The 63,343-nt window shown below is 53.6% G+C and overlaps 3 protein-coding genes across 6 annotated transcripts in view; all 3 read left to right on the forward strand.

Moving 5' to 3' along the window:
* The first annotated feature begins 22,538 nt into the window (after positions 1-22,538).
* Positions 22,539-48,644, forward strand: USP2 (ubiquitin specific peptidase 2). 2 transcript variants are annotated; one of them, XM_060017138.1, is made up of 13 exons: positions 22,539-22,661; positions 30,786-31,594; positions 43,886-43,936; positions 44,457-44,580; positions 44,777-44,888; positions 44,987-45,097; positions 45,258-45,322; positions 45,508-45,611; positions 45,700-45,780; positions 45,915-45,993; positions 46,219-46,326; positions 46,513-46,633; positions 46,851-48,644. In XM_060017138.1, the coding sequence occupies exons 2-13, from the start codon at positions 30,827-30,829 to the stop codon at positions 46,936-46,938; spliced, it is 1,812 nt and encodes a 603-aa protein (XP_059873121.1). In that variant the 5' UTR covers positions 22,539-22,661; positions 30,786-30,826; the 3' UTR covers positions 46,939-48,644. The 2 variants fall into 2 exon arrangements, with proteins under 2 accessions (XP_059873121.1, XP_059873122.1); XM_060017139.1 differs by lacking the exons at positions 22,539-22,661; positions 30,786-31,594 and adding an exon at positions 40,213-40,570.
* A 7,417-nt stretch (positions 48,645-56,061) lies between these two features.
* On the forward strand, positions 56,062-60,718 carry MFRP (membrane frizzled-related protein). The gene is made up of 13 exons (XM_060017140.1): positions 56,062-56,115; positions 56,240-56,342; positions 56,455-56,568; positions 56,657-56,818; positions 56,952-57,165; positions 57,582-57,712; positions 57,831-57,956; positions 58,185-58,261; positions 58,635-58,783; positions 59,274-59,404; positions 59,550-59,681; positions 60,276-60,403; positions 60,494-60,718. The coding sequence occupies exons 1-13, from the start codon at positions 56,062-56,064 to the stop codon at positions 60,716-60,718; spliced, it is 1,746 nt and encodes a 581-aa protein (XP_059873123.1).
* A 726-nt stretch (positions 60,719-61,444) lies between these two features.
* Positions 61,445-63,343, forward strand: part of C1QTNF5 (C1q and TNF related 5) — a 2,886-nt gene continuing 987 nt past the window's right edge. Inside the window, exons 1-3 of one of the 3 annotated variants that reach the window (XM_060017144.1) lie at positions 61,445-61,651; positions 61,941-62,204; positions 62,532-63,343. The exon at positions 62,532-63,343 is cut by the window's right edge and continues 987 nt beyond it. In XM_060017144.1, coding sequence (XP_059873127.1) covers positions 61,991-62,204; positions 62,532-63,049 — 732 coding nt within the window. In that variant the 5' untranslated portion in view covers positions 61,445-61,651; positions 61,941-61,990 and the 3' untranslated portion in view covers positions 63,050-63,343. Of the gene's footprint in view, positions 61,652-61,788; positions 62,232-62,531 lie in introns of those variants that run through there. The other 2 variants (XM_060017143.1, XM_060017141.1) reach the window with 2 other exon arrangements.

Raw genomic sequence — 63,343 nt, forward strand, 5'->3', positions numbered from 1 at the left:
TTTCTGAGCATTTGCTTAAAGGCCCAGGATCTAAACTCACGCCACTGACTCCCACTCTTGCGACACCTCCCATTGATACCTGAGCTTTGCCAGTGAGCCCCGTAGTGGCCAGGCCGGAAGAGGGCAAGAGAAGCGCTCAAGGAAGAGAGGGAGCTGCCCGTGTCACCGACCACGGGGACCCACCCATCCCCACGTGGGCTGTTGGCCACTCAGGACAGTGTAGCCAGCCTGGACACAGGGCCCTTTTGCTGTGCCCTGCTTGCAGCCAAAAAATGAAGAGCCTTTGTAGGGGAAGGGAGTTCAAATGCCACCCTCGGGGTAGTAAGAGCTAAAGCTGGAAGGTCTTTCTGGAAGGAACTGGGAAGCCAGGCGTTCAGCCTCAGCTGTGAGAAGCCGTGACACTCTGGCACCTGTGTGAGCCTCCTGTGTGGTCTTTGTCACCCTGGCACTGTTTCCTTGAAGAGTTTAGCGGCCCCTCAACAAGGGTCCCTTTGCAGCCACGCCTGTGGGAGGAGAGCCCAAGGCCACGGCGAGTGGGCTTAGCTTCAAAAGACACAGAGGCCTCTGAGGTCCAGGGGCTATAGGAAGGCAGGGACAGAGAAGAAAGGAACAGGCCTGGGCCTGGGAAGGGGCTCGACGATTTAAAGGCAGGGCCGTCGGGCCTCACAGCACAAGCCAACCCAGAAAGACTGCGGGCCGGGGCTGCGGTGGGCTCCTGGGGCCAGTCCACGACGGCAGCCAGTTCCTCCCCGGTCACGTCAGGAGAGCTGAAGAGTGCTGCGGCACGTCTTCAGGGACTCGGCTAGTTACAAAGAGGGCTGGGGCCGGCCCTGGTTCCTGCACACATGCCCAGAGCCCACCCCACCGAGCCCCTTCCCATTCCTCCTCACCCCTCCCCCACATCCCCCTTGGCCATCTTGGTCCTTACCTTAGGGCGTGGAATCCTTGCTCAGTAGAAAGAGAAAGAAGCCCCTCTCCACACATCCGTCCACTGAGACAGGAGCACCTGCACACGGCGCAGCGTGAGGGTCTTCCCAACACCTAGGGGCTCCCTCGGGAAGAACGAGGTGGGTCACCGTGGGGAGACGCAGGGACTTTCTCTGGCCAACCAATAAATGTACCCAGCGTCCAGGGGACCCGTGACACACATCCTCCAGCCCCTGCCCCCCCCAGCATGATGTCCCTGTCCTCACTGTGTCTGCAGCTCCCGTGTTGTGATGGGCAGGTTTGTCTTTACATGTGAAAGAAGCAAGTCCCAGGTTAGGAGTAAAGCACTTCCTCATCTACCGCTGAGGAATCAGTGGGCCTGGAGTCCTTCAGAGTTCTGGCAAAGCGTGAGGGTCGTCAGCTGCCTCCTGCTAACCCTGAAGCAGGGCTTCAGAACACAGGTGGGATTGCCTCCTGCCCAGGGCTCTCAGGCCCCAAATGTCTCCCACCCCTCGGGAGTATCATGTCATGTGAAGACTCCTGGGAGGCGTCTTTGCCTGGCAAAGGGAAGACCTGGGGCAGGGAAGCTATGGAAGTGGGCACGTGCTGTAGAGCGCAGCGTAGGACCAATGGGAGAGTTCTGCGGAGGCCAAGTGTGGCTCTACACCGGAAGGGGCCTTTGATGGCTGGAGCCGCCCAGCTGCAGAGGCAGGAGTGCCTGGCAGTGGGCGTGGTCAGTGGAGGCCACCTGTCCAGCCTGCAGGAAAGCAACTTCCTGAATTCAGTGGGAACCTGGGCTAGATGACCCTAGTCACTTCACCCTTCAGTGCCTCATTTTTCTGATTTCTAAAATAAGATGGGGGGGGGGGGCGGGAGGCGCATCTGGTGGTGCAGTGGTTTAAGAACCCGCCTGCCAATGCAGGGGACACAGGTTCGATCCCTGGTCTGGGAAGATCCCACATTCCGCGGAGCAACTAAGCCCGTGCGCCACAACTACTGAGCCTGCACTCTAGAGCCTGTGCTCCGCAACAATAGACAGCACCGCAACGAGAAGCCCGCGCACCACAATGAAGAATAGCCCCCGCTCGCTGCAACTAGAGAAAGCCCATGTGCAACAACAAAGACCCAACGCAGCCAAAAATAAAATAAATAAATAAAAATAAGACAGGGGAATTCCCTGGCTGTCCAGTGGTTAGGACTCCACACCCCCACTGCAAGGAACTGAGATCCCGCAAGCCGTGCAGTGCAGCCAAAATTAAAATAAAACAAAATAAAAAATAAAATAAGATAGTAGTGCTGGAATGATTTATTTGTACAAAAAACGTTAAGCACCTGGCTGTGCTAAAAGGTAAAAGACATAGCCCCTGGCTGAAGGAATCTACAGCCCAGTAAGAAGTGAGGAATTGATTTCAGTGCAGTGATTGGGGCTAGGAGGCAGAGAAGCTGTGGCAGACACTGCTTGAGGGTTTTCCAACATGTATTCTCTCTTTCTTTCTCAGCAATAGACCCACAAATTAGAACTAGATTATATGGTCCAGAATAAAGACTACATTTCCCAGCTCCCTTGCAGCAAGATGTGCACACGTGTCTAAATTCTGTCCAATGGAACATTAGCACAAAATAATGTGTACAATTTTTATGAAGTGCTCTTAAAGGGAGAATGTGCGCTTTTCAACCCCTTTCACCTTCATGCTGGCTGGAATGTGGAGTCAACGGCTGGAAATGGAGCAGCCATCTTGGACTATGAGATAGAAGTTTTATGTTACATCACAAAGTACAACAGCCTGGATTCCTAGTGATGTTAGAACTGTCAAAGCAGCCATGGAATACCATGTCAGAGTTACTCTTATTTGGAGTTTCTGCACTCACAGTTGAACCTAAATGTACCTTAAAAAGAAGCTGTTATTTAACACAACTAAACTGTACACTTAAAAATGGTTAAGACAGTAAATGTTGTATGTATTTTTTACCACACACAGACACACACAACACACACACACAACACACACACACAAAGCCAAAAGTCAAATTTAGAGAGACAGAAAGTAGAATGGTGGCTGCCAGGGGCTACAGGGAGGGGACATGGGGAGTTGTTATTTAGTGGGTGCAGAGTTTCAGTTTTGCAAGGTGAAAGAGTTCTGGAGATGGATGGCGGTGGTCGTGGCACAACAATGTGAGTGTATTTAAAGCCACCAAATGGTTATACGTATTTTACCACAATTTTTTTTTTAAAAAAAGGAAACAGCCAAGGCACAAGGGAACTTTTTGGTGTGCTTACACGAGCACTTACATTTGTCAAGACTCATCAAACTGTACACTAAAATGGGTGAATTTCCTCAAACGTAAATTTTACCTCAGTAAAGTGCCACGAGAATACATCTGTAGGGCCCCTAGCCAGGCTAGAGGGCTTCCCAGAGGAGGGGTCATGGTAGGAGTTAGCACAAAAAGCAGGCTCTACTATTTCGTAAGCTGATTACAAAGAAAGAAATGTTATTTTATTTCTTCTATATCCTGAAAGACTTGGGGAGGGGAAGTAGAAGCCATTGTGCGTTTAGTCCGAGGACAGGCCTCAGCCCCTCTCTCAGGCAACAAAACTGCTGGCTGATACAACAGCCCTCAGAGCACATGAGCCCTTCATTAGGGTCCCTGCCCCAGTCATATCCATTCAAACATTTACTAAGTGTGCACCCCATGCCAGGGAGTGTAACTATCTGTGCAGGGTAATGAGAAGAGACCTGCGAATGGTACAGACAAGTTCCTTCCCCATAAAACTTATATTGTGGTACAGGAGATGGACATGAAGCAAGTAAACCAGTCAGACGGAGGGAACACAAAGGGTTCAAGGTGTCCAGGCGAGGAGGGGTACAAGATGTCACTGGAGGCGAATTCTCTGGAGATCCAGTGGTTAGGACTTGGCACTCTCACTGCGGGAGCCCTGGGTTCGACAGTCAGGGAACTAAGTTCCCACAAGCCACGCAGAGCAGCCAAAAAAAGAAAAGTCACTGAAGAGGTAGGCGCAAGCCAGGTCCCACAGGGCCTTGGAGGTCATGGTGAAGAGTTCGAATTTTATTCTAAGGGCAATAGGGAAGTGATAAAGGACTTGTTCTAATAATGTTTTTAGAAGATCTCTCTTGCTGCTTTGTTGAAGATGAACTGGAGAAGAATAACAGCAGAAGCAAGAAATCAGAAGGATACTGCCATAATCCTAAAAGAGATGATGGTAGCTTGGACAAAAATTGCGTGGCAAAAACAGAAATGGTGACTTTGAGATACGTACAGAGTTAAAACTGGGAGGACTGGTGAATCTGAGTAAGGTCTGTGGATTTTACCAATATCGATTTTCCCAGTGTTGATACTGTACTACAGTTGTATTAGATGTTACCACTGGGGACTTCCCTGGTGGTCCAGTGGGTGAGACTCCATGCTCCTAATTCGGGGGGCCCGGGTTTGATCCCTGATGGGGGAACTAGATCCCCACATGCATGCCGCAACTAAAACAAAAAAGATCCCACACGCTGCAACAAAGATCCTGCATGCCACAACTAAGATCCTGTGCAAACAAAATAAATATGTGTGTATATATATATATATTTTTTTTTTTTAAATGTTACCATTGGGGGAAATTGGATGAAGGGTACGCAGGACCTCGTCATACTATTTTTGTAACTGTTGTAAATTTTTAATTATTTTTAAATAAGGGTTTTTTTAAATTCTCAACAACCAAAAAAAAAAAAAGATGGCAAGTACTAACTCCAGAAACGCCAGAGGGAGGAAAAAAAGAATTCTAATCATATAGCACATTACACAGCTTAGATGTGAAATATTTATAGAGTCATACTAATATAAACACTAAACAGTGATTTTAACCAAAAATTGTGATAAAGCTATATTGGAGGATGGGAGAAGACTAAGTACATGTGTTTAGTGGGGGAGAAAATGGGCATTAAGAGAGCTAAACCTCATTTTCCAGAGGTGAAAGTCAACGGATAAGACTTAAAACTGAAAAATCAAGAAATAGCTAGCTATATGAGAAATTTTTAAATATAAAAGTAAAGTAAATAGCAGAAAAACTAGCTGAAATAGTTGAGAGCAGTTGCCTTGGGGAATGAGAATGTAGGATGGGGTAACAGACTGCTTTTACATTATAAACCTAGTAATACTTTTAGTCTCTATTAGTTTACTAAACAATATAAATCAAATGTATTTAAAGAAATATATTAATGCCCAACCCAAAAAAACCAGAGAGGACTTGCTTACTAGTGGTTTAGATGGAGGTGGAGTGTTGAAAGGAAAGGAGACGAAATCCTGGATGACCCTTGGGTTTTTGCTTGAACAATTAGTGGATGGTGATGTCATGTGTTGAGACAGAGAAGGATGGGGAATACTGGGGTGGAGAAGTGGATTTGTTAAATCTGCGATGCCCATTAGACATCCAAATGGAGTATCGAGAAGACAGCTGGCTCTCCCAGTCCTGAGCACAGGTGAGAGATGGGAGTTAGAGAAAACTCGACAGACATCAGCATTTGGGGGGTAGGCACTGACCGCGGGACAAGTAAGATCATGCAGGGAGGTGTTATAGAGAAATAATTGAGCCCAGGCCTAGAATCTGAGGTGGTCCAATACTTAGAGTTTAGGGGGACACAACGGAGACTAAAGAGCAGCCAGTGAGGAAAGAGGAAAGCCAGGGGTTAGCGGAGCCAGAGAAGGAAAAGTTTTGAAAAAGAGCAATCAACTAGGTCCACTTCTGTTAAGAAGTCAAGTAAGACGAGGACCAAGTTGTTGGTGACTATGGTAGCTAGTCTCCAAAGATGACCCCCTAAATAAAATATGCCCTTGTGTAATCCCATTCCCTTGGGCCTGGCATGGCCTGTGTCTTGCTTATGACCAATAGTGTATGATAGACATCATGCTACATGACTTCCAAAGTTAGGTCATAAGAAGCCTTGCAGCTTCCACCTGGTTCTCCAGGAATGCTCACTCCTGAGACACACCCTCCTGGAACCCAGCTACCATTCTGAGAGCTCAAGTCACATAGAGGCCACATGCAGTCACTCCAGTCACCAGCCCCAGCTAAGCTCCCAGCCAACAGCCAACATCCACTGCCAGCCGAGTCACTACGCCATCTTGGACATCCAGCTCAGGTGAGCCTTTGGATGACTCCCGGCCCAGCAGTTGCTGACTGCAGCCTTGTGAGAAAGAAACCCCAAGTGAGAAGTTCCCAGGTAACCAGAGCAGCATGAAACACATTAATAAATTTTTAAAAATAAATTTATTTATTTATTTTTGGCTGCGTTGGGTCTTTGTTGCTGTGTGCGGGCTTTCTCTAGCTGCAGCGAGCAGGGGCTACTCTTCGTTGCAGTGCGCGGGCTTCTCACTGCGGTGGCTTCTCCTGTTGCGGAGCACAGGTTCTAGGGCACGAAAATACTGAGCGCGGGCTTCAGTAGTTGTGGCACGCAAGCTCAGTAGTTGTGGCTCACGGGCTCTAGAGCACAGGCTCAGTAGTTGTGGTGCACGGGCTTAGCTGCTCCGCGGCATGTGGGATCTTCCCGGACCAGGGCTCGAACCCATGTCCCCTGCATTGGCAGGTGGATTCTTAACCACTGCACCACCAGGGAAGCCCATCAATAATTTTTTTTTTACACTTAAAAAAAAATCTTATTGAAGTATAGTTGATTCACCATGTTGTGTTAGTTTCAGGTGTACAGCAAAGTGTATCAGTTATACATATACATACATCCACTCTTTTTTAGATTCTTTTCTCATATAGGTCATTAGAGAGTATTGAGTAGAGGTCCCTGTGCTAGACAGTAGGTCCTTATTAGTTATCGATTTTCTACATAGTAGTGTGTATATGTCAATCAAGTTGATAAATTGTTTAAAGCCGCTAAATGTTGGAGCGGTTTGTGATGCAGCAATAGTCACTTTAACAAGAGCAGTTCAGTGGAGCAGGGGTAACAGAGGCCAGTTTGGAGGGGGTGAGCGAGTGAATGGGAGGGTGTAGACTTCTCTTCCAGGACGCTGAGCTGTGAGTGGTGTGGGAAGCAGAGTCAAAGGGAGTTGTTTATGGGAGAGACTAGAGCACAGTGTACATTCATGGCGATTACTTATGAAGACAGGGGAAGACTGCTGAACAAGGGGGAGAAGAAAATGTGGAAGCAGAGTCCTTGGGGAGGTGAGAAAGGAGGGATCTAGACGAGAAATAAATGCAAAGGAGATGGGTGTGGAAGAGGGGAGTTTGTGAACTTGAGGGTAGAAGTTCAGGGGGTTCCACACGAGTAGCAAGGCCATCAGCTAAATAAGAGGGTGAGGAGATGAAGGGAAGATGCAACAGGTTTGAAAAAAGTAGATAATAGAAAATAGGCATGTCAAAAAGTAGGAGTGGTTCGATATTTTGTAATAACCTATAATGGAAAAGAATCTGAAAAAGAATAGATACAGGGGCTTCCCTGGTGGCGCAGTGGTTGAGAGTCCGCCTGCCAATACAGGGGACACGGGTTCGTGCCCCGGTCCGGGAAGATCCCACGTGCCGTGGAACAGCTGGGTCCGTGAGCCACGGCCGCTGAGCCTGCGCGTCCAGAGCCTGTGCTCCGCAACGGGAGAGGCCACAGCAGTGAGAGGCCCACGTACTGCAAAAAGAAAAAAAAAAGAATAGATACAGACATAGATATATGTCTAACTGAATCGCTTTGCTGTACATCTGAAACTAACACAACATTGTGAATCAACTATACGTCAATAAAAATTTTTTTAATTAAAAAAACCCATATGAAAAGATGTAGACATAGAGAATGGACTTGAGGACACGGGGTGGGGGAAGCCGGGGCAAAGTGAGAGTAGCATCGACATATATACACTACCAAATGTAAAACAGTTGGCTAGTGGGAAGCAGCGGCATAGCACAGGGAGATCAGCTTGGTGCTTTGTGTCCACCTAGAGGGGTGGGATAGGGAGGGTGGGAGGGAGGCTCAAGAGGGAGGGGATATGGGGACCATGTAGGCACATGGCTGATTCGCTTTGTTGTACAACAGAAACTAACACGGTATTGTGAAGCAATTATACTCTAATAAAGATCTATTAAAAAAGAAAAGACTAGGGCTTCCCTGGTGGCACAGTGGTTGAGAATCTGCCTGCCAATGCAGGGGACACGGGTTCGAGCCCTGGTCTGGGAAGATCCTACATGCCACGGAGCAACTAGGCCTGTGAGCCACAACTACGCAGCCTGCGCGTCTGGAGCCTGTACCCCACAACAAGAAAGGCAGCAACAGTGAAAGGCCCGCGCACCACGATGAAGATTGGCCCCCGCTTGCCGCAACTAGAGAAAGCCCTCGCACAGAAACCAAGACCCGATACAGCCAAAAATAAATAAATAAATAAATTTTTAAAAAGACTATAAGGGACCTGCAAAGGCCAAAATATTTACTACCCATCTCTTTACAGAAAGAGTTTGCCAACCCCATTTTTAGTGGATTCTTTTTATTTCTTTTAATTTTTATTTATTTATTTTATTTATTATCATTTAGTTTTGGCAGCATTGGGTCTTCATTGCCGTGCACGGGCTTTCTCTAGTTGCAGCGAGTGGGGGCTACTCTTCGTTGTGGTGCACAGGCTTCTCACTGCGGTGGCTTCTCTTGTTGTGGAGCAGGGCTCTAGGCGCATAGTTTCAGTAGTTGTGGCGCACGGGCTCAGCAGTTGTAGCTTGTGGGATCTAGAGCACAGGCTCAGTAGTTGTGGCGCACGGGCTTAGCTGCTCCGTGGCATGTGGGATCTTCCCGGACCAGGGCTCAAACCCGTGTCTCCTGCATTGGCAGGCGGATTCTTAATCACCGCGCCACCAGGGAAGCCCCAGGGGATTCTTTTTAAGATTCAATATGCACATTTAACCTATCAAATTCTTAAATTAATCAAATTTATCCTTTATCCTCTTTATGGATAAATCAAGGCCCTTAGGATATTATAACTCTACTTACCCCCTCCCACATACATGTTACTGTAGTCAGAAATTTTAATTTTATTTTTTTAAAAACTTTATTTTGAAAGCTACCATATGATCCAGCAATCCCACTCCCAGGCATATATCCAGAGAAAAACATGGAAGCAGAGTCCTTGGGGGACTCTGTTCATGGCAATGCTCTTTACAATAGCCAAGACATGGAAGCAACCTAAATGTCCATCAACAAAGGAATAGATAAAGACGTGGGGTACATATATACAACGGAATATTACTCAGCCATTAAAAAGAATGAAATAATGCCATTTACAGCAACATGGATGGACCTGGAGATTATCATACTAAGTGAAGTAACTCAGACAGAGAAAGACAAATATCATACGATATCACTTCTATGTGGAATCTAAAAAAAAAAAAACGGATACAAATGAACTTATTTACAAAACAGAAACAGACTCACAGACTTAGAGAATGAACTTGTGGTTACTGGGCGGGGAAGGGTTGGGGGGAGGGATTGATGGGGAGTTTGGGATTGACGTGTACACACTGCTATATTTAAAATAGATAACCAACAAGGAAAAAAATAATAATGTATTATGAATAACTTTATGACAATAAATTTGACCTTAAAAGAAAAAAAAACCCATATGAGATTCAGACTGAAAAAAAAAAAAAGGTGGGGGTGTAAGCAGAATTCTAAAAATAGCCTCCCAAGATTCTATACCCCTAATCCCTGGAATCTGTGACTGAGATGAGATGTCACCCCCATGACGGTGTTATTTTAAATGGCACAGTTGATCTTAAAAGAGGAATACTGTCCAGGTAGGCCTATGAAATCACGTGAGTCCTTAAAAGCAGAGAACTTTCTCTGGCTAGTGGCAGAAGAGGAAGACAGAGATTTGAAGCACAAGGGTGACTCAACGTGCCACCACTGGCCTCGTGAGAAGGACTGTGGGCAGCCTCTAGGAGCAGAAAGCAGAGCCCAGCCAGCAGCCAGCGAGGAAACAGGGACCTCACACCCATAGCCATAAGGAACTGGACTCTGGCAACAACCTACATGAGCTTGGAAGTGGAATCTTGCCCCGAGCCTCCGGATAACAGCCAGCCTGGCCAGCACCTTGATTTTAGCCTTGTAAGACCCCGACCAGAGAACCAGCTGAGCCCACCAGAACTTCTGGCCTACAGACTGTGAGAAAATACATGGGTGTCTTAAGCTATTAGGTTTCTGGTAATGCGTTACACAGCAGTAGAAAACTAATACGGTGGGAAAATAAACATACCATGGAAACATAATAGAAGTGCTGGGCAGTGCTGAGTGTGACCCATCTGAGGTGTGTGGCCATGAATATAAAGGGGACTTAATTGGGTGAACTTCTCCAGGGCCATTCACCTGCATGGGTGCAGGCATACCAAGGAAGGGAAGACGGCCTCAGGGAGGGTCCAGGTTTTTCCAGGCACGAGCAGCAGAGGGAAGGAGGGGCAAAGGAATAGAGGAAGTTAGCAAAGGAGTGATTAAAATGATCCATTGTAGGGACTTCCCTGGTGGTCCAGTGGTTAAGACTCCGTGCTTCTAATGCAGGGGGCGTGGGTTCAATCCCTGGTCAGGGAACTAAGATCCCACAAGCTGCACGGGGCAGCCAAAAAATAAAAAAGAGTCTTAAGTGGGTCAGGATGTGAAGAGGTCAGAGGGGAGAGGAGGTAAAGGGGGCCAAAAGCTGACAGGCCAGAGGGTTGCAAGGAGCATCCACATGCTGCTGAAACCATGGAGGATGATGAAAGAGAAGGGGGAGAGAGGAAGACAGTGAGCCAGGAGACAAGCGACCTGCAGCCAGCACGGGACAGCAGTGAAGAAGGGTGGCAGGAGGGTAACCAGGTGCCTGGGGATCCAGCAGGGCCGCTTGAAGGAGAGAGCCAATGAGGAAGAACACTTACCCGACCTGTTGTGGGTTGAACTGTGGCCCACCCCCCAAAACAAAGGTACATTCAAGTCCCGATCCCCGGTACCTAAGAATGTGACCTTATCTGGAAATAGGGTCTCTGCAGATGTAATCAAGCTAAAATGGAGTCACAGGACTACAGTGGACCCTAAACCAAAGACTGGCGTCCTCATAAGACAAGGGAAATTTGAACACAGAGAAACAGGAGACACAGAGAGCAGACAGCCATGTGAAGACAGAGGAAAGACTGGAGTGACGCTGCCACCAGCCAAGGGTCACCTGGGGCCACCAGAAGCTGGAAGAGGCCAGGAAGGACCCTCCCCTAGACGCTTCAGAGGGAGCCCGGCCCCAGCAACACCTCGATTTTAGACTTCTGGCCAAAAGTGTAAGAAAACAAATTTCTGTTGCTTGAAGCCACCCAGTCATGGCAGCCCTAGGAAACCCAAACCCCACTTCCCGACCCTGAGGTGTGTGAGGGTCAGAGCAAAAGCAGACTCCACTGAAGGAGGCTTCAGGGGAAATGGTGTCCTCAGGGAACAGTGAGTTTCATTTAAGGCCGGAGCTCAAGAGAACCTCTGAAGACGAGGCTGAGGATGAAGCAGAGCTTGCCCACCCCAGAGCAGTGTCTGGGCACAAGGGGGTTTAGGGGGTGGGGCAGGACCTGGCCCAGGCGAGGAGATGCTACAGGACAGGTGTGCTGATAATGGATGTGCTGGACTCTCTGGACCTCTGGGGACTGAGCCAGACAGGTAGGACTGGCCTGACGCAGTCACTGGGGGACGGTAGGCAAACAGCTTAACTATGGCCTGATGCCCGGTCCCACTGTCCTGGGCTCCCGGTGTGTCAGCAGCAGGAGGGGCCCACTCTCTGGCAGCCTGAGCCCTGGCACATACAGTACACCGCCCCCTGCTGCTGCGGGGCCTTCTGGGGCGGCTCCACCCCTCACACAGGGTGACACAGCCTCTTGGAGCCTCCGTGTCCTCTGATGACAACAGCCAGCGTCACAGCTCTGGGCTCAGGCTTCAGGCTTTACAGCTTCATGGTTTCCTGCCATCTAGACCCGAGCTGTCCAATATGGTAGCCACGAGCCACATGTGAGTATTTAGACTTAAACAAATTGCACTGAAGTAAACTAAAATTTCTATTTTTCAGCCACGCCAGCCACATTTCAAGTGCTCAGTGGCACATGTGGCTGGTGGGGTTCCGTCCTCACAGAAAGTTCTATTGGACAGAGCTGGACCAGACCATGGGTGGGAACCATGGTTGTTTGAACCGCTGAGCTATCCCACCTCAGGCAAACTCATGAAGGGGAGGCAGGGCAGGGAGAGGAGGGCCCTGAAAGGAACACTTCTCAGCCTCACTCCCTGAGGCAAGGGTCAGCTCCAGGAACGCTCGGAGCACACCAACGCCTCAGAGCCCAGAACACAGTGTCAGGAGGCCTGGAGAGGGGAAAGCCTCTCACCGCGAGTCTAAGGTCCACCACCTCCCATTCTTTACTGCCTGTCTCAGCACAACTGACAGTGGAAACTCCACTTCCTTCCAAGGCACAGGCTGGGGTACGCCTCTAACCCGAACAGCCATTCACCCAGACTCACAACACACGTCAACTCATTTCATTCCAAAATGTCCACGTTAGCCAGCCGTGTGCACCATGAGTAGGCCTGTAGGACGTCCGCCATCCACCCCGCTCCCTCTCACCTTCCATCTCCTCCAGCCCTCCGTGCCCCTGTCTCACACCTCGGCCCCTGTACACACCCGCTGGGCCCAGACCCAGCAAGAGTGCTCGAAACTCAGAGCCAAGAAATGCTTTCTCCCCACTGCCTTCTAAAGAGCGAGAAGGGCAGAAGACAGTTCCCGCCCATCAGAGCTAACATTCCTCTCAGCTCAGTGCTGGATACTCGCTCTACATCTAGGAAACTACAAGCCCTTTGTGGTGATTTTCCCAACGTAAAGAGTCAGCCACAAGGTGAAGTCTCTCCCTCCCTAGAAACTGAAAACTTGCAACTTTTAAAGGATGGTTTTGGGCTTCCCCGGTGGCGCAGTGGCTAAGAATCCGCCTGTTGGGCTTCCTGGGTGGTGCAGTGGTTGAGAGTCCGCCTGCCAGTGCAGGGGACACGGGTTCGTGTCCCGGTCCGGGAAGATCCCACATGCCGCGGAGCGGCTGGGCCCGTGAGCCATGGCCGCTGAGCCTGCGCGTCCGGGGCCTGTGCTCCGCAACGGGAGAGGCCACAGCAGTGAGAGGTCCGCGTACCGCAAAAAAAAAAAAAAAAAATCATACGATCCAATCTCAGATAGGCACCCTTTATAGAGGGTTCCCCCAAATGGCTCGAAGACCATGATGGGACCAGTGGGGGCCATAGCACCTGGAAATCCCAAAGCTCAGAAGACATCACTTGCCTGCAGAAGGTACCTGGCGTGAGGAGAACTAACTACACATCACCTGCATCAAAACAAACTAGATTTACCACCCTCTTGTTGAAACTGCAGGAAAAGCCTAAAAAGATGAAATCACCCAGGGATGATAAGTAGAAATTACAATATACATATTACTGCTAACTTCAGATCTGTAAAATGTTACTGATATTTCCTTTACTACACGTGCTAAATGTTAGTGTTGATTTTAGTCAGGATAAAGTATTTACTGGGCATTAAATAGGTCACTCAGTCTTCCTAATCTTATTTTTTATCAGAGGTCTTCAAGTGTAAAAACCTCCTACTGTTCCAGCAACTTGACCCTCGGGGTTGGGGAGAAAATTTTGCCAAACCAGGAGAAAATTTTGCCAAACCAGGAGGTTTATAAGAATGAAACTCCGAACTAAGACAGAAGCAATGGAGAGAGGAGAACCTTAGGGGAACAAAAGAAAGAAAATCAAAAAGCTGTGATCCCCGGGGACTTCCCTGGTGGTCCAGTGGTAAAGAATCTGCCTTCCAATGCAGGGTACGCAGGTTCCCACATACCACGGGGCATCTAAGCCTACGCACCACAACAACTGAGCTCACACGCCTCAACTAGAGAAGCTGCGTGCCGCAACGAGGAGTCCACGCACCCTGGAACCGCGCGCCACAACTAGAGAGAAGCCCGCACACCACAACGAAGATCCCACGTGCAGCAACCAATACCCGACGCAGCCAAAATAAATAAATAAATAACTATTTTTTAAAAATAAAAGATATGATCTCCATGAGATGTAGTGAATACGGTGATATTTTTAAATATTATTTTTGTTGGCGTCCCTTTACCCCCATAGCCCCACTTTAACCAGCCAAGCTTTTGTGTTTATGCTTCAGTGGAAGGATGTGACAGCAAAAACCAGGGGAAAAAATGGGAAGCCACTTCTGGCTTTTACATCTCATTTGCCTAGACCCTTAATAAGACAGAAAGGAGCCACAGCCTGGACAGAAGATGTGGAGAAAATATCTTGGGTAGAGCCAGGCCTCCCATTAGCATGCCTACCAGCAGACAAAAGCCAGAGGAAAAGCACAGAGACAGCAAAAAACCCAGAGAGGGTTTTGAGATCTGACCACTGTGGATCCCCACCGCCCCATCCTGGGTAGGTCCTCAGATAGGGGACAGACCCCCAGAAAGAGGAAATGACTGCAGAGTGCAGCCTATTTTGGACACAGCTGGAACCCTGGACAGCATCATATTTTCTCATGCTACTCTGGGGCCTGGAAGCCGCAGAATAATTCTCAAGTGTCCCAGAATGACCCAGAGGTAGCAGAGACACATCAAACCTAACGAGGCCACACAAGCAGCAACCAGGAAGCAGACATCCCAGTGGACACTTGGATGGCCACTTAATAACAAGGGCCACTTCCTCCAGGGCTTTAGCAAATACGTATGGGAAACCCCCTGGAGTTCAGGCAATCCCTGGAGAAAGGAGGGGCAATTCCATCAAGTGACTGAAACTCAGTGTTCACCACTGCAGTAGAAGAGGGGCTGGCTCCAAAGAGAAATGTTACAGAAAACAATGTTATGTCTCCTGAGTTGGTAGACTAAGAGAATACCTCTGTTTGAGAACTATGGGAGGAGAGAACTTGGAAACTAGCAAATTTCTGGTAGCAAACTGGATGATGCCACCGTTCATAGACGTGGGGATTAAAGGAAGGGGAGCAAACGGTCGGAAAATGATAAGTTTAAGGTTTGGACGTGCTGAAATTGAGATACTGACGTGATGTCCAAGGGTATGTCAGGAGGCATTTGGATAATTACGACTGGTACTCAGGAGTGAGGGCCACCTGAAAATATAGATTTGGGCATCGTCAGCCCATACAAGTAGTAGCTGACGGATGAGTAGCAGATCACAGTGATCTTAGGCACTCACTGCATGCCAGGCACTATTGAGAGCTTTTCATGTATACAAATTCATTTTTTTTCTTTTTTTTTTTTTTTTGGCCGCTCCACACAGCTTACAGGATCTTAATTCCTCGACCAGAGATTGAACCCACGCCCTCACAGTGAAAGCACAGAGTCCTAACCACTGTGGACCGCCAGGGAATTAGCGAGATTTTCATGCTTTTAAGGGGAAGAATTGGGAGACTTATATGTCAAAGGGAAAGTTGGCAGAAAATGAAAGTTTTAAAGACAGGACTCTACCCAGGGACAGTGACTGAATGTGATGGGAAAGAATACTGAATGGAGACACTTCCAATCCACGATTTCTAACCTCGGATGGGCCCTTGATGCTGCCTGACAATCCCACTGTATGTCCACAATTCATTCGTTCACTCTCCCACTCACTGGCACGCGCTAGCTAGCTCTCAAAGGGCTGACCCCAGACCAGCAGCCTCAGCATCACCCAGAAACATGTTAGAAATGCAAATTCTCAGGCTCACCTCAGACCTCCAGAATCAGAAACTCTGGACGGGGCTTTAACAGACTCTCTAGGTGATTCCAATACACACTCAAAGTTAAGTGCCCCGAGATGGCTAGTTTATTAACTACCACTCCCGCCCCCCACGCACACCTCTCTAAATTTCCAGCCCTTCCTCCATCCTCACTCTCAGCTGACCTTGCTTCCTAATTCACTGAGAGAAAAGAGGCCATCCGAGAGAACGTCCACTAGCTCCCACCACATCCGTCCACCTGCCTACATCGGTGCCCAAACACTGTGCCTTCTCTCTTCTTTCTCTGGATGTACCCTTTGTGCCCTGGCCGAAGCCAAGCCCTCACTCCTGTACTAGATCCCATCCACTCTCACCTCATCAAGGACGTTGCTCCACTGATCTCTCTCCCGCATCGTCTATTCTGACTCTACTGGCTTTTTCTCATCAACATCCAAGCATATAATCTCATCAACTTAAAAAATTTTCTTTGTAGCTGAGCAGGACCCTATGGGGCCCTCCCAGGACAGACCTTCCCATGTCCTCTGCCTGCCTCTTGTTTGTAGAAAAACTTTAGCCTCCTAGGGCTTCCCTGAGTTCCAAAGAACAAATTTAATCAGAGAAGTGAGAAAATGCAGAAACAAAGGAAAACAGTCAAACAAGACAAAATAATTAGAGTTTAGCCGTTAAACCAAGTCAAGTACATTTAGTTCCTCCTCAAGGGCTATAGATAGTATTCTGGGCCATGTCCTTTGAGCTGTTTTGCAGATACTGAAACCCTCACCAGGTGGAAGAAGTTAACTGCATGCTGACCACAAACACTTAGACCCCAGACAGTTGGAACCAGAAGACTGATGATAGTAACTCCTGATTATCTCACCACCAACCAATCAGAAGAATGTTTACCAGCTGATCACACACCCCCACAACCCTCTCCCTCACCCCATCTTTAAATCCTTTTCCTGAAAGTCATCAGGGAGTTAGAGTTTCTTTTGAGCATTAGCTACCTGTGCCCCTTGTTTGGTGTCTGCAATAAACATTGCACTTTCCTTCACTACAGCCCAGTGTCAGTAGATTGGCTGTACTGTGCACAGGAGAGCAGACCCCAGGTTGTTCAGGTAACATCTTACCCTCACTTCTCCTTTTAGCTCCCACCCAATCTCTCTCCTTCCTTTACCACAAAATTCCTCCACAGAGTTGTCTAGGGGACTTCCCTGGTGGTCCAGTGGTTAAGACTCCGCCATCCCAATGCAGGGGGCCCAGGTTCGATCCCTGGTCAGGGAACTAGATCCTGCATGCCGCAACAAAGATCCCACACGTGGCAACGAAGATCCCATGTGCAGCAACTAAGACCCAGCGCAGCCAAATAAATAGATAAATATTTTTTAAAAAGAGTTGTCTATACCTTGTCCCTCCCTCTCCTCCCATTCTTTCTTGAACCACCCACAACCCAACTTTCACTCCACCACTACCAAAACCATTCTTGTCAAGGTCACCAACAACCTCATCTTACTTAACCCACATGCAGCATTTGACACAATTGATCTTCCTCCTTGATAGGTTTTCTTCTCTGGGCTTTCAGCATACCATCACCTCCTGTGGTTTTTTCCCCTACTTCACTGGCCATTCCTTTCATGTCCTTTGATGGTTCCTACTCACTTCTAAAACCATTTAATGTTGGAGAGCTCCAGGATTCAGTCCTTGCACATCTTTTCTTTTCTATTTATATTTGCTCCCTTGGTGATCTCTTCTAATCTCATGACTTTAAATAACATCTATATGCTGAAGACTCTCAATTTTATATCTCCAACACAGACTTTGCCAAACGTGTATATCCAGCCTCTTTCGTGGCATCTTGACATGCCTAATAGACATCTCAAACTTAATATGTGTTAAATCAAGTTCCTGACCTCCCCGCCACTCCCAAATCTGCTCCTTCCACAGCCTATACATCCTCAGTTCACGTTCAGACCAAAAAATCCTTTTTTCTCACACCACCTAATCCATCAGGAAACCCTGTTGGCTCTACATTCAAAATACATCCAGAATCCAACCATTTCTCACTTCCTCTCCTGCTACCACATCGACCTGAGCCACCATCACCTCCTACCAGATGACTGCAGTCTCCTCCTTCTACTCTGGCTCTCTTCAGGTCTGTCCTCCACACAGTAGCTAAAGGGACTCTGTTAAAGCAAAAATGACATCCATGTCCCTCTTCTGCTCGAAATCCTCCAATGGCTCCTATCTCAGAGTAAAAGTTAAAGTCATTGAAATGGCCAGGGCCCTGCAAGGTGAGGGCCTCCCTATCTCTTTGACTTCATCGTCCACTCTCTCCACTCCAGCCACACTGACCTTCTCGCTCTTCCTGGAAGGTGGCAAGCGCATGCCTATCTCAGCACACTTGCACTTACGGTTCCCTCCACTTAGAACATTCTTTGCCCAGACTTCTAGATGGCCCACTCCTTCACCTCCTTCAGGTCGTTCAAATGTCCCCTTCTCATTGAGACCTCTGATGGCACGTTATACACTCTGTATCATCCCCTGCTTTATTTGCCTCCATAGCTCTTACTGCCATCCAATACTATATATTTTACTTATTTCCTTATTTGGTTACTGTCTTCTACTTCTACTAGAAGGTAAGCCCCTTAACGTACTTTGCCTGTTTTATTCACTGTTACATCCTCAGTTCCCAGAAGACTACCTGGAGTGTCCAGTAGCTGTCCGTAAAATGCGATGCAATGAGGGTCCGAAGGTAAGCAGATGGGGTAGAAGGTCCCTGGAGAAAGAGAACTGGGCATGGCTTTCTTGATGGAGGAGAAGTCATTTTTGGCTTAAGCTATTTTGTGATCTAAGCCTGGCCACAATGCCAGCCCTTGAACAAGTCTCAGTAATTAATGAGATTAAGGGAAGGGAGGGAATGCAGAAACAAAGGAAAAGCAGTCAAGAAACAATAGTTCAAACAACGAAAACTCAAAAAGAGAAATTAAGGAAACACTCCCATTTACCACTGCAACAAAAAGAATAAAATACCCAGGAATAAACCTACCTAAGGAGGCAAAAGACCTGTATGCAGAAATCTATAAGACACTGATGAAAAAAATCAAAGAAGACACAAACAGATGGAGAGATATACCATGTTCTTGGATTGGAAGAATCAACATTGTGAAAATGACTATACTACCCACAGCAATCTACAGATTCAATTCAATCCCTATCAAATTACCAATGGCATTTTTCACAGAACTAGAACAAGAAATTTTACAATTTGTGGGGAAAAACAAAAGACCCCGAATAGCCAAAGCAACCTTGAGAGAGAAAAATAGAGCTGGAGGAATCAGGCTCCCTGGCTTCAGACTATACTACAAAGCTACAGTAATCAAGATAGTATGGTACTGGCACAAAAACAGAAATATAGATCAATGGAACAGGATAGAAAGCCCAGAGATAAACCCACACACATATGGTCACCTTATCTTTGACAAAGGAGGCAAGAATATACAATGGAGAAAAGACAGCCTCTTCAATAAGTGGTGCTGGGAAAACTGGACAGCTACATGTAAATGAATGAAATTAGAACACTCCCTAACACCATACACAAAAATAAACTTAAAATGCATTAAAGACCTAAATGTAAGGCCAGACACTATAAAACTCTTTGAGGGGGGCTTCCCTGGTGGCGTAGTGGTTGAGAGTCTGCCTGCCAATGCAGGGGACATGGGTTCGTGCCCCGGTCCAGGAAGATCCCACATGCTGCGGAGCAGCTAGGCCCGTGAGCCATGGCCGCTGAGCCTGCGTGTCCGGAGCCTGTGCTCCACAAAGGGAGAGGCCACAACAGTGAGAGGCCTGCATACCACAAAAAAATAAATTAAAAAAAAAAAAAACTCTTAGAGGAAAACATAAGCAGAACACTCTGTGACATAAATCACAGCAACATCCTTTTTGACCCACCTCCAAGAGAAATGGAAATAAAGACAAAAATAAACAAATGGGACCTAATGAAACTTAAAAGCTTTTGCACAGCAAAGGAAACCATAAACAAGACGAAAAGACAACCCTCAGAATGGGAGAAAATATTTGCAAACGAAGCAACTGACAAAGGATTAATCTCCAAAATATATGAGCAGCTCATGCAGCTCAATATCAAAAAAAACAAACAACCCAATCCAAAAATGGGTGGAAGACCTAAAAGACATTTCTCCAAAGAAGACATACAGATTGCCAACAACACATGAAAAGATGCTCAACATCACTAACCATTAGAGAAATGCAAATCAAAACCACAATGAGGTATCACCTCACACCAGTCAGAATGGCCATCACAAAAAAATCTAGAAACAATAAATGCTGGAGAGGCTGTGGAGAAAAGGTAACCCTCCTGCACTGCTGGTGGGAATGTAAATTGATACAGCCACTATGGAGACCAGTATGGAGGTTCCTTAAAAAACTAAAAGTAGGGCTTCCCTGGTGGCGCAGTGGTTGAGAGTCCACCTGCCGATGCAGGGCACATGGGTTCATGCCCCGGTCTGGGAAGATCCCACATGCTGTGGAGCAGCTAGGCCCATGAGCCATGGCCGCTGAGCCTGCACGTCCGGAGCCTGTGCTCCGCAACAGGAGAGGCCACAACAGTGAGAGGCCCGCGTACTGCAAAAAACAAACAAACAAACAAAAAAAACTAAAAGTAGAACTACCATATGACCCAGCAGTCCCACTACTGGGCATATACCCTGAGAAAACCATAATTCAAAAAGATACATGTACCACAATGTTCATTGCAGCACTATTTACAATAGCCAGGACATGGAAGCAACCTAAATGTCCATCAACAGATAAATGGATAAAGAAGATGTGACACATATATACAATGGAATATTGCTCAGCCATAAAAAGGAATGAAACTGAGTTATTTGTAGTGAGGTGGACAGACCTAGAGTCTGTCATACAGAGTGACGTAAGTCAGAAAGAGAAAAACAAATACCATATGTTAACGCATATATATGGAATCTTTAAAAAAAATGGTACTGATGAACCTAGTGGCAGGGCAGGAATAAAGACGCAGACATAGAGAATGACTTGAGGACACGGGGGGAAAAAAAAAACAATAGTCCAGTAAGCAACAGTGAACAATAGTTTAATAAAACAGAGCCCTAGTTCCTCCTCAAGGGATATACATAACAATCTGATGCAAATCTTTGAGTTGGGCTGGAACTAAGGCCCCCAACCAGGTGGAGGATGGTAACTATCTGCTGAGACCCTAGACTGGTATGAACCTAAGGAATGATGTTGACCTTTTCTGACACTCTAATTTCAATCAACTAAAGCTCTCTGTTAAACTTTGACCCAATTCTTTATTTTTTTTTTAATTTTATTTATTTATTTTTGGCTGCGTTGGGTCTTTGTTGCTGCTTGCGGGCTTTCTCTAGTTGCAGCGAGCGGGGGCTCCTCTTCGTTGCGGTGCGCGGCCTTCTCATTGTGGTGGCTTCTCTTGTTGCCGAGCATGGGCTCTAGGCACACGGGCTTCAATAATTGCGGCACACGGGCTCAGAAGTTGCAGCTCGCAGGCTCTAGAGCTCATGCTCAGTGGTTGTGGCGCACGGGCTTAGTTGCTCCGCAGCATGTGGGATCTTCCCAGACCAGGGCTCGAACCCGTGTCCCCTGCATTGGCAGGCAGATTCTTAACCACTGCGCCACCAGGGAAGCCCAACTTTGACCCAGTTCTATGCTGAATTCCGCTCAAGCCCCGTCAGGAATACGCAAGCACTCTTAGCTTAAAACTTCCCCAGTTTTGCTGTTCAGGGAGACACTGCTTTGGGGAAGATCCCTTGTATTCTCCATACTTGCTGCAAGTAAAACATGCTTCCTTCTCCTGATCTTTGGCCTGGTTGTGTCTTTTGGCTCAACACCCACCAAGAGGCGAACCCAGTTTTTGGGTAACATTAAGGAAACAAAAGAGTTGAGATCCAGAAGGGATTTGTCTTGGACAAGAAAGAGGGACACCTCTTTCACTGCTTCTGGGGCAGAGTTAAGAATGGATTCGGCTATGTTTGTACACAGAACTTTAAGTGCTTCCCTCCTGATTGCCTCTAGTTTCTCTAGGAAATAGAAGACTCGAGGGACTTGAGGAGGGTGGTGATGGACAGAAATACCAGCCAAAGAGAAGAGAAAGAGCTAAGGACACTTGGAAGGACTGATGGTCCAGGTGAAATTGAAAACCTGGACTTGCCTTGGCACCAATCTACCTGGCTGTGTGGTTTTCTTCACCACCGTGGAGGATGGGGGAAAGGTTATACACAAAGAATGGGAACCGCAAAAATTCAAGTTTCCTCTCAGCTTTTTCTTGAAAGACAAAAGAGAATCTCTTCCACTGACCCAGTGCCACCGTTTACCCACTCAAGGAGGCACCATCAGTCACTGGTCTCGTGCGAGTAAAATGAGCAGAGTAGAGAAAGAGGAGCGAAAAAGAGAAGAGGCAGAAGAACTGGCCCTCTCCCAGCCCGGTGGGAAGGAGCGGGAACATTTAGCCTTCCCTAAAAACTGAAGGCTGATACATACGCCCTGGGGTTCAACTTCTGAGCCTTCTCCCCGTGACCCTTCCTCTTTCCCAATACCTTCCAGCTGCCCCGTCGTGTCATATTCAGGTGCTCCACCCCCTCCAAACTCGCGTGCCTTTCCTCCACGTGGTTCTCTGCATATATCGGTCGCCTGAGAGATCCTGGCCGGGCGGGGCTCTAATGACGCCACAATAGGAACAGACCAATAGCAGTGACGCGTCTCAGTGACGCGAGACGCGGGCTGTCGCTTTGCCTGCCCCGGCGCAATGAGGCAGCTGTCCGCTGGGTGGCGCCGATTTCCCAGGGAGGTCCTCTCCGGGCCCCCTGCGGAGGTGCGGGAGAGGCGGGCAGGAGCCGAGGCCAGGGAGCCCTCTGCGTCAGCTGCTGCTCATTGCGCTGCTCCAGTACCGGCCGGGACTCACCCGCAGCTCCATGCTTGTGCCCGGCTCGACTCGTCCGTCGTCGGAGAAGAGGCAGGTACGTGCCACCTGTCTGAGACTGAGGAGGGGGGATGCGGAGGGCAGTGCCTTTTGAGGCTCAGAAAGTGAGGTGTCAACGACAGCCTGGGCAGAATGGGCACTAGAAATGTAGGGCGAACGCCAGCTGCGCCGAGGATCTCCAGCTGTGGGTACCAGTTGTATGGGGGGGCGGGGGCCTGCCAGCTGACAGCCTAGGGTGCCGGGAAGAGCCATCTGTGTGCTGATCAGTGTGTTCTAAGGAAACGGTGCTTGGGCAGGACCAGGTCTCTGAGGCCTGTGTGGGATGTGGCTGAGAGTGACGCCTGGACCCTGACAACCCCCTCCCCACGTGTGCGTGGCAGCTCATTTACTCCCTCCTCTCAAAGCTCCTGGGGGCTGTGTCTGGTCAGTTTGCCAAAGAGGGTGGGGTGGGGGGAGGGTAGCAGTCAAGTGGAAGAGATTTTCCACCAATCCCAAACCAGAAAGAGGCATCTTTGAAATTCTCACCAATCCCAAACCGGCAGCAGGCACGCGGTGCTCCAAGGCAAGTAACTTATACTTAAGTCTAAGGAAGCTCTGGCCAACCCATTCTAGCTAAGGTGTGAACATCTACCTGCTCATCTGGCTGCTCTTAGAATGGGCCTGAGCTGCATCCTGCTGAGCTCACCTCCCCAGGCACAGGCATGAGAAGGTCCCCAAGTCGGGGACGCATAAAAGGAGGAAAGGAGAGCTGGTTGGGCTGGGGCTGGAGCAGCCACCACTCCTCTGATGCTGTAAAGGATGCCAAGCTGGAGTCGGAAGGAGGACTGGAATGAGGGCCAGGTACGAGGGCGTCCTCTGAAGTGCATCATCGTGACCTGAGCTGAGTCAGTAGCCTCTGCTGAGACGGGGTGGAGGCACCATCCCGGGTACTCCCAGTGCTCAGGGAGAGCCATCGAGAAACAGGAGAAACAGACTGCGAGCAGACAAGAGCACCGAGGCCCCAGAGGTTAAGAATGCAGCAGCTTCCTCCTGTGACCCTGCCCAGCCAGCCCCGCTCCATAGGCTCGGCATCCTGAGCACTCCTGCAGGTAGAGTGGACACAGCAGAGCAGCCAGCCTTGCTCCCGGTAGCCTGGGGGAATCTGCACTCGCTATATTTTTCTGGGTGGAGGAGGAAGGAGCCCAAGTGGGCCTGGCCCTTCTCTGATAGGTGGACTGGACATCTGGGAATAGGGCAAGGCTCGTTTGCCTTGCCAGTTATGGGACATGGACCAGCTCAGAAAACCATGGCGCTGATCTCTGGCATTAGAACAGAGCACTCCCGCAGCGTGGCCTGGAGGCCCTTTTCTCCCTAGCAAGCTTCACCCGGGAGGTACTACTACAAATACTACCACTGATTATAATAATAAGTGGAAGTATTCAATCTAGTAATAATTATCATTTATTGAACTCTTACTATGGGCCAGGAAATTTACAAATATTATTTAACCCTCACACCTGTGAGGTACAGCATTATTATTGCTCTTGCTTTACAGACTAAATAAGGTCCAGACAGCTTAAGTGACTTGCCCACTGTCTCAGAGCCAATAAAAGGGAAAGCCCCAGAATACAAGCCCAGGCCTAGAAGTCCATTATAAAAGAGTTTGGACCGGGAACCTGAGAGGGGTCCCTCCGGCCTCTCCCTACCTGTGTGCCCTTGAGCGAGCTGCTGTCTGCCTCTAGGTCTCCTCCGTTTCAAAACTAAAGGAGGTGGACTGAGGCTTCCTGCTCTTCTGCAGTTCAGCGACTGACACCTCCTTCTCCATATTTTTGCCTAATCCCACCCGCCTCCCTCTACCCTCTTTCCAGTTGTTTCCCCTTGAATCCTCCTTCTGTTCCATTTCAAAATGCCTCCTTTCAAACAGTCTCATAGGATCTCCTTGCCTGGCACCGGCCCACCTCAAGGGGAGGGCCTGCCACTGCCCCTTTAATTCTCCCCGAGCTTGGAATGCCAGCGAGTGGAGCTAGCCATCTCCGTGAGGTCAGATAAGATACTATATATATCGGAGTCGGTAACCTGAGCTCCGGATTACCCGGCCGAGTCAGAGCCCTGCCTCTGGGCTGGCCACTGCACTCCCTGCCCTGCTGGGGAAGGAGAAGGCCCCAGATCCTGTCCAGTGTCCCCAGACACAGGTCAGTAACTGCCCCTTTGATGTCCGAACTTCACAGGGCCATTGTCCAGAGGGCCCTGGACTGTCTGTTTGGAGGAGCCCTGTCTGTCTGGGGGAGCATATGAGAGGCCGCCCCACCGGGCCTGGTAGGTGCTACGGACAAGACCAAAGGCTCAGAGGCCAGAAGGAGGAACAATGAAGCCCTAGAGGAGAGGGAGGGAGCCTGGGGCTCTCCCCTGGGGTGGGTACCAGGAGAGTGCCTGGAAGGGTGGTTGGAAAAGAGAATTTAAGGGTTCTAATACTGCCCGGGGGCCCATATCTTTGCCTTTTCTTGGAAGTGTAGCGATGCCCACCCCCCTCCCAACCCCAAATCAAGGAGCGCCCTATAGAGACACTGCCCTAAGCCCAACCACCTCTTTTCCTCCAGGCAGGATTCTGGCTCTAATCCCCAGTCTCTTTATCTTACCTCTTCACCCACTCCCAGCACTTGGGTAACTACTGGGATCTAGAGAGACTGAGAGGGACCCACTGCCCCTTGGATGACCCCTGCCAAGGCATATTAGGCACTAAACTGGTGGGTCAGTGGGGTGGGTGCCAGTCCCCGAGAGGCAGAGCCGCTAGTGGCAGGCTGGAGGGGAGTGGGCCTGAGAGGAGTAAACAGAACTCCTAGACTATGAGAGCACAAATACCCCTCACCCTCACCTTCCACTCCACCTGCATCCTCTACTTTGGCCGGGACATTCCTCAACCTGGGAATTGACGCTTGTGTGTAGACAGTGCCCCAGCAGCTGGGCGTGCGGCTTGGAAAGTGTAGATGACAGGGCCCCTCTCTCAGCCCACTTTACCCTTCAAGGTCAGCTGTCTCACTGTCTCATTCCGATGTTGTTAGCAAGCGGCTTTGGGAAGCTCTGAGGTCACCACTGTGGAGGTTCGCAAGCACCTAGTGGAACTGGCTGGGATTCCCCACTCACCTGTCCCGGACACCTGAGTAGGAGGGAAGGGACTAAATCCGGCTGAGGCGCACCTCTGAAGCCCAGCTAGGGGCTCTCTATCCAGGCAGTGGCAAGGCCACAGAAGCTGGCACGCCTTCACCCCAGAAAGGACAGCAGATCTGGGCAGAGAGGGGCCGTGAAGGCTGCTGGGATGTTGGGCATCACCCATCCCCTACCCTGGGGGCCAGGAGTGCCAGGGATTCCTGGGGAGCAAGTCCCTCCCCTGGCTGGGCAGGTTACGGAGCCCTTCACGTGAGCAACAGGAAATGACAGTGGCTGACGTAAAGGGCTGGTGGCCCCAGGAAGATAGGGTTCATTTTAACCCCTGACTCACCTAGTCTGGGTACCTCGGGGGGTGGGCTGAGCTGCAGCAAGGGTAGGAGGCTGGGGGGCATGTCCATAACCGGGCTTTGGGCCAAGGGCCCTGGCTGGGGCCAGATGCTGGTGCCAGGGGACATGCAGGAGCTTGGCATCATGGGTGAAATGGAGGCCTCCTGGACCATGTCTCGGCCGATCAGCATCATACTGGGGCTCAGGTTGCACCTGGCTTCGCTTTCATTCGCCTGCAGTGGAAACTCGAAGGGCAGCTCCTGCGGGAGTCTGAAGCTGCCATGCTGTTGCCTAGACAGTGGATGCCTGGATCCCCCTCAACCCCATGCTGCAGGCCCCCCACCCTGTGCCAGCTCAGGGGGAGGCCAGGGAAGTGAGAAGGGAGGTGGGGGGGTTGGCTCCAGGGTAGCTGTCAGCAGGCAGAGCCCAGGTAGGTCCCAGTCCAGCTCTGTCACTGCTCCCAGTGTGACCTTGGGGAAAGCCACATCACTTCCCCGAACCCTAGTTTCCTCATCTGCAAATGGGCATAATAATAGCACCTGTTGCTTAGGGCAGTCGTGAGGGTTGAGTTAATACGCAGACGTCTTAGTGCAGTTTTAAGCTTTAATAACTTCAGAAATATGAATGCTAAATGCTTCATTTGAATGTTTCATTATTTAAATTTCTTGTCTATTTTTTTAAAATTTTGAATGAAAATATTTTGAATTTCAATTTAATGTAAAAAAATTAAACCTTCAAATGCTGTTTGTAAGCCAGGGGCGCGGGGAAGGCTGTATGAGTGTTGGACTTCGGGCTGCTGAGAAATGAGAGGCAGCCCGAGAAGCACTCAGGGTGATGCCTGGTCCAGGGGTGCTCAGTACCTGCTGGCGGGACAGTGGCCAGCTGGCTCACTCATCCTTTCAGGAAGAGGGATGCCACCACACCTCCCAAGAGACGGAAACTGAGCAAAGCGAGAGGGAAGCCTGGCAGAGCAGGGAAAAGCCGAGGGCCCCGGTGAGATGGCACGGAGGAGGAGGCTGGCCAGGGAGGCTGCCCCTGCTGTCTGAGGTGGCGGGCACCTGGGGAGGCACTGCCTGGAACCACATGCCTGTACTTGCCAGCTCTGGGTAAACAGTGAAAGGAGTCGGGCAGCAGGGGCCCCATGCTGGGCAGGGAGGGGGACGGGGGATCACAGCCAATCGGCTGGCCTCCCACTGCCCCATGAAAGGGCCATTCAGTTCAGGCCGTTCCTTTGGCAACAAGGAGACTCGTGGCCATGTGAGTGCCCGTCCTGTCCCTGTCTTGCGCAGCAAGGCTGTAGCCAGGGCCCCGGCCCACTCTCCCGCCCGGGGTGCATTCTGCAGCCTCCAGGGACAGCCGTGCCAGGTAATGCAAGGGGCGCCAATCCAAGCTGTCTGCTCACCTGAAAGATGCTGGCTGGCACTGTCCTCAAGAGTGAAACTGGGGGTTGGGGGAGGGGATAGGCATGTCAAGGCCTCAGCCCCAATAGGGACCCTCTCCCCAGACAGGGGAGCTGTAAACCAGCTGCCAGCGCTGAGAGGCAGCTTCCAGGGGGCTGTTAGTGATGGCATGACCACCTGAGGCTGCAGGGAGGGACAGGTCTGCCAGTTGCCTGCCAGATTGAAGTAGACAGGAGAGAGGGACTTAGGAGCCCTCCTGCGATTCTGGGGACTGGAAGGTACGGCTCCACCTCCAGACCCCAACCCTTCCCAGTGTTACTTGTGGGCCATCCCAGGGCCGTCTGTCCCCGTCTGCTGCACCTTGTTTGGCCCCAGCACTTCTGCATCAGCAGGGCCAGGAGAGGTCGCAAGCTTGGGGCACTGCCTGCAGAATACCAATTGCCTGGGAGCCTCAGTGTGGGGAGGCGTAGAGAGGCCCGAGGGGAGGAGGTACGAGCTCCTGCCCTGGTGGGGGTGGGGTGGGGTGGGGTCATATCTGATTGGCTGCCAGGTGTCCCAGAGCCCAGCTCCTGAGACCTGGAGTCTCTTTGACTTTGAATTATTGATGGCGCTCTCCAAAGTGAAATCGAGGAGGACTGGTCCCACGCCCCCGCCCCCTGTGCCTCTTTCTGTCTCTCCCCCTGGCCTCTCTCAGCCTTCATTCTCTTCCTTCTCTGGACCCCAGAAAGCTAAGCAGATGGGCGGGAAGCTTGTGGTTTCCCCTAGCCCTCCTCCAGTTCTCTTTTCCTAGAAAGGGGTGAAAGTCATGCTGGAGGTGGGAACACAGTGGGGAGGGAGTGTACATGAAGGGTAGGGGGCCTCCGGGCCGGGCGGGAAAAGGGTGGACGATAACTTATAAGTCATGCCTTTCTGATGCCGGCCTAGACTGAAATGGCTGGAGGTCTCTGGCAGGGCCTACAAGTTCTGTTCTGGGGCCTATATGGAAGGTGCCACCTGCTCACCTCCCACCCCTGCACCTATCTCACGCCTTACGTGGACTGTTTCTCGAGCTCTCTGCCTGGCCCTCAGCACTTGAGGCTTGGCACCAGCTCCTCTCTGCCCTAATGGGCTGGGGCTGCGGCCTGGGGCAGGCTGTGGGTTGCCCGAGCCACTGGCTGCCGAACAGCTAGATTCTGCCCACTGCCCGCTCATCGCCCGCCGGGCAGGAGACAGCCAGCCCTGACGTTATTACAGGCCTACAAAGGGAGGAGCCGGGCTGCCTGGCGGGGGCTGGGGGAGGAGATAATAACCACTGTCATTGTTGAGAGCTTTCACATGTCATTATCTCATTTATTCCTCGCAACAACCCTGGGAGGCAGGAATCATAATGATGATTATTATACTGATTTTGCAGGTGAGGAAATTGGGGCTTGGGAGGTTAAATGACTAGGGCAAAATCACCCAGCTAGTCAGCCACGGGGCACGTCAAAACCGGCCCCTACGCACACTCCTCTGAGGGTCCTGGATGACTCTGCACCCTCACCGCCCCAGGAGCCCCTGCTGACCCTCAAGGAAAGAGGCCCGATCCTACCTGCTCCTCCCTCCAAGCACCTCTGCCCTCCAGCTCCATTATAGATAAAGCCTGCATGTTCACGGTGATGGAGGGACTCTGCGGGCCCCCACGTGAGCCTAAATGTGATGGGGGTGCTGAGTCGAGGTAAAGTGGGAAGAGCACTGGGCTGGAAATCTGAGAGACATGGACGCCAGCCCTGGGCCTGCTAGTGCGTGACCTTGGGCAAGTCAGCGGCGCTTTTCCCATTTGTACAACAGAGAACTTAAGATGGATGACCCCTTCATCGAGTGGACACTCTCAGATGCCCAGGAAGGGGTTGATGGTCCTAACCAGTCTTAATTGGCTGGAGCATGTACTGGACACAGCTGATTCCAAGTTCCTGAAAAACAACTTGGGCAAACATCTTCCGGTTTAGTCTGAGTAAGACCTGGAGGATGTGCAAGTCTTTTGTAGCAACAACTAAAGCAACCTTAACAGTGAGGGTAGGTAACAGGTGCAATGCATCTAACTGATAATCACCCTTGTTTCAGCAGTGGGGAAATCTGGGATGGATTCCCAAATCTGATGTCTCTGCAGTGAGACTTGGTTCAGGCTGTTTCGCCCCTGTCTGCTTCAGTGTCCTCTATGTAAAGTGTGGTCATGGCTGCCCACTCCCTGGGACCTTGGGAAGATTCAATTGGATGATGGATGTGGAAATGTCTTCTTTTACTTGTGATAAAATATATATGACATGAAACTTAAAAAAAAAGATGGATGACCCTTTAGGGCTCTCAAAACTCCTCAATTCAGAGGTTCTGTGTTCCTTCAGCGGACCCACCCCAGCTGCAAGGACTGGGGGTAGGGACAGGAGTGCTGCCTGCAGTGCAGGATTTTAGCCTCTAGGGGGCCCCCTTTGCACAAGTCATTATCACCATGAGCAGTTTGTGATGGGTGCTGGTAGGGGAGAACCCCTGGGAGGCCACAGGGCCCTGACTCCACTTGAAACAGAAGTCTGAGATCAGTGAAGACGGTGGGCTCTACCACACGAGGATCCCCCACCGCAGCAGGTGACCATGTCCAGGGAAGAACTCTGGGATTGGGTCTGGAGACCAAGGTCAGGCTCCTGCGCAGCCACTCATCGCCGCCTCCCCCAAACCACATGGGCCTCCTTTTTCTCATCAAGGATCTGGCCAAGTGATCCTCTCAGGTCATGTCAGCTCAGACAGTGTAAGATTCGCAAAAGACTCCTGCTCGTCCCGTAGGTCAGAAAGCAAGGGAGCAGTCTTAACTCTTGAAATGTCCAGCGTTTCCAATCCAGGGGGTGAGGGCGGTGGCATCCCCCCATCTCGGGAGTATCTGCAGAAGCTGAGGAGAGGAAGCAGATGGGACCTGGGTTGGAATACTATTTGTTGCTTGAAGGGCTGCAGAGGTAGGGCAGTCCCTGCCTCACCCTGGGGTGTTTGAGGGGAGCAATTGGAGTGGCCAGGACGTGCTGAGATGGATTGCCCCGTGTGGTTTATGAAAGCCAGCTCAGCTCTCATGCTTTCCCTGAGGTGTGAAAGCACGGGTGCGTGGAGACCTGCATGCCTGTGTGCGTGCGCGCAAATGCAGAGGTGTGTCTCAGCAGCGGGCCAGCCTCTCGTGGAATTAGACTGTGTGGTCCCTGGTTGAGGTCTGGCCAGCTGGGGATGGAGAGCAGGCACAGTGGGAGCCTGACCCCCAGCAGGGCCCTCTGACAACTGCTTTCCTTGTCTTTCAGCCCATGAGGCTCCCAGTTCCCATTGAGTGCCGCCCTGAAGGATGTCCCAGCTCTCCTCCACCCTGAAGCGCTACACAGAATCGGCCCGCTACACAGATGCCCCTTATGCCAAATCGGGCTATGGCACCTACACTCCCTCCTCCTACGGGGCCAACCTGGCTGCCTCCTTCCTGGAGAAGGAGAAGCTTGGTTTCAAGCCCAGCCCCCCCACCAGCTTCCTCACCCGTCCCCATACGTATGGCTCCCCCTCCATCCTGGACTATGACCGAGGCCGCCCCCTGCTGAGACCCGATGTCATCGGGGGTGCTAAGCGTGCGGAGAGCCAGACTCGGGGCACCGAGCGGCCTTCAGGGAGTGGACTCAGCGGGGGCAGTGGCGTCCCTTATGGAGTGACCACCAGCTCCCTCAGCTACCTGCCCATCAATGCCCGCGACCAGGGGGTAACCCTGACCCAGAAGAAGTCGAACAGTCAATCAGACCTGGCCCGGGATTTCTCCAGCCTCCGGACCTCAGATAGCTACCGGCTAGACCTGGGCCGCGGCCCCATGCTGGCCCGCACGCGCAAGGAGCTATGTGCCCTGCAGGGGCTCTACCAGGCAGCCAGCCGCTCTGAGTACCTGGCCGACTACCTGGAGAGCTATGGTCGCAAGGGCAGCGCACCGCAGGTGCCCACCCAGGCCCCTCACTCACGAGTCCCTGAAGTCCTCAGCCCCACCTACCGACCGAGTGGCCGTTACACGCTGTGGGAGAAGGGCAAGGGCCAGGCCCCTGTGTCCAGCTGCTCCAGCTCCCCAGGGCGAAACACCATGGTGAGTTTGCCCGAGGGACCCGGTGATGGGCTGGGGAGGCAGCCACTGATGAGGAAAGGACTCCCAACTTGACCGATGATCGAAGGCAGAGGTTTTTCTTCCCAGGCCTCACAGCGGCTGCTCCTGCAGCCCAGGTGGGGATGAGCCAGGGAAGTAACCTCGGCACGTCCGGTGCCCTCATGGTTTGATGCCTTTGCCCAGGGGCTTTCCCACTCTCCCCAGGAAACCCACTTCATGACCCGTGCACTGAGTGATGGCCCAGCAGTCATCTTGGAAATGCTCAGCTACCCTCACGTACACTGGGATTCTTATCCTCTACTTTCCCACCCAACACGCCAGGGTCCCCTGCAGGCCCTGCCCCATCCTGGACTGACTGCTGAGGCCCCCAGACCACCAGTGTGCCCCGTGGTAAGAGAGGCCCCCTGGCCCTGATTGCATCTCTCCTCCTGCTCAGGCTTTCACCTCCCAGTCCAGAGACGTGGCTTAACGTTGGGACATAAGACATCAGGAGAAGAGGGTCTCTCCTCTGATGGACCCTGCCTGGCTCAGGACAGGGTGTCTGGACAGGAGTTGTCCTCATGTGTCTTTGGAGAAAATGGTGCAGAACTTTTTGTCTAGGGCTTTAGACGATCCAATCCCTCTCTACTCCAATAGTGCCTGGGCTCGAATAAGGGAAGAGGCTCTGCTGGAGACAGAGTAAAGGCTGGCGTGGCCCCACCCACATCTAATCCCTGAACACACCTCTCTTGGGGCACTGACTACAATTCTGCCTTTTCTGTAGTCATTAGTTTACCCATTAGATGGTGAGCTCTCATAGGATGAGAAAGAAATCAGATCTCTAGATCCCTCACCATGTGCCTAGCTCAGTGTAGAACTCAGCTGACGTGCTTATCATGTGGATGGATGGATGGATGGATGGATGGATGGATGGATGGATGGATGGATTGGTGAGTGGGTGGGTGGATGGACGGGTGGGTGGGTGGGTGGATGGATGGATGGATGGATGGATGGATGGATGGATGGATGGATGGATTGGTGAGTGGGTGGGTGGCTGGACGGGTGGGTGGGTGGATGGATGGATGGATGGATGGATGGATGGTTGGGTGGATGAGTAGGTGGGTAGATGGACAGGCAAGCATATGGGCAGGAGAACTGGGTGTTGTGTTGCCTTCGTTACTCTATGTACTCTTCTCCTACTCTTAGGACACGTGTCTCTTGGAAACAATAGCTATGCCATAGCAAGAAATGCTGCTTAAGGGGCTTGTCCAGAAAAATGGAGCAGGGGTGCAAGATAGGGGTGGAGCTTTGAGGCACGGATCTTGAAACTCGTCATAACTAAAGGTCTTGGGAGGACAACTTTGATACCATTACTTAGAGAGTCTTGGCCTTGCTGGGCCGTCTGTGAGGTGCCATGGGAGATGCAAAGGCTGGTGCCTCCCAGAGCGTTCAGGCCCTGAAAGGGCAGGGCTGGCTATGTCGGAGGGACGAGAAGTGGCACACGACAGAGCTGGCCCGGGAGAGAAAGACATGCTCTCAGGGCACGTGCGCTTGGGGTGGAGCGTGATTCCCTTGAACAGGTCTGGTGTTGCACAGCTCTCAGTGGAGGGGCTTGGGTGCTAGAGGCCTCTGAGGGGCACCCTCCCTTTGCTCAAAAGAGAAGGGCTATTTATTTATTTATTTATTTATGGCCATGTTGGGTCTTTGCTGCTGCACGCAGGCTTTCTTTAGTTACGGTGAGCAGGGGCTGCTCTTCCTTGCGGTGCGCAGGCTTCTCATTGTCGTGGCTTCTCTTGTTGTGGAGCACAGGCTCTAGGCATGCAGGCTTCAGTAGTTGTGGCACGTGGGCTCAGTAGTTGTGGCTCGCGGCTCTAGAGCTCAGGCTCAGTAGTTGTGGCACACGGGTTTAGTTGCTCCGCGGCATGTGGGATCTTCCCAGGCCTGGGCTCGAACCAAGTCCCTTGCATTGGCAGGCGGGTTCTTAACCACTGCGCCACCAGGGAAGCCCGAGAAGGGCTCTTTACGGGGCTCAATGTTCCTCAAAGTGGGGTCTGCAGACTGCCTACCTCAGAATCACCTACACAGCTTAACAATTCAGGGGTCTGGGCCCCACCCAGACCCCCCCCCCCCGAATCAAATTCTCTAGGGACAGTGCCTGGAAATCTGCCCTTTTCACAAGACTGTCAGGTAATCTTCAAGCACACCGAGGTCCAAAAACCTCCCCTCCACAGACTAAACTGCAGAGCCACTCTCAGGCCCAATCCCAGGAGAGCAGGGCTTCCTCCTTCCCACTCAGGCATATTCCAAACCTCCCTGGAGCCTGCTGCCCTCCACCCCTTCCACAGGGGACACCCCGGCCCCACCTCCACCCCCAGGGCCAGGGTGAGGGGAATTCTGAGAGAGGACCTCAGAGGAGTGGCAGATTGACCCGGAGCAAACTCAGCCACCCTAGCGTCCCTCCTCCCGTCCAGAAGCAACCCCACAACACAGGGAAGTAGCCAGCAGCCCGACAACTGAGCTAGGGTTTCACTGTGAGCTCTCGCTCCAGAAGATGCTATCAACTGGGAAATGCCCCTCGTGGGCTCCGTGGTGTAAGACCTTGATTTAACCTCACCCTCACCCCTCTAACCTCACCCCTCTCTCTCCTCACCACCCTCACCCTCGCCTCTGGAGCTGACTACATCTTGCTGGCGTGAGAACATCCCTGTGCATGGGGCCTGGACCGCTTCTGCCTAGAACCAGGTCCAGTTTCTTTTCCGATCTCCATCTGGGGATCTTACTGCCTCATTCATTCATTTACGGTGCTCCGCTTACTAGCAGCATAACCTCAGAGAAGTTCCTGAACTTCTGAACCTGTTTCCTCTGTGAAACGAGAGCAATCATAGTTCCCACTTCATAGATTGTCGTGAGGAATCAAAGGTTGCGTGTGAAAGGGCCTGGCCCGTAGTAGGTGCTGCATACATGTCAGTCCTCCTTGCCCCCTTCCAGGTGCTCCAGGGGCAGGAGAGGTGTGAGCCATGGCCCCTGCCCTCGGGCATATGCACAACTAACTTGGGGAGATAAGTTCCAAAAGCAGCGGCAGTAGGAGGCCTCCCTAGGTTTTGCGGTGTCATAGGTGATGGGGAAGGGAGAGGTCATCCGAGGCTGGGATGGGCTGCTCTGACCGCTGGAAGAACATTTTGCCTCTTTAACCTTGGACACCTCTCACCTGAGCTGTTTCCTCACCCATGAAAGGGAATGGTCATGCCTGCCCTGCCCACCTCCCAGGGATGTCATGAGGTTCAAAGCAAATAATGGATGTGGAGGAATCTGAAACCAGTAACATGTGATGGGAGAGTCGGTTTAAACTTAAGGGGGGAAAGGAGATGATGGAAAAGAAGGGGCACTTGGCAACTGACTAGAGTGGGAGAGGGGACCCCCGTTGGGAGGAACAAAGGTGAGAAGGAAGTGCATCCTGGGGCGGAGCCAGCATGATCTGACTCCTCTGGGGCAGCCGTGGCCCCAGGGCTCTCAGGGTAGCTGACCTGAACTACAGCTGAAGTACAGTAAAGGGAGGTCACAAGCAGGACCGCCCACCGGGGACTAGAACAGTTCTAACCAGACTCAGTCCCCTTGTTAATAGTAACAGCCCACGTGAACTTGGACTGTCACAGACTCAGCTGAACACGGGTGAAGAACTGGTGTAGGGGGACAAGAATTCTGAATACCCCCCACCTCACCCCCAGCTTGCTTAAGTACCAACAAAATGCCACTCCACGGAGGGTGCAGCTCAGCCTAGGACAGTGAGGCCTGCCCCAGGCTCCACCTTATGACAGACTGGAGAGGAGGGAGGTGTATTGGTTCAGAACTGATTAAAAAAAAAACCTTTCACTACCTTCAGTGGGGACTCCAAGGCAGGAAGCCAGGCCAGGTGAGTTGGCCCTGCAGAGAGCCAGGGGCCCAAGCACATCCCCCCTCTGCCCCACCTCTCCTGTTCCCTTGGGCCTATGGAAGGACAAGCTGTTCCCACTGAGCCCTTCCAGGGCTGCGCTTTAACCCCTACAATCCATCCTAATCCTCCTCCGCTCCACCCCCTCCAGCTGCTCCCTCCCCGGCCCTGGCATTCTGCCTGCTGGCCTCAGCCCTGCCGAGGCCACCCTCCTTCTTTCCTGGGGCCCTCCACAGCACAGGCCACGGGCCCGGGCATCTGCGGCTCAGATGCAGGGCCTGACCCGGCCTCTTGCACACCCGTGCCCTCTGCTCTGGGACCTGTTGCTAGGAGCAAACGGCCTGGGCACCTGGGTCCTATTTGCCACTGGGGCTGCTGACTCATCTCGCAAAGCCTCGGGTTCCAGCTGTTCAGTGACAGGGAGATTATATAAGCCGAGGTCATGTGATTTTTCTCTCGGGTGGGACTTTGGACTTACTGCTGCCAAGCAGTAGGGGGAAGGGAGGAGTTTTACTCCAAAGAGAACTACTTGAGGACAGCAGGGGCTGCCCTAGGGCTCCTGGGTGAGAGGAGTGACCTTCCTCTCCGTCCCCTGCCTTCTCACTGTTTACTCAGCCACTCCGAACTGCATCCCTGCTGTCTTATTTGTCCAGCTTGGCAGCCTGAGACCCTGGGGCTTGTCCTCACCCACTCGGCCACCCAGAGGAGGTTGAACTTCCTCAGGGCCTGAATCTGTGCTGATAGCATAGGAAGGTCACACAGAGGAGCCCTTAAGCCAGAGGAGTCCCACGGCCAGGACTAGTACTAGCTGCTGAGAAAGAAAGGGCAGTCGGTTTGTAGTCTGTGGTTAGAATCAGCCAGACACTGATGTCTCCAGCCCTTGAAGACCGGCTGTGGGCTATGACCTGGCTGGTGGCCTTGGTGCTGCCTTACCCAGGCTCGTTTTCTCAATCAGTGCCCCGCACTGTGCTCCCTGCCTCCCCCTCCACCCCGCCTCGGGGATGTCTCCATGAGTTAACGTGGCGCAGGGGTGGGCTCAGCAAGGCAGAAGTTAATCCAAGCCTGGCAAAATGTTCCCTGCCCCCGGGAGAGCCGCTCCACTGACCATCGGCTACAGAAATGAACAGCATGTTCAGGGCCCAGAGCTGCACACGTCGTCCCCTGCACCCTCTCACCTCAATGGGTCCATAGAAACTGGTGCCCCACACAGAGGTATAAACGAGAGAGGGAAGTGTGTGGGCCTCTGGAATCCAGCTGGTTCAGGCCGGACTGCCCAGGGGCTCAAAGGAGTACAGAGCTTTTGGCCTCCTGGAGTCTGAGTGATGCAGGGAGGCGGAGCTTCCTACAGACCTAGGTACCGCTGGCTGGCCCTCCGTCCCCAAGGGCACTCGTGGGCTGAAAGCCAAACCTCCTAACAAGGACTCTGAGCCCCTACCAGTTCAGTCAATCAGGCCACCAGTCTGTCCCGTTTGCGGTGGTAACAGCAGGTGCGCCCAGGAGCAGGGCCTAAGCAGTGTTTCCAAATCCAGGACCAAGCTGCCCACTAAGATCTGAGGGAACAAGGTATTCGCCGTCTTGCCTTCGTAGAGCTAACGCTGACTTTAATTTACTTAAATACTCCATCCGTGCCAGGAAGGATCTGAGGTGAGAAAATACCTACGGGGGAGGCAGGCCAAGCACAGGGTCTGAGAAATGGCCGTCTCGGGCTGCAGGAATGAGCCCTGCAGAGATCAGCTCAGTGTGTCTGAGGCAGAAAGTCATGGAGCCGGAGCCAGATTCAGATCCCAGAAGACCATATGCTTTACCCACCCCACTTCACGAAATGGCACTGAGGAGAAAGGGTCTCAGAGGGGCTTGGCTAGTTGAGAAAGGACCTCGGTTCTTCCTCGGCGGTGTCCTGCAGCCGTCAGACCTGCCTGACAAGACTGGACCCTGTGGGAATTCTTTCCGCCCCGGCTTCTCAAAGGGCTCCCATGCAGGAGCTTTCTCCAGCTGGGCCTCCCCTCTCCCAGCAATGCCCCTAACCTCCCGCATCCCAGGAAAGATGGAGAGAGCTGGCAGAATGTCATGATGTCCCGGGGTGGCTGGCCTACGTCATGGGGAGACAGGCCAAATGCTCCAGGGGGTGAGCACCTGATAGACAGCGCTTCCTGCAGCTCACTTACTCGACATGCAAACCCAGACTCGCCCCACCCTCTGGGCTCAGTGGGACTTCCAGGATGGCCAGCAGAGCCTGCTCTGGCCCCCTTTCATGGTGAGCTCAACGTCTTTATTAAGCACCCACTAAGAGAACCCACAGCCCCGCCCTTCAGGAGGCATCAGTGTGATGGTACAATCAACACACAAGCTCAGACCACTTACAGAAGCCTTAGAGACACTTATAACACAAAGATAAACATATTAAGACAAATTCATACAGTGGAAACTGAATGCTAGTAGACTGAGGGTATACAGGATGGTGTTTCGAGCTGGGTGGAGTTCATTAGAGAAGGCTTTGTGGAAAACATGAGTTTTGAGCAGAATTTACAGGTTGGTAACTGGCAGAGAACAGGAAAGGCATTCCAGAATCTCCTGGTAATTGTTCCTAGCATGGGTTTTGCTGTAGGACCTGTCTGGGTTCAAAGCCCCACGCTGCCATTTACCAGCTACGTGGTCCTGGAAAGTCATTGGACCTCTCAGGGCTTAAGTTCCTTCATCTAGAAAACAGAGGTAATAGTTGCTACATCACTGTGTTATTATGCAAGTTAGCTGGGCTAATATATATAAAGCACTTAGCAGTGCCTGGCATTTAGTAAGTACTTCATCGGTGGCAGGTTTTTGTTTTTTTTTTTTTTTTTTTTTTTGCGGTACGCAGGCCTCTCACCGCTGTGGCCTCTCCCGTTGTGGAGCACAGGCTCCGGACGCGCAGGCTCAGTGGCCATGGCTCACGGGCCCAGCCGCTCCGTGGCATGTAGGATCCTCCCGGATCAGGGCACGAACCCGTGTCCCCTGCACCGGCAGGTGGACTCTCAACCACTGTGCCACCAGGGAAGCCCGGCAATTTTGTTTTTTAAGCGAGAGAAGGCAAGTGCTAAAGCAGGTTGGTTGGCAGCGGGGATCAGAGAAGAGTGAGGGTGGTGACAGTGGTGTCGTCCGGCCTATGGATGACAGTCTCACAGACAGGGCTACCTGAGGTTTCCAGAATGGATAGAAGAGTCGGGTGTTTCAGGGCAGGGGAGTGATGTGATGAAATGCAAGCCTTGCTGCAGTGTGGTTAGGAAGGGTGTGGTTAGGAAGAAGGAAGCATGGAGGAAGGCTGTTGCATTTTGTCCAGGGTCCAGGTTTGGTCACCCGGCAAGGAGAGTGACTGTGGAGATCACCCCTCCTAACATCAAGCCTCACTTATCACCCAGGAGAACGCCCTGCAGCTCCTGCCACCTGCGCACTCCTCCCACCACCGCTGCTGGAACACACAGGGGCAACCGTCTGTGCTCCCCCCTCAGTAGCACAAAATCGCTGTTCTGTGGGAGTCCTGGGGTACAAGCCATACATGCATCCTGGACACACTCCCCATGTGGCTGTGGTCGTGTGTGCCGTGTGCGTGTACATGTGGGGATGACAGGCCAAGGGAAACAGAAGGAGGCCACAGATGAGTAACAGCACACACTGCTGCCTCCCAGAGTATTTTTAAATGCTAAAAATACTGGCTAAAAATACCCATCAAGCTCCAAACAAGATACTTTCTCCAGGCAGATTCTGTGTGGGTCCCTGATAGGTGAGGGGGGTGGAGCAGCAGAAACCTTCAAGCATTGCTGCCCTTCGGGTCAGAGGAGTACACTCACCCCACACCAGCTGAGCACCTATTTCTCCACCGTGGTGGTACTTTCTCCCCATCTCCCGAAAACAAATCAAAATTTGAGATTCTAGGAGAGATGGAGTTGGGTAACTGGGTAGAAGAGGCCAGAAAAGGTTCCTTCCTGGGGCCAAAAGGTACGGTGATGTATTGTACCATATAAAAATATGGGCATTGCCTCTCTTGACAGTGGGCCAAACTAAGGGCTGGAGGGAGGAGGGGTGCTCAATGCCGAAGCCGTGGAAATCTACCTTCCTAACCTGGGCCCTGTGACCCTCACGGTCTGTGTCGATGTTGGGCTCCAAGAAAGCCCTGAATGCTGAATCCCCCCTGAATGCTGTGCAAAAGTTTGTGCGTGGGTGCATTTTTCCCTGAAAAAAATGAGTACAGAGCTTTCATCGGGTTCTCAAAATGATCTGCAGCCCCCAAAAAGTTAGGAATCGTTTGCCGCCTTGGGGGAAGCTCACCCGGCTGACACTCGTCCTTGGAGACGTGTCCTCTGCGGGCCTCAAAGACAGTTTCTCGAGTCCCAACCCCGAGGTGGGTGCCGGACTCCGCGCTCCGGTCCTGCCGGCCCCCGGGGGCTGCCAGGTCTCTGCGGCCGGCGGGCTCTGTCGGCGGCAGGGGGCTGGGGGCAGCCAGGCGGTGGGCGGACCCGCGGGAAGCGCGGGGTCTGGCGGGGTCTCAGCCTCGCTCGGGTCCGCGTGCTGGCGGCCGGGGGCGGGGCCCAGCGGGGGCGGAGCTGGAGCCCTGGTCCCGCCCCAGCGCTGACGTCGCGCGGCCAGCGGCGCGGGCGGGGCCGCCAGTCTGCTAGAGAGAGAGAGAGAGAGAGAGAGAGAGAGAGAGAGAGAGAGCGAGCCGGTGCAGGGGCGGTTGGCGGCGTGCGCCGCGGAGGTTGAGGCGGAGGAGCACGCGATCTGCCTGCCGTAGCGGTTGCCGCCGGGCGCCGCGGACGGTGTCCTGTGGCGGCCTCGCCGGCCTGGGCGTCCGGGCCGTGGGATCGCGCGGTACTACCCCGCGCCTCCTTGGCCAACGTTAGGCGAGGGGTCGAGCCCGCCATCCGCCCGTCAGCATGCGCACCTCGTACACCGTGACCCTGCCTGAGGAGCCCCCCGCAGCCCCCTTTCCCGCCCTCGCCAAGGAGCTGCGGCCGCGCTCCCCTCTCTCCCCTTCCCTGCTGCTCTCCACCTTCGTGGGGCTCCTGCTCAACAAAGCCAAGGTACGCGGGGCCCTTTTCCGGGACCCCCAACGCCGAGGGCTGGGGTTCCGCCTCCTCCCCGGGATGCCCTCCCTCCCGCCCCCTGCTGCCGCGCGCCGGGCCCGGGCACGGAGCGTCCTCAGCCCCCACCCCTCCTTTCCCAGGGTCTCCCGGCAAGGAACGCCCCTCCCCGGCTGATCTCACGCTTACTCGCGGCCCCCACCCCTTGTTGAGGTCCCAGCCCCGGAGCCCTCCGAACCCCCCTTCCCCTTCCCTCTCGTCGACCCCTGCACCAGGTGGCTCTTGGACTCTTAATTCCTGGCACCTATCAGGACAGGTGCAGGAAAGCGTAACCTTGACTAGTTCTCGGTGTGTGAGGGAACCGGGCAGCTCGCTGGACCCCGCGGGCGTGACTCCTCCAAGGCCAAACCCAGCAAGAAAGGCTGGTGGGAAAGGGGCCGCCTCCCCGACACTCAGTTCCAAAAGGCCCTTTCCCAGAGGGTCGGTAACAGGGGTCCTTTGACCCCGTGAAGGGCAGAGGAGTTGCAGACGGGGAAAGAGGTCAACGTCCCTTCCCTTCCCAGCCCTCCCCAGTTCAGCTAAGTGGGCACTGGATCCCTCAAATGACATAGCCGCCCCAGAGTGATGCTGGGGCTAAAGGCTGGGCACTGCCCCCTCGGGGAAGAGAGAGGGGGCCAGAGCCTGACAAGTCTTATGTAACAGCACCAGCTCCCGTGTTGGCAGTGTGTGCACTGCCCCGTGCCAGGGCCATACCAGCCTCCTTGGCCATGGCTGACCCTCATGGCACAGGTGAAGTAAGCAGGAAAGCCCTTTCCTGGGGTCTCGAGTGTGAAGACACAAACCTCTATCAGCCTTTCTTCTATGGCTCGTGTTCCCAGATGTTTCCCCCGCGTTAACATAGAACAGGCTCTTATGAGCCCCCTGCTCCTTCCCTGGGAGGTGAATGCTGTCTGTTTGCTGGCAATGGAGGTGGCATCTACCTTCAAGAACAGTGGTTGCTACCGAGTCAAATTAGGTTTGCTGATGGCTAATTTTAAGGAAGCTCTTGACCCGAACTTTCTCTGCTCTTTGCACTTGAGTTCCAGCATCCCAACTGGAGTCATTTCCTTGTCTCCTGGTGAGAGGCTGGCTGTTCAGGGTCTCTCCCCACTTCTCCAGTTTGGGCCTCTCCCTGTCGGCCCTGAGGTAGGATTATTTTTCCCGTAAGAAAGGTCACTCCTGGGACATTTTGTTTCTCTCTGGAATGGAAACTGCTGACTTTCCCTGCAGCTCCTGATTTCCTATTCATGGCAGAAGAATATCTGGCTGGGCAGAGAACAGCCCTGCTCTCCCCTCCGCTCCCACCCCCTGACTTCTGTTACCCAGCCGCCTTCTACACAGAGTGCTTAGAAATTGGCAAGTAGTTTTGAGCTCAGGAAATCTTAGACAAAGGCACAACCCAGAACTAAGAGGGTCCCAGCGATGCCTTGAAGGAGCCTCCCCCATCTCTCCACCCGCCAGGCCATAAGCAGGGGTAGAGCCTCGAGAATAGTAACCGTAGGTCGTGAGCTGTTCTCCTTGACCTTCCCTCTGTTGGGTCACAGTTAAAAGTGTCAACACCACAGGAATGCTTCATTAGAGAGATGCCTCCAGTCTCCCACTGCCCCACCCCCACTAGAGCTGCATGACTACTGCCTCAGCCACGGGCCCCCTTTGGTGGACAGCGACAGTCACCAGCGGTAGAATGCTTTGCTTCTGTGGCCCGTTTAGACAGATGTTGTCTGAGGCACGGGGAGGGGGAGTAAGAACTAATAAAGCACTGCCGGAAATAGATGTAAGAGTGGGTGTCCTGGGGAAGAAAGAGCAGGTATTCTGTCGTGGGCAGGCTTTAACGTTTAGTTCCGAATGGGCAACACGGAGACATCAGTGTTTCTGTTGGGCCCCATGTCTACTTCAAAATGCTGATAAGGTCTTTGTCCGGGGAGTTATCTCTGTTGTGGCCCTCTGACTGGAGCATCAGGGTTTACTGAGATTGTCGTGAAGATTTAAATTCTGTGTCTGGGGCCATACACTGCTGTTCTTCAGCGGGTGTTTGTACCCCACCTGCTGCCAATAGGCTTTTCTTTCTAGCTGCAGGTGGACAGCAGGTCTCTCTGCTGGTTTAGGTATTTCCTTCCCTACCTATTAGTGTTAGACCTGAGAATTGGCAAGGAAGGATCTTCCCACTTGTGGGATCAGCGGGGCAATACCTGAGAAAAGCCCTCCTTCAGCCTGCCTCTCCCCAGCCCACCCCCTTATGCTGACAACCTCATGGGCTTTGAGCTGCTGACAGCACACGGCATGAGTAATTTTAGCTGAGTTATTTCAGGCTCCTGTTCTGATCAGGCTTGAGCTGGCCCCACGCATGCCCCAGCCAGTGTTGCTCCAGAGTTGCCTGCTCCCAGGTCCCCTCCCTGAGACGGAGGGTGGAAGGCTCATCTGTAGGCCGATGCGTTAACCCTTTGAGCCTGAAGGTTTTCTGACTCCTTGGAGGTCAGGCCAGGGTCAGCCAAGAGACCTGGACAAACACGCTCAGAGTCCTCGCCGGAGCACCTTTTCTCCCTCCCACCCCCTCACCAGCCTCCACAGTAGGGACAAGAGCAAGAGGAGCGCCTTCAGCCAGGTGCTCACCTCTGCTTGGCCCAACCTGCCATCAGAAGGATTCCCAGCCGGTGGCCAGTCAGGGTGTTGAAACCTGAACCAGGCGAGGAGGATTCTCCCAGGCTTTAATCAGCCCTCAGGAGCTGAGCTCAGCTGGAAGGAATTCCACCTGTCTCTGGCGGTTCAGAATGGCAGGCCAACTAGGGTTTTTCCCCAGATGAAGATCTAGACTCAGTTGAGATGTTTTGTCATTGAACTTTGCAAGACCTCCTTGAAGTGCTCATTGTGACAGCTGCTTTAGACATCAGGCATGTCAGGATACTGATGGAGGTCATTTGAGAGAGTGCCTGGATTTGGGGCCTGAAATTTCTTGGAGCCAGGTATATGAACTCCTGGTCTCTGGCTCTCATCTCCAGTCTCCAATATGGCAGAGAATGAAAAGTAACATAAAGATGGGGGAAAACACGTAGTCGATAAAAGAAAGCAAAGCCTCGAAGAACATTTTTCTTGTGTGTTGAAAATGACAGGCATTCCACACCCCTCTTGCCTACAACGTACGTAGACTGAAGTTGAAGAGAGAATAATGTGTGTGGCTTGATGCCAGTGGCTACAACTGGCAGAAAGTTGCAGAGAGAACCTAACATAGGCCAGGCCTCTTCCTTCAGCCTGAATATGCCACGTGTTCTTTGCTTACAGAATTCTAAGAGCACCCAGGGTCTGGCTGGTCTCCGAAACCTTGGGAACACGGTGAGTTCTTCCTAGCCCACTTCTTTCCTGAGGCCACTCCCTACCATCCCAACTGGGACCGTCTAACCAGAGTCCCCTCCTGGCTCCAGCCAACTCCCTCCCTACCCGCTAGGCCAGCTGGTACCTGCCCTTCCTGGCTGGTGTTTTACAAAGTTGCCGACCTCTTCCTCAGCCCCGCCCCCAGCAGGAAGCCCTGCTGAAGAGGAGTTGCCCTTTGAACTGGCAGCTTAGGTACTGTCCTGGATCCTTCTTTTCGAGGACAGCCATCACTTCCCACCCACTTCTGTCCAGCTCCCCCACTCCCTTTTGCACACCTCTGTAGTAAATAACCAGTTACATCACCTGTGCCAGCAGTGGGAACTTGCCTCACTTCACCGCTTTACTTACAAAAAGAGGCACTTGAGGCTGTGGGAGGATTCATTTCTGGGCCCGATGGACCAGAGGGCTCTAGGTAGGACGTAACTAGACATGCCAGCCAGGGTCTTTGTTCCGCGGCTGACATGCAGGTGGTCTCTCGCAGTGCTTCATGAACTCCATTCTGCAGTGCCTGAGCAACACCCGGGAGCTGAGGGACTACTGCCTCCAGAGGCTCTACCTGCGGGACCTCGGCCACAGCAGCAGTGCACACACAGCCCTCATGGAAGGTGAGGGGCGCGGCCCTGCTCCCCCTCAGGACGCTTTTCCCACTCTGCTGTCGCTGCACTAGTAGTTGTGTGTCATGTGTTCCTCTCGTATTTCTCTTTCTTTGGCTTCTTTTAGTTGGGACTCTAGTTTAAGAATTTCGTAGAGAAAATGGCTTAGCTGTCCTCCACGCCCCTCTCTACCCTCTCCTTCCAATAGAGTTTGCAAAACTAATCCAGACCATATGGACCTCATCCCCCAATGATGTGGTGAGCCCCTCTGAGTTCAAGACCCAGATCCAGAGATACGCACCGCGCTTCGTCGGCTATAAGTAAGGGCCTTGGGGACGTGACCTCCCCGGGGTGGGTGGCAGCAGCAGCAGGTTCTAGGGGCCAGAGGTGTCGCTCACTCCCTTTTCTTCGGGTTCAGTCAGCAGGACGCTCAGGAGTTTCTTCGCTTCCTTCTGGACGGGCTCCACAATGAGGTGAACCGGGTCACAGCGAGGCCCAGGTCCAACCCTGAAAACTTCGACCATCTTCCGTAAGTAGGAGGAGAGTGCTGGGGGCAGAACTACACGAACTTCTTTGGGGGTAATGATTTGGGGAGAATTTTGGATATTAAGGATTTAGATCCCTAGGCCTTTAAACTTATCATGGTTTGAGCTCTGACCCAATTGTCTTCCTCTCTCTCTGGGTCCTAGTGATGATGAGAAAGGGCGCCAGATGTGGAGGAAATATCTAGAACGGGAAGACAGTCGGATCGGGGGTAAGTGCGGGCACGGGGGGCAATGCCTGCCTTCCCTGCTAAGTGCTTTGCCTGAGCAGAGCATGAGAAGCCCATTCTCCCGGGGACCCCTCCTGCTATCCAGTGCCCAGCACCCAAAGGTCTGAGGCGGGAGCGGTGAGAAAGGAGACACAGTGTTTAAGCATCGCATGTCCGTCTCTCCCCAGATCTCTTTGTCGGGCAGCTGAAGAGCTCCCTGACGTGTACTGATTGTGGTTACTGTTCTACAGTCTTTGATCCCTTCTGGGACCTGTCTCTGCCCATTGCTAAGGTACGCACCCCTGTCCCCCTGCATCTGAAACTCCCGCTCTTACCCTTTCATGTCAGCGACCTCTGACCTTCATTTTTCTCTCTCCCAGCGAGGTTATCCTGAGGTGACGTTAATGGACTGCATGAGGCTCTTCACCAAAGAGGATGTGCTTGATGGCGATGAAAAGCCAGTAAGTCACCCTCCTTGGCAGCGAGAGTGCATCTCCCTGAGCCCTCTCGGGGGCGGACCAGCCTAGGAGTTGCTGGATTCGCCTGTTGGCCTCTCTCGTGAGTCCTTCCCAGCTCTGTCTATCCTGTCTTTCAGACATGCTGTCGCTGCCGAGCCAGAAAGCGGTGTATAAAGAAGTTCTCCATCCAGAGGTTCCCAAAGATCTTGGTGCTCCGTATCCTTCAGCTCGTCAGGGCAGGGACTTGACATTAGAGAGTGACTGATGACAAGGGCCCAGGTGAGGGCCAACGGAGTAGGAACCTCAGAACGTCAGGCGGCTTTTCTCCTCCCGCGTGCCCTTCTGCTTCCTGAGAAGCGCAGTCACCCTCAGGGGCTCTGTCTCCTGTTCTCGGACTCTGTTCTTGCCACCCTGTCTGTCCTTGACTCACACCAATACCAGATCTGAAGCGGTTCTCAGAATCCAGGATACGAACCAGCAAGCTTACAACATTTGTGAATTTCCCACTAAGAGACCTGGACTTGAGAGAATTTGCCTCAGAAAACACCAGTAAGTATTTTTCTGCACTGGAGGTGCAGAACCGAGGCGCAAGTGTCTAAGGTACAGCGGGGAGGCCAAGAGGTGGAGGGACGCTGCTAAGGAGTGAGACGTGGAAACTGGGAGTAGCGGCAGGAGGGGGGGGGCCCGGGGGCAAGGGATGCCTCGGGGGCTGGACGCCTTGTGCTTCCTCCTCAGACCACGCTGTTTACAACCTGTATGCTGTGTCCAATCACTCCGGAACCACCATGGGCGGCCATTACACAGCCTACTGCCGGAGCCCGGTGACGGGAGAATGGCACACGTTCAATGACTCCAGGTGAGACAGGCCTCGAGCGCGGCTCCCGGCCGTCAGGCACCTGTACCTCACCCGGAAAAGGTCAGGGCCCAAAGGGGTGCTGTGCATTCGAAGACCCTCCAGAAGAGGGTGGCCTCGGGTGTCCAGTAGATCAGAGACGGGCCCTCACGCTCCCCCAGCCACTCTGTCGTGTCATGGGGCCCCGCGGCCGCCAGGCTGACCTGTCTTCTCTCCACAGCGTCTCCCCCATGTCCTCCGGCCAAGTGCGCACCAGCGACGCCTACTTGCTCTTCTACGAGTTGGCCAGTCCACCCTCCCGCATGTAGCAACGACGAGCTACACCTCATCCTTCCCCGTGGTGGCCCTACACCCTAAGTTTTTTTAAAAAGACCCAAAAAGGCAAAAAAAAATAAAAACCCACCTGACTAATAAGCGAAAACGAAAGGAAAGTGAAGCTGCCGAGCAGGAGTTGCTGCAGCCTGGCCAGCGTCTGGGGTGGGGAGCCTGCTGCCCCCAAGCCCCGCCTGGCAGGGAAGACCGGCAGGACACAGACCGAGCCAGCACAGTGTCCCTCGGCTTCTCGTGTTTGCATCTGTAAGCTTGTGGTTTCTTCCTGTGTGTGATTAAACAGCCGTCTGTGGGGAGAAGCTCCTCATCGGCTGGCCGCGGCTCCAGCCCCGGCCTCCCGGAGAGACAGCGCCCCCTGGAGCCTGCTGGGGAGGATCGCTGCCCGTCTTCACCGGCCCAGGAGCAAGAGAAACACCCATGAGCCAAGAGCCCTCTTAACGCTGCTAACTCCGGGGGGACAGATGAGGGGACGTCTTTGAAAAAAGCTGTTTTTGGTTTTTAAAAGCCCAGCTGTTTTTTTTAATTTACCGTAACTAAAGTTTTCAGACTGGAGATGCTGTCTTTCACACCTCTTCACAGCTGGGACGTTGTGCTGGTCATTTTTCTTTTTTTTCCCTTAATTCTTCAAAATACAGCTTTTCTCGTGCCAGCCCCCAGTGGTGCTAGGTGGGAGTTGGCCAGGCCCCAAGCACAGCCACAGTAGACCTGGGCTCTGACAGGTTTCTTGTTTGTTTTTTTAACGTTTTGGATGGAATCTAGTTGCCTCCAAGAATTGTGCCTTATAGCATTTGGGGACCAGGGGGTGACTGCCCCTCCCTGAAATATCCCTCAGCCTCTTCCCTTTTCCCCAGTGCCATGTTCAGAGCCGCCGGGGAGCCTCAGGGTCGCGCCCGTAGCCCCTGGCTTGTTTTGCATTGCAGTGAGGTGAAGAGGAGAGCAGGTGAAAGGAGATTTCTTCTGATAGTGTTATCAAGTTCTTCCCGCCAGCCTCCTCTAACCCAGTCCCGGGCTACTCCCCAGCTGTTGGAAGGATAGCAGGAGCCCCTTACCCTCGAGCTTCTCTCACCTTTAATTTATTCCTCAACTTGCTTTTCCTCTCCGACCTTCCTGCCCCACACGCCCTTCTCAGAGCCTCCTGACGTAGGCCCTCTGGACCGAGTTTCTCAGGGATGCCCATGCCACCCCCAGCTCCAGCTCCTCTCAGCATCGGTCTACAGTCCAACCTGGGAGCTGGAGCCTGGGTGTTTGGGGACATCTTGCCTCAGTTGTATGGTTCTTTCCCATGGGCTTGACTCTGCCCTAAGTAGTCGGGCAAAACTCTGTGCTGCCCCCTAGAAAACAGCTGTTCCGCACCAAGGCACGGAGGTCTGTGCGTGGAGCCCTCTGCACACCCACACGGCTGGGCCCCACCTGTGCCCCTCGGAGCCCAGAACTTTCCAGTGTTCCCAGGAAGCATCAGAAAAAGACACCCTGAGTCTAACTGGCCTGACACCCTTCTCCAGGGAAGACCTGTGAACCTGAGCCAAAGGGCTGGTGTACACTTGTTTACTGTGTAAGCAAGAGGAGAAGAATGTGTGATGTACAGTGGAACCTTGTACAGAATAAATAATAGCTTTGAGAAGTAAGTTGGTACGTGATGGAATCTTGATCTGGGACAGGTCTGAACCCAGGAAGCGCTCCTAGCCTATCAGTGGAGATAGTTTACTGCTGCAATCAGATTGTAGATTCCAAGTTCTGGACAAAGTTAACTACCCACTTTTTAGCTTAAACTTCTCAATTCTGTAAAAAAAAAAAAAAAAAAAAGCTGGACTAGTACACATTTTGAACACTATATTCCTTATCTGGATTCACTGATACATTAACATTTTGCCACATTTGTTTATGTATACTTTATTCTTTGGGGCAAAACATTTACGGGCAAGGTGTCCTGTCACTTCTAAATACCTCAGTGTGCGTCTCCCACGTAACCACAACCCTGGAATACCTCAGTGTGCGTCTCCCACGTGACCACAACCCTGGCTTCACACCTAAGGAAATCAGCATGTCTAACGGACATCACTTTAAATGGACTGTCTGCTTTTTAACTGCTAGTAGGGGCACTCTGGTGGTTCTCTGTTGACGCACTTGGGTGCCTGTACAGACCTGTGACGAGCTAAGACAGGTTTCTCCAGCAGAGACTGAATACAGCAACGTTTGCTCTTAGAGCAGAGTGGCTATGCCTGGGTGTGGAGTGATCAAGGCTTGGTCCTCAATAAATTAAATGAAAGATCTCAACTTGCCCCACTAATACTGGAAACAGCAGCCTTTACATTAAAGGTGTTGTTCTCTAAAATGGTGTTTTCAAGACATCACCAGATTTAACTCCTTGGAGGGAGGGCCTCGTTGGGGTCCCCAGGGACTTGGCTCCTTGAGTTTTCTCTCAGACTTGTTCAGATTTTCCATTTCTGCCACCAATCCCAGAACTTGGGAAACTTAAGTCACCACCAGTTGAGCTTAAAGTGTTTTATGGGGAATTTTCCTAACTGCCATCCATGCTCCACACACTGAGAAATCAAGGCCTATCTCTCCTTCCCTTGCTTGTCACTCTCCCTCCCAGGGGCACCTGCTGTCACACTCACCTCCTGGGCTGAGACTGGAGGCGGCCATTTTCGGGGGGGGGGTGGCATTTCCCAGAAAGGATTGAAAATAAGAGTGACTCAAGCCTGAGGTTTCTCCCCGGCTTTCCCTGGAAGGGGCCCGATGCAAGAAAAATAATTTCCCCCAAACCACAAGTGAACAGGATCACCTTCAAGATGGAAACATTAGGCTTAGAGCAAAATGGATGGCTGAGCCTCAAATCAGTGTAAGGTGCTGTACCGCTCCTGTGACTAGTTCTTCACTGGAGGTAGAAGCCACCTGTGTGCTTTTGTTGTGTTCCACTGGGGAACAGACTATAACTAACATCGAGGGTGGGGGCTCAGCCCCCTCCACCCTTGCTCCCAGCCCTCCTTTCTGTACTTGTGGTGCTTTCTCATCCCCATGGCAACAGGTCCTAGTGCTGCACAGATCCCCAAACACAACCTGTCCCCGTGTTTCCTTACCCAACAGCTTTGCCTCCTAGCAACTGGGATTTCTTCCCCCATTCCTTGCTGGCATCCCAACAGGCCTCTCCCTAGCGGTGGAGCTCTCCCTGCACCTGTTCTTGTGTGACCTTGAGCAAGAACCTCCCTCCCTCTGGGCCTTAGTGTCTCATCTGTGAATGAGGGAGATTGGACTAGAGGACCTCGAAGGTCTCAGCTCAAGTGTTATTCCAAGTCACTTTTTCCCTAAGTACAAGTCCTACGTTAGAGGACTTGCACACCTCTGATTCCCTGATTCCACGTTGAGAGTTTATACGTTTTAAAGTGATCAGTGCTCAGAAAATGCATACCACTTTCCGTAGGGGTCACCTTCTCCACCTTCTTACCTTGCCAGTGAGGACACGAGCTGTAAAGAAGCCGCGAGTCCACCAGCTCATCGGTGGCGGGGGCAGGACGGAACCCAGGGATCTTGACTCCCCACGCAGATCTCTTTCCATCTGAATACTCTTCCTTTTGGTTGAATAATTGACAGCATTTTGCAGGACATTCTGCAGCAAATTTCCCAACCCCGTGTCTATTATCAACTGAGCTGAACAGCAACGTAACCAGGGAACTCCCTGATTCTACACATGCACACACCCAAGGGCAAAACCAGCACTATCTGTCGCATACCTGGGCCCACACGTCTCTGAGGGTCCCGTCCTTCACTGTTCTAGGGGCACAAACAAGCACCTGTGCAGGAGGCAGGAGACAGCGGAGTCCAAGCGTTCCCAGTCCAAGCAAATTACTTAATCTCTCTGAGCCTCGGTTTCCGCCTCTGTAATCTGAGCATAACAAGAGCTACTCAGAGTTGTGAGTGTTCGGTACATAGTAGGTACTCAACGAATGTCTATTTCCCCCCCCTCACCTCTATTTCCAGTACTGCACCATCAATGCTCCACTAAGATTCTCTTAGTTGGGTGATCCTCAGCAAATGCTGAGTTCCCCTGGCCTCTCAGGGTGCCTCTGACTTCAGGAATGTGAAGTAAGTACAGCATCGCCCAAACCACACAGAGTTAGTGAGGCAGAGCCACTGGTTGGGCATTCCAAAGCCAAGGGCTGAGCTTTTCTGATTTCCTGATACTCGGTGTGACCTGCCCCTTGGAGACGGCAGTGGGTTGGCTGGGATGGAGCTGCAGGCATCCGGGCTCCTAGAGACTAAAGATCCAGGAACCAGAGGGTAAGAGTCAAGGGTAGGGGTGGCAATGAACAAGGAGAGGAGAGAGTATTTGACGAATCTCGGGAGGGTGGCGGGGAGTCAAGTCCTAATGCACATCTATAACGCTGGCCCTGGGAGCCAGCAAAAGGAAAGCATTCAGATCAGAGCACAGGTCTGGACAAAGACAGGTAGGGTGGGTACAGTGTGCCAGGGACAAGGAAGAGGCTGGTCTGGCTGGAGTGGAGGGTTGGAGTTGGAGGGCCAGCAGGAGGGAGAGCTAGTGAGCCGGAGTCTAGAAGGTGATAGCTAACCTCAAGCTGGCCTTGCCCCTCCTGGTTATAAAGGGGCCACAGAGGGCTTCCCTGGTGGCACGATGGTTAAGAACCCGCCTGCCAATGCAGGAGACATAGGTTCGATCCCTGGTCCAGGAAGATCCCACATGCCGTGGAGCAATTAAGCCCGTGTGCCACAACTACCGAGTCTGCGCGCTAGAGCCCAGGAGCCACAACCACTGAAGCCCGCGTGCCTACAGCCTGTGCTCTACAACAAGAGAAGCCGCCACAATGAGAAGCCTGCACACCGCAATGAAGATCTAATGCAGCCAAAAATAAATAAATAAAACAAATAAATTAAAAAAAAAAAAAAAGGTTGGGGGGAGCCACAGATAGCCAGCCAGGCCGAGTTGCCAGGATCCAACCTTGCAGGAACAAAAGCAAAAGCCCAGTGGAGCTTCCGGGGGTGTAGAAATCACTTGAGCAAGAAAAGAGGTAGCTTCCCTTTGCTTGTTAGTTTTATCCATAGCCGTCAGCAGGAAAGTCCATGCAAACGTCCCCACAGCAGCAAGAAAAGGTAGGGCTGGAGACACAGTGTCCCTGCAGGCAGTGGGGGAGATGGGGAGACCCCCAGAGAAGGAAGAGGCAAGAAGGCCGAGGCCCCGGGGCCTGCAAAGGAAGAAGAGGAAGCCCAAGAGGCAGCCAAGAATGAAGCAAGCAACCTGGAGCTCAATGGCCGCAGGCCTGAAACCTCCCAGGGCTTCACAGCCCAGGCGTCCTCTGCACACATAGCCTGCAGGAGTCCTTGCCCACAGTACCTCTCGCCCCCACTATTCTACACGGTTTATAGAAAGAACATGGAAAATGTAAAAGAAAGGAAAGAAAAAAAAAAGGGAGGGCTTCCCTGGTGGCGCAGTGGTTAAGAACCCGCCTGCCAATGCAGGGGACATGGGTTCGAGCCCTGGTCCGGGAAGATCCCACGTGCCACAGAGCAACTAAGCCCGTGCGCCACAACTACTGAGCCTGTGCTCTAGAGCCTGCGAGCCACAACTACTGAGCCTGTGTGCCACAACTACTGAAGCCCACACACCTAGAGCCCATGCTCCACAGCAAGAGAAGCCACCACAATGGGAAGCCCACGCACTGCAATGAAGAGTAGCCCCCACTCGTCACAACCAGAGAAAAGCCTGCATGCAACAACAAAGACCCAACACAGCCAAAAATAAAATGAAAGAAAGGAAAGGAAAGGGAAAGGGAAAGGGAAGGGAAGGGAAGAAAAGGAAAGGAAGACCAAAAGCTGAGAATCAGGAATCCAACAGACCCAGCTCTGAAACCCAGCCTGGTAACTGGTGCCTCAGTTACATCTGGAAAATGGGAACAAACACACCTCCCTGACCTTGGCTCCCAGGGCTGTTATGAGGGTCAAATGAGCTGATGAGCTGAGGGGTGTCTGTTCTATTTCTCTCATTGTCCCTTTACCGGTGCCATTCTCCCACCCTGACCTGGCCCCTGGCCTGGCTGACCTTCTCCCCTAGGAACACGTCCATGAAGCAGCCAGTCGCAAGGGCACCTGTGCCAGCAGAGCCAGGGGTGTCGTGGAGGATGGCCATGGGCAATGGCAAAGCCAGAGAGAAGCTTCTGGCCCTCCCAGCCTCCCCCTTGCCTCCTTTCCACCACCTTCCCACAAACAGGGGCTGTTCTGAGACCCAGATCTGACCAAGCCACTCCCTGCTTAAAATGGGTTACAACCCAGCCTCCTTAGGCCCATAGTGCTAAGTACCCCCTCCTTTCTGGAATCCCTACCCAACCCCCAAATTCTACCTATTAAAATCTTTTTCAACTCTCTAACTTTAGACTAAATGCCCACCTCTTCCAAGAAGTCTCCCTGGCTGTTATAGCTATTAACATTTACCGTGTTAAAATCAGGATGGAAAGGAATTAAAATATTTTCTTATTAATTTTTTTTTTATTATTATTCGGCCACACCACGCGGCATGTGGAATCTTAGTTCCCCGACCAGGTATTGAACCCACACCCCCTGCATTGGGAGCACAGACTCTTAACCACTGGACCGCCAGGGAAGTCCCTTTTCTTATTAATTTTTAAATAAATTTTAAAATAACAGCAAACCTTTTACATGCTAATATAAATAACATTTAACAAAAAAAAATTTTTTTTAGGCCGTGCCGCATGGCTTGGCTTGTGAGATCTTAGTTCCCCGACCAGGGATCGAACCAGTGCTCTCTGCAGTGGAAGCATGGAATCTTAACCACTGGACCACCAGGGAAGTCCCTTTTTTTTTTTTTTTCCCCCCCGGTACGTGGACCTCTCACTGTTGTGGCCTCTCCCGTTGCGGAGCACAGGCTCCGGATGCGCAGGCTCAGCGGCCATGGCTCACAGGCCCAGCCGCTCAGCGGCATGTGGGATCCTCCCGGACAGGGGCACAAACCCATGTCCCCTGCATCAGCAGGCGGACTCTCAACCACTGCGCCACCAGGGAAGCCCCCATTTTTTTTAAAACTACATTTTCCAAAACAAAAAGAACTTAGTAAGAAGGATAACTTTGTTTTACATTTTTGCAAATCTCATTAACTGGATTCTCACCTCCTTCACATCATGCAGCCTCTGGAAACCACGCTGTTCACTCAAGAGGAAAGAAAGGGAGAAGGACAAATAACAACTACGTGTTATTATAGAAATACTTTTGACCTCTCAAACCCTCTAAAAGCAGTTCACATCTTAGGACCAAGGAAAGGCTTGTCCGCTAGACAAAAGCAGCCCCGGGCCCTCTAGGGGTTGAAAGGAGAGGAGCTGGGTGTTGAGGGGGATCTCCTGAGTGTGAAGAGAGCTGCCGCGGGGGATCGGGGATCGCAGAATCTGTCTCCTTTGTTTCTTCTCTCCCCACTGGGTTCTTCACTTAGTTCCCCTCTGTCACCAGCCTGCCTTAGGCCAGTGTAGAGTGAAAGATGTGTGGGGCTTCCCTGGTGGAGCAGCGGTTAAAAATCCGCCTGCCAATGCAAGGGACATGGGTTCGAGCCCTGGTCCGGGAAGATCCCACATGCCGTGGTGCAACTAAGCCCATGCGCCACAACTACTGAGCCTGTGCTCTAGAGCCCGTGAGCCACAACTACTGAGCCTGAGTGCCACAACTACTGAAGCCTGCACGCCTAAAACCCGTGCTCTGCAACAGAGAAGCCACCGCAATGAGAATCCTGCGCACTGCAACTAGAGAAAGCCCGTGAGCAGCAACGAAGACCCAACGCAGCCAAAAATAAATAAATAAATATTAAAAAAAAAAAAAAAAGACGTGTCAGAGAAAACATGCGCTTTGGATTTACCCAGCCCTGGGTTCAACTCTTGTCTCTGTATCTTGGGGAAGCTGATGTGACCTTGGGAAAGTTACTTAACCTCTCGGAGCCTTCGGCCATCATTTGTAAAATGGTTATGCTACCTCACAGAGTGATTCAAGGAGAGAAACTGCACGTAGGACCTCTGGCCCAGGGCCTAATACGTAACAGACATTCTACAAACAGTAGCCAGAAATATTATGCTGCCTCCCCACCTCCTGCCCTACCCAACTCAGCGTGAGCACGGCTAACACAAAACAGATTAACCAGCCCTTTCCCTTCTCCCCGAGGACAGCTGCGCCAGGCTGGGATTTTCCAAGAGAACTTCGCTCGTGGAGAAGGAGAGTCACGGAGTGATGTAGTTTGCAGAGGGCAGGCTTTCTATCCTGCAACAGCAGATGGTACCACCTGCCGGTCCACAGCCCATCTGAAGGGCCAGCCCTGACCGACCCGTCCAAGGCCTTGGGCAGCGTCACCTCCTCCACTGCCCTTTCTCCTACGGGCTGAGGCAGCCAACCCCTCAAGCTCCCCGACTCACATCAGCACAGACACGAGCAGCCCAGAAAGACTTATCTCCTTGTCCCAGGCACCCAGGTGCTTTAGGGGAACTTCCAAAGACCCAGCTTGGCTAATGCCTCGGTCGCCCTGATGGCCAGGAGCGATGGGCTGCTGGTCTGTCCAGGACCTTGAGGACTCACAGGCCTTGAAGCTGCCAAACCGTCACACCTGGCTTCGAAGGCTCCCTCGTGCCTGTAAAACTGCCCCGCTGTCTCCCTTCCTTCCCAGCACCCCTCAGACACTCACTCAGCACCTCAGTGAGGTTAGGAGACGGGGTGGCCAGCTCCCTGGTCACACCCCCGACGGAGCACCGAGCTTCCTCCACGGGGTGTTCTCAGCCTGCGCCTTTAAGGACCGCTGCTCTGTGCCAGGGTCTCGACCTCGGCATCCTCAGCTGAGTTGGATTAAGGGACCATTTCATGCCGCTGCGAATTCCTTCTGCCTGCTGTCCCTTCCCCCACACAGAGACAGAATAGCCAGTAGCCAGAACCAGCCTGGAACCAGTCTGCCCAGGGCAGCGGGAGAGCTGGTCTAGCCTGGCAGCCCTCGTCCTCAGGGAGCGGAGCAGAGGCTGCCCCTTTGAGAGGCGGCCTCGGGGCAGGGAGCGGGCCCTCTGGGGTCTTGGGCTGTCGCAGGGACTCGAGAAAGCCATGCAGAGCCTAGAGCCATGAAGGACTGCTCAGACATCATCCTCTGCGTGGAGGCGACAGAGCTGAGCAAGGTAAGGGTCATACAGGACCACTCCCGCAAGACCCAGATGCCCACCTAGGGCTGGCAGTGCCCAGTGAACACACCTGCCAGGCAGTGCTGCCACCGGCCCTCAGCCCTCAAGTCTCTCCCTTCAGACTGAATTCTGCAATCCTGCTTTTGAGCCTGAATCAGGGCCACCTTGCCCCCTACCCAGCCTCCAGGAGGACGCCAGCTGCAGCACCCGAGCTCCCTGGCATGGTAACCATCTCACGGGGTGAGCTGGGTAGGACAGAAAGGCCCAGCGGCTAAGGGCTGTGTGAGAGATGCCCAAGCGAAAGGGCTCTCAAAAGCCCACCCCGCCTGCCCGCAGGTCGGCGTCCCCGAGGGCTGCAGCCTGACTGCCACTTCTCCTGGCTGTGTGTCCTCCTGCTGGCCAGCCTGCTGCTGTTGCTGCTGGGGCTGCTGGTGGCCATCATCCTGGCCCGTAAGTTCCCAAGGCCTCCATGAGTCTCCCATGCCCTGCAAGAGATCCAGCACCTCTGAATCCCACTCCCCCGTCTTCCCGCCTCCAGAACTGCAGGCTACAGCCGCGTCCGGGCCCTCCCATCATCCACTGCCTTCCCAAGGCCTCACCACCATTGGCTCCACCCCCACTCCCATCCCCACCACCTCTCAGGCAACTGGGACCCCTAAAGGGCAACCGGAGGCAGGCGTGAGCCCCGCACCCCAGTCGAGTGAGTACTACGGGGCAGATCTTCCCGGAGAAGGGCCCAAGAGGGCAGGGGGGAGGGGAGGCCGGGAAGAGGCATCTTATAAAAACAAGTCTCTCTCCTTTTGACCTCTGAACTCTAACCTCCGTCCCTGCAGCCTGTGGGGGCCTCCTTCCTGGCCCAAGGGGCTTCTTCAGCAGCCCCGACTACCCAGACCCTTACCCACCCAACGCCCACTGCGTGTGGCATATCCAAGTGGCCACAGACCATGCAATACAGCTCAAGATCGAAGCTCTCAGCGTGGAGAGTGTGGCCTCCTGTCTTTTTGATCGCTTGGAAATCTCCCCCGAGCCTGAAGGCCCCCTCCTCAGGTGGGTCCCTCTGCCCCCAGGAGATCCCACCCCCCTCCTGAACCACTGTCTGGAGGGCAGAACCAGGGAACTGCAGTGGGAAATTCTTGACTGGGAGGAAATGGAGAGACTTGGCCTCTGGGCCCAGCTCTGCCACCATCTTGCTATGACCTTGGGAAGGTCACTTCCCCTCTCTGACCTTGGTTTCCAAATCTGGAAATTGGAACTCCCACATATCTTTCCCATGGATGAATGCCTCAAGAATGGACATGCAGGAGCTAGGGAGGTCAGAGCTCTGCTGGAAATGAAAGGAACCTTTTGGACACATCGTCCCCAGGACGGGGCTTGAGGGAAGAGGACCGCAGGGCCCAGGCAGGCTCCACTCTGGCTGGCCCTGAGCTCTGAGCCTCCGTCACTCCCAATCTGGCTTCTTGCAGAGTGTGTGGGAGGGTGCCTCCCCCGACACTCAACACCAATGCCAGCCACCTCCGAGTGGCCTTCGTCTCCGACAGCAGCGTGGAAGGATCTGGCTTCCATGCCTGGTACCAGGCCGTGGCCCCCGGTCACGGTGAGTGTTTTCCCGCCAGGTCCCCAGCTACCTGTCAACTGTCCGCTTCCAGCCACTCCCAGCCCTGCAAAAGGGGTAGAGATTCTAGGGGGTTCTGAATCCAGATGCCCGCCCCCAGGGAGCTGTGCCCACGATGAGTTCCCCTGCGACCAGCTCGTCTGCCTGCTACCCGACTCGGTGTGCGACGGCTTTGCCAGTTGCGCTGATGGCAGTGACGAGGCCAACTGCAGTGCCAAGTTCTCGGGTAAGGGCCCGGCCAGCCTCAGGGCGGGTACTGTCCTCAGGCATCTGATCCAGGTTCAGGCTGGCCTCCCCAGGCCTGGCCCAGCTCCAAACCTGCCTGGTCATTCTTCTGGCCCAGAACTTGTCTCCCCACGGGCACAGCCAAAACTCTTCTCTGCCATCCCTGCTGGCCCTACCGGGCGAAGGCACAGACCCTGGCAAACTCATGAGCCCCTCCTCCTCTCTACAGGGTGTGGGGGGAACCTGACTGGGCTCCAGGGCACTTTCTCTGCTCCCAGCTACCTGCAGCAGTACCCTCACCAACAGGTAAGCCAGCGCTCCACAGGGAGGGTGGTGCAGCCCGCGTGGGCACACCTGAGCGTCCGGGTTAGTGCGATTGAGAACAGCATGGCAGATGCTGCCTTGTACTTGGGAAGGTCAGAGATCAAGCAGGCAGGAAGAGAACAGTATTAAGTGCTTACTAGGTATCCATGTTCCCGTGCTGGGTAAGCTTATCTCTGAGACCAGATAAGTTAAAGGCCCTTCCGCCACCACCGATGATGCGAGCAGTATGGGCAGGGCCCACCCACTCCCTACCCGGCCTGCAGCAGGGGGAAGCCCATCTGGAGCTCAAGCCTGGAGGCCCCGATTGGGACAGAAGAAGGAACCCATAAATTACTCCACCTGTGCCCTCCCCCAGCTTTGCACCTGGCACATCTCGGTGCCCGCTGGACATGGTGTCGAACTGCTGTTCCACAACTTCAGCCTGGAAGCTCAGGACGAGTGCAAGTTTGACTACGTGGAAGTGTATGAGACCCGCAACTCAGGGGCCCTCAGCCTCCTGGGCAGGTACTGGCGGAGCCAGCGGGGAGGAGCTGAGGATAAACCCCATCCTCCAGAGGCCGAGGTCAAGGCTTCCTACAAACCCGCCCACACACGCACTAGTTTCATTGTCTTCTCCTGCGCCAAGCTGGAGGTCCCCGCACTGTCACACTGAAAAAGGCTCGTCCTTCCTCACCTTCGTACCTGTCCCTCTCACCTTTGCTCCTTACATCACCTCCTCCAGGAGGCTCTCCCCGTCCCAGCTCTCCCACCTGCCCGGTCTATTTATAGCTTCCCCCAGAACCCTCACTGATTCTCCCCAGGTCGAAGGGGCTCCAGTTCAAGCAGTTTGTTTCGTTTGTTTAGTACTTTGTCTCCTGAACATGTGTGTCTTCCTCTCCAGTCCCATGAGTCAGTGACTATGCCTCCCATCCCCTCTGGCATCGCCCAGAGCACCCAGCTCCATGCCGCGTCTGCGGGGGGGCCCCGTGCCAGGACTGCTGTCTGCTTTGGGCAGGTTCTGTGGAGCAGAGCCGCCTCCGCGCCTCATCTCCTCGCACCACCAGCTGGCTGTGCTCTTTAGGACAGACCATGGCATCAGCATCGGGGGCTTCTCGGCCACCTACCGGGCCCTCAATGCCACAGAGAGTAGGTGGCCCTGGGCGAGTGAGTGTGGGCAGTGGAGGCACCTCCAGGAGAACAGGGAAGGGCTCTGGACCCTGGTCAGGGCACTGTGAAGGCAGTGGGGGTACAGGCATGTCCCAGGGCACTGCCATGCCCCCTGTGCCTGCAGACCCCTGTGGGCCCGGAGAGTTCTCCTGCCGGGATGGAGGGTGTAAGAATCTGCAGTGGATGTGTGGCATGTGGAGAGACTGCACAGAGAGCAGCGATGACAACTGCAGCATCCCCTTGCTCCCACCCCCAGGTGAGGAGCCTGCCCCAGGGCACCGCAAGGGGGGCTGGCAGGCCTGAGCGGGCTGGGTGCCCATCCCTAGAAACCCACTGGCACGTGTCCTAACAGCCATCCCTATCTTCCCTGATGGGGTGGGGGGCCCAGTAGCCTGACTCTGGACCACTCCACCGAATACTGGAGGGATTCTCCCCCAGGAGTGGCAAGGGTACTTAGTGTCACCCCCGAGGGAAATGGGAATCTGGGAGTTGATGGTTGAGGCTTCAAGAGCCCATCCAGCCTTGTCACACAGAGAGGCCCTCTCCAGGGCCCACCTCGGAGATGGGGGGAGAGCGGGGGAGCTCCTTCCAGATGCCCTGGTCCTGCCAATGTTGGTGCCCCTAGCTCCCTGAGATCATAGACGTGCCTGCATGATGCCCAGGGCTGGCGAATGATGCCTGGAGTAGGCTCTCAAGGAAAACAGGAATCCTCGACATGGATAAAGCATCTCTCTGTGTTATCTCCTTTGATTCTCCCCGTCTGACCCATAGGGAGCGCTTAGGTGACTTGTCCCAGCTCACACAGCCAGTGAGTATTCCCCAGAGTGACCCTCCCCTCCCACCCCTGCAGAGCTGGCCTGTGAACCTGTCCAGGTGGAGATGTGCATCGGTCTGAGCTACAACACCACGGCTTTCCCTAACATCTGGGTGGGCATGGCCACCCAGGAGGAGGTGGTGGAGGTCCTCAGAGGTTACAAGGTGCTCCAGGGAGAGATAAGGAGGAACCCCCAGGGAGGGGAGGGAACTGGGGGAGCAGGGTGCCTGAGGGCTGGTCTCCTCCTTCCACAGAGCCTGACAAGCCTGCCCTGCTACCAGAATTTCCGGAGGCTCCTTTGTGGGCTACTTGTGCCCCACTGCACCCCGCTAGGCAGTGTCCTTCCCCCTTGCCGCTCTGTCTGCCAGGAGGCAGAGCGCCAGTGCCAGTCTGGCCTGGCAGTACTGGGCACCCCCTGGCCCTTTAACTGCAACAGGCTGCCTGAGGCAGCTGGCTTGGAGGCTTGTGCCCAGCCCTGACCCTGAGGCGGGCCCCTGCCCTCTGCTGCCCAGCCTCCTTTGCCTACCAGGGTGGGCAGGCAGGGGAGCAAAGGAAGGGGACCAGCATGGGACTCTGCCCATCCCCTCTGGGTCCTCCCAGGGAGGGGAAGAGGAGTCCTCAGCGGGGCTAACGGGACCCTCCCACCCTGCCAGATCCTTCCCTATCCTTTTATTTGCCCCAGCTGCTGCAAACAGCTGGCCTGACTCCACACTGTACCAGTGATCATCTAGATTGCTTCCCACCCAAGCCTCTGACCCCAATTTCCCACCTTCTACCTTCCTCATCTCCATCTGCTTTTTCAGGCTCTCTACCACCCTCTTTCTCACTTTTTCATTTATTCCAAAAAAAAATGTATCCAGTGCCTAGTCATGTGGCAGCCCCTATTCTGAGCCCTGATCTACTGGATCCCCAGTAGACAACTGGGGATCCAGTTGTCTACTGCTTCTAGAACCGTCCACCCTCGGTTCTCAGCTTCTATTTCTCCTGGACTAGAGTGTTGTCTTTGATCTCCGTCGTGGCACCATCTCTCCTTCCAGCTCCTTGGAGCTGTAGATGCCCGGAGCGTCTGTTTCTCATGGTTCTGCCTCTGCGCCCGCCTCAAATCTCTCCCTCCTTTCTCCACCAAACTTTGGCCGGCCGCCGGGCGACACCACGAGTTATTTCCCTGCTATTTCCCGGCCCGGGCTCTTGGCCCCTGAACAACTGGTTTCCTCTTGGAGTCTGGGAGGAGCAGAGCAGAGCCGGCAAGGAACGAACCGGGACCAGGGGGACGCCTAGGGCAGGGGGCGCCTGGCTAGAGAGAAGCGCAGGAAAGGAAGGTAGCAAGCAGGAGTCAACTGGAGGATCCGGAGTAGCGAGAGACCCGAAGGAGGCCACAGAGAGAGCGAGCAGCCCCGGGAGCCGGGAGGGGGGTGAGTCTGGTCGCGAAGGGGGGGGGCGGGGAAATGGGGATGGGGGAGGGGACTGTGGGAAAGACTGGGCGCCGGCCCGGGGTGGTGGTGGGGAGAGGGCCGGCCTCTCCTTCCCCCAGCGCAGTGCTCTCGGGGTTCTTGGGTCTAGGGGCGCCCCATTCTTCGTCCCCTCGAGGCCACTCAGCCTCACTCAGGGACATGGCAGTGGGGTGGGGACCGAGCCGGCTGCGCCGGGGCGGGGACCGAGGCAGGTCCCAGGATTCTGGGTCCCGACTCCTGTCCTGCCCAGCCCACAGACGACCAGAGGCCCGCGGCGTCCGGGCTCCGCGTGCCAGCGCCATGAGGCCGCTCCTCGCTCTGCTGCTCCTGGGCTTGGCGGCCGGCTCGCCCCCGCTGGACGACAACAAGATCCCCAGCCTGTGCCCGGGGCACCCCGGCCTCCCCGGCACGCCGGGCCACCATGGCAGCCAGGGTCTGCCCGGCCGCGACGGCCGCGACGGCCGCGACGGCGCGCCCGGCGCTCCGGGAGAGAAAGGCGAGGGCGGGAGGCCGGGTAAGAAGCGCCTCCGCTGGGAGGCTGGTAAGAGTGCGGCCCCTCTCCTGCTCCCAGGGGCCCGGGGCTCGGGGTTGCCGCTAGGGGGCGCCGCTCCCGTCCCCGTCCGACCCGGCCGGAGCCGGGAGAGAGGGACTCAGCTGCGGGAGCCAGAACCCCTGGGACCCTCAGATCTGCCCCAAGGCCTGCAGGAAGCGTGGAGCGGGTCCTGGGGCGCAGGGCGGCCCCGCCCGGGAAGGGGCAGCTAGGAGGCTGAGGGAGGATGCTGGAGGCCCGCGGCGGGCGCGCCCTAACTGCTCCGCTTTCCCCCCACCCCCACCCCTGCAGGCCTCCCAGGGCCGCGTGGGGAGCCCGGGCCGCGAGGAGAAGCAGGCCCCGTGGGGGCGGCCGGGCCGGCAGGCGAGTGCTCGGTGCCTCCGCGCTCCGCCTTCAGTGCCAAGCGCTCAGAGAGCCGGGTGCCCCCGCCGTCGGACGCGCCCCTACCCTTCGACCGCGTGCTGGTGAATGAGCAGGGACATTACGACGCCGTCACCGGCAAGTTCACCTGCCACGTGCCCGGGGTCTACTACTTCGCCGTCCACGCCACCGTCTACCGGGCTAGCCTGCAGTTCGATCTGGTCAAGAATGGAGAGTCCATCGCCTCTTTCTTCCAGTTCTTCGGGGGGTGGCCCAAGCCAGCCTCGCTCTCCGGGGGCACCATGGTGAGGCTGGAGCCCAAAGACCAGGTGTGGGTACAGGTGGGCGTGGGTGACTATATTGGCATCTACGCCAGCATCAAGACAGACAGCACCTTCTCTGGATTTCTAGTGTATTCTGACTGGCACAACTCCCCAGTCTTCGCTTGATGCCCACTGGAAAGTGAGCGCACGCTGTCTCTCGAAGGGCAGGAGGGCATGACACTGACAGCCACGTCATCCAGGAGGGCTGGCCCCCCTGGAATGTTGTGAATGACCGCGGAGGTGGGGTGGGGGCCTCTCCGTTCTGCTGCAGGCAGGGGATGGGGACAGAGGCTGAGATCAGGGCTGGCAGCACGGGGCAGTGGCTGGATTTCTGCCCTAGACCAAAGGAGTGCTGGCAGGCAGCGTGCTGGCGGTGTGCTGGCAGGTGTGAGTCCCCGCAGTTGCTCTGGCCCAGGACCC

Source organism: Delphinus delphis, chromosome 8, assembly GCF_949987515.2.
Source record: "Delphinus delphis chromosome 8, mDelDel1.2, whole genome shotgun sequence".
In the NCBI taxonomy this organism is placed as follows: Eukaryota; Metazoa; Chordata; class Mammalia; order Artiodactyla; family Delphinidae; genus Delphinus; species Delphinus delphis.

Bases quoted from the DNA above. Each gene is read 5' to 3' on its own strand.
- MFRP (XM_060017140.1), top strand. From the start codon at position 56,062: ATGAAGGACTGCTCAGACATCATCCTCTGCGTGGAGGCGACAGAGCTG. The intron at 56,116-56,239 runs GTAAGGGTCATA...CTCTCCCTTCAG, and splicing joins AGGCGACAGAGCTGAGCAAG to ACTGAATTCTGCAATCCTGC. The intron at 59,405-59,549 runs GTAGGTGGCCCT...CTGTGCCTGCAG, and splicing joins GGCCCTCAATGCCACAGAGA to ACCCCTGTGGGCCCGGAGAG.
- USP2 (XM_060017138.1), top strand. From the start codon at position 30,827: ATGTCCCAGCTCTCCTCCACCCTGAAGCGCTACACAGAATCGGCCCGC. The intron at 45,781-45,914 runs GTAAGTCACCCT...CCTGTCTTTCAG, and splicing joins TTGATGGCGATGAAAAGCCA to ACATGCTGTCGCTGCCGAGC. The intron at 45,994-46,218 runs GTATCCTTCAGC...CACCAATACCAG, and splicing joins CCCAAAGATCTTGGTGCTCC to ATCTGAAGCGGTTCTCAGAA.